The sequence below is a fragment of the Ciconia boyciana genome, chromosome 21 (genome assembly GCF_034638445.1).
Source record: "Ciconia boyciana chromosome 21, ASM3463844v1, whole genome shotgun sequence".
Lineage (NCBI taxonomy): Eukaryota > Metazoa > Chordata > Aves > Ciconiiformes > Ciconiidae > Ciconia > Ciconia boyciana.
In genome coordinates, this window is record NC_132954.1 from 3866816 (window position 1) to 3922591 (window position 55776).

At 58.0% G+C, this 55776-nt stretch overlaps 2 protein-coding genes across 3 annotated transcripts; both read left to right on the forward strand.

Moving 5' to 3' along the window:
* Positions 1-1994: 1994 nt before the first annotated feature.
* Positions 1995-33589, forward strand: SLC9A1 (solute carrier family 9 member A1). Its single transcript, XM_072885140.1, has 12 exons — positions 1995-2469; positions 24414-24874; positions 26626-26876; positions 27372-27589; positions 27965-28167; positions 28428-28517; positions 28917-28987; positions 29457-29630; positions 29778-29892; positions 30319-30420; positions 30761-30833; positions 31682-33589. The coding sequence occupies exons 1-12, from the start codon at positions 2010-2012 to the stop codon at positions 32002-32004; spliced, it is 2541 nt and encodes an 846-aa protein (XP_072741241.1). The 5' UTR covers positions 1995-2009; the 3' UTR covers positions 32005-33589.
* Positions 33590-40109: 6520 nt separating this feature from the next.
* On the forward strand, positions 40110-49214 carry TENT5B (terminal nucleotidyltransferase 5B). 2 transcript variants are annotated; one of them, XM_072885050.1, is made up of 3 exons: positions 40110-40549; positions 44333-45384; positions 47936-49214. In XM_072885050.1, exons 1-2 carry the CDS (start codon positions 40370-40372, stop codon positions 45350-45352), a joined length of 1200 nt encoding a protein of 399 aa, XP_072741151.1. In that variant the 5' UTR covers positions 40110-40369; the 3' UTR covers positions 45353-45384; positions 47936-49214. The 2 variants fall into 2 exon arrangements, with proteins under 2 accessions (XP_072741151.1, XP_072741150.1); XM_072885049.1 differs by having other exon boundaries at positions 44333-49214.
* The last annotated feature ends 6562 nt before the right edge of the window (positions 49215-55776 follow it).

Genomic DNA, 55776 nt, shown 5'->3' on the forward strand with positions numbered 1-55776 from the left:
CCCTTTGACTCCTTGCAATCCCCTCGTCTCTGTGCACCCCTCCTTGCATTTTCCTCCCCGTGCCTCTTTGTGTCCCACCTTGCATTAGCACCCTCTGCCTCCATGCACATCCTCTTTGCACTGCACCCCTTGTCACCTTGCACCCCGCCTTGCATTGCACCTCCCTTTGAGGCTTGCACCCTCGTCCATTGCTTGCCTCTCCTCTGTGCACCCCCTTTTCAGTTGGATCCCACCTTGCCTTAACACCCTCCCACTTCTCTGCTCCCCCCTTTGCGCTGCACCCCACTTTGCGCTGGCAACCCCTCACCTCCAGGCACCCCCTTTGCAGTAGCACCCACCTTGCCTTGTTCCTTCTTCCCCTCTTTGCGCCCCTCTTTACACCGCACCCCTCCACCCCCACACACCCCCTCTTGCGCTAGCACCCCAGCTCCCCCTTCCGCTCCACAGCGGCACCCGGCTCCGCAGGACACCCCATCTTCCACTAGCACCCCCCTGCTGCCGTGCTCCCTCTTTACATTGCACCCCCTCTTGCACTAGCAGCCCCAGCTCCCCCCGGCTCTGCATGACACCCCTCTTGCACTAGCACCTGCTCTACAATGCACCCCTCTTTCACGAGCACCTCCTGCCCCCGTGCTCCCCCTTTGCATCGCACCCCTCTGCACTGCACCCCCTCGGCACTAGCACCCCTCCATGCACCCCTCGGCACTAGCACCCCTCTTGCACTAGCACCCACCCTCCATGCACCCCTCTGCACTGCACCCCTCTTGCACTGCACCCCTCTTGCACTAGCACCCCAGCTCCCCCCGCTCCGCAGCGGCACCCGGCTCCGCAGGACACCCCATCTTCCACTAGGACCCCCTGCTCCCGTTCTCCCCCTTTACATCGCACCCCCTCCACGCACCCCCTCTGCACTGCACCCCTCTTGCACTGCACCCCCTCCACGCACCCCGTCTGCACTGCACCCTCTTTACACTGCACCCCTCTTGCACTGCACCCCTCTTGCACTAGCACCCTCTTTACACTGCACCCCTCTTGCACCAGCACCCCCTCCACGCACCCCTCTTGCACTGCACCCCTCTCCACGCACCCCTCTGCACTGCACCCCTCTGCACTGCACACCTCTTGCACTGCACCCCCTCCACGCACCCCCTCTGCACTGCACCCCTCTTGCACTGCACCCCCCTCCACGCACCCCCTCTTGCACTGCACCCCTCTTGCACTGCACCCCTCTCCACGCACCCCTCTTGCACTGCACCCCTCTTGCACTGCACCCCCTCCACGCACCCCCTCTTGCACTGCACCCCTCTTGCACTGCACCCCCTCCACGCACCCCTCTTGCACTGCACCCCTCTTGCACTGCACCCCTCTCCACGCACCCCTCTGCACTGCACCCCTCTTGCACTGCACCCCCTCCACGCACCCCCTCTGCACTGCACCCTCTTGCACTGCACCCCTCCACGCACCCCCTCTTGCACTGCACCCCCTCTTGCACTGCACCCCTCTCCACGCACCCCTCTTGCACTGCACCCCTCTTGCACTGCACCCCTCTCCACGCACCCCTCTGCACTGCACCCCTCTGCACTGCACACCTCTTGCACTGCACCCCTCTGCACGCACCCCTCTGCACTGCACCCCTCTTGCACTGCACCCCTCTCCACGCACCCCTCTGCACTGCACCCCTCTTGCACTGCACCCCTCCACGCACCCCCTCTTGCACTGCACCCCTCTTGCACTGCACCCCTCTCCACGCACCCCCTCTGCACTGCACCCCTCTTGCACTGCACCCCTCTCCACGCACCCCCTCTGCACTGCACCCCTCTTGCACTAGCACCGTCTCTACACTGCACCCCCCCTGCGCTGCACCCCCAGCTCCCCCCGCCCAGCAGCACCCGGCTCCGCAGGCCGCCCCCTCCGCCGCGGCCCCCCGCCCTCCTCCCGCCGCCGCCGCCGCCGCCGGCGCTGCCTCCGCCCCTGCCTCCTCCCCGCGGCCGCCCCGGCCGCTCGGTGGGATGTGCCCCGGCGCCGCGGCCGCCCCCGCTGCGCTCCGGCTGTCGGCGGGGCGGCTCCTGCCCCACGCCGCCGGCGGGCCCCGCCGCCCGCCCGAGCCCCCGCCGCCCCCCGCGCCCGCCGCCATGGGCGCCGCGGCCCTGCGCGCCCTGCCCTGGGCCCTGCTGCTGCTGGGGCCGCTGCTGCCCGGCCAGGGCTTGCAGGCCAACCCCATGCTGGCCTCCGAGCCCCCGCAGAGACAGCCGGCCCAGCTGCCGGGGGGAGAGACCGGGGGCTTCACCCCCGCGCCGCCCGCCTCCGCCCAGGAGATCCAGCCGCTGAACAGGCAGCCGGCCAACGGCTCGGGCGAGGGGCACGCCAAGCCCCGGAAAGCCTTCCCCGTCCTGGACATCGACTACGACCGCATCCGCATCCCCTTCGAGATCTCCCTCTGGATCCTCTTGGCCTGTCTCATGAAGCTGGGTAGGTTGGCAGCGTCGCGGCGGGGTCCCGGGGGAAGGGCACCGGGGAGGGACCCCCGGCACCCCGGGGAGCGACGCCCGGCTTCATGAGGCAGACACCCTGAGCATCCCAGGGTGGGACCCCCCGGCTGAATGGGATGGGGACCCCCGAGCATCCCCAGGAGGGACCCCCTGAGCATCCCAGGGTGGGACATCCCCCCCCCCCCCCCGAGCATCCCAGGGCAAATTCCCCTGCGCATCCTCTGCAGCCCCCTCAGGCACCCTGGGGCAGGGGTGGGCACCGCTATCCCCACGACCTTGGGTCTCTGCCACAGGCCTGGCAGGCAGGGCAGCAGCACCCCAGCCTCAGCGCAGGCTTCCTTGTCTCGCTGTCCGGGAGCGGGGCTGAAGATGCTCCCCAACCCCTGCCCATCCCCTATTTGGACCACGTTTGCTTTCCTCCTTTTGGCACTCAGGCGGCAGCAGGGAGGAAGCGTCCGGTTTGTTTCTTTGCTTCCTTTCTCAACCACAGATGCCTTTTGTAACCTTGGAGAAGTCACTTAAAAATCTCCCAGTGCTTCAGCCTCCCCTTCCTCCCCCTCCGCAGCAAACCGGGGTGGGCACCTGCCTCTGCTGCAAAGCGTCCGGAGGATTCCTGCATTAAAGATAACGAGCATCAGGGGCCATAGGGCTGGGAAGAGTCACCCTCTGCCATGACCCGCTCTGGGAAAGCATCATTCTGCCAGGGCGGGGGTTGTTGACAAAGTGTTTTCCAAACTTCTGCAGCTGGATCAATACCAACCAAATTACCCCAAAGCGTGTGACGTGATGTAACTGCTCTGCACCCGCTGGCACCGGCGTGCCGGACCCGGCCTCCGGCAGTGCCGAGGTCAACCTGGCCCTGGTCCCATCGGTGGTGATAAAGCCAAGAGGGCAGGTGAAATGTTTGCCTGTTCCTGTCTTAGAGCGGGTGATGGGAGGGAGGGGAGCTCTGCGTTTTCCTTCATTTTGCTCCTCAATTACCATCAGCGATTTAGTAACGCTAACGGCAGTGCTCCTTATGGAGCACTCCAGCCTGCCGATTGAAATCTTGCTTTGGGAGATTTTTTTGAGCTGGTACCTGCTGGAAACCGTGCCCTGTCCTGGCCCAGGGGGGTCCGAGAGACCCCCAGGAGCTCACATACTCCCTGCCCAGCTTTTCCTAAAAATACCTCATCCCCTTCGCAGCCTGCTGTGGGTGTGGGTAGGCAGGTAAAGCCCCATTTTCACAATCCCTCCTGGGTGTTTTATTTACATGTAGGCGCAGGAGTGCAAACACTTCAAACCCGGAGGCTTCCTGCCTGGCTGGGAGACAAGCTGTCGGGGCAGAGCGGAACCAGGCGGGATCTGTGGGGTTTGTCCCTTCCCGGCTTCGCCCAAAATCATTTAAGGCACATTTAGCGACCAAGGTGCCTTGCCGTAGAAAACGCAGCCGCGAAATCTCCTTTCCCAGGGCTCACCCAGCGCATGTTAAGCGACCTCTGCTAGCTGTTCGGGGCTATTGCACTGCGTTTTCAGTCCTCCTGTCTCAGAGAGCAGAGAGTGATGAAATCAGAAGTATCTGTGCGGAAGCTGGTGGAGAAAGGAGGGGCTAACAGCGCTGGCCTGCGGCCCTGCTCGGGGCGTGCTTTGAGAAACCACCGCTGGAAAGCACCAGAATGGGCAGCAGAAAGTGATTCCCTGGGGACGGACGTGGTGGGGGGCACGGGGGCATCGCTGCCCGCCGGCTGCCCCCCTCCCATGGGCACCCTCCGTCATCGGCGCTGCACCGGGTCGCTGCGTGAAGCTGTTTCTGCTGCCTTTGCCTGAAGTTAGGGCTCGTTTGTGCTGCAGGAAAAGTTATTTCTGGCGGTGAGCTGAGCCCTGTCGGTTCTTACGTGTTAAAAGTATTATGCAAGACTGCGTGTTTAAGGGGTATATTTTAGGAGGAGCTGCCTTGCAAGTTTGGCAAGGGTCCTATGGAGATGGCAGGTGCTCTGCAGAGCTCCAGGGATGCTGATTATGCCAAAATCCATACCTCAGGTTACCTACACCTCTAACAGGGGCTTCGACAGCAGAGCAGTCCTGGGGCATCCTTTTCCTTGGCCTCCTCTCCAGGGCTTTCAAGGGGATAGCATTGCTTGTTCACGTTGTCTTGGCAGGTAGTTCCCAAGTTGCTGGTACAGCTGAATAGTCAGGCTCCCTCCGCTCGTGACGTGCAAAAATGTCTCACTGCTCAGTGTCTAAATACCGGCCCCGTTGATCCCGCCCTGGATCAGACGATGTTGTTCAGGAGCAGCAAAATATGGGATTTTTTCACCCAGGAATAGCTCTTACACAACCGGGCGCCACTGCACGCCTGTGCAGTACAACCTGTGATGGCCGGATGAGGCACACACATCTCCAGGCTCCCTAAACCGGACAGGGTTTGGAGCATCCAGTTTCCATGCAGAGGGGAAGGGGGATGATGAGCCAAACAGGAATTTGCGGTGCTTCCTCTCTCCCCCCTGTGCTGTTAGTGTGCGTTTATTGATGCATCGGGGTAACCCTGCAAAACGCTGGGGGGCAGGGGACAAACATCTTTTCTCCAAGAGGGGGAATTCGTGCCGCATAGGCTGTGCATGACAGCTTAGCACCTCCTGACTACCCTTCCCCAGCTTCTCCTCCAGCTCCGGATGCCCCTTTTCTGGGTTAGGGCTGGTGACTGAGCCATGTGTTGCTGCAAAACTGAGAGTCTGCAACCCTGTGAATGGTTTCTGGGTGTCATCTGCTGGCGTAGCGCAGGGTGACCACGTAGAGGAGCTCAGAAGTGTTTACAGGGCTCTAGTCTGGGCCAGGAGATGCAACCTGACCCTTGTCCTGTTGCTCAGTTTCCCCTCATCGCTCTTGACGCTTCAGACAGCTATTCAAGCTTAAATGCGTCCCAGGGTTGTCCCTTCCAGATGATTTAGCATCTCTCCAGCAGCTCTAACTGTGAGTTTGTTTGTGGAATCAACGGTGTGAGCTGAGCCCTTCCCCTCTTGATGCAGTTTTTGTAAGATGACTCAAAGGAGGTTGGTCCCTAGAGGATTCACCACCTGACGGGGTGGCTTCCTGGGACAGAGGGACTTGTCACCCCAGCGTGTCCTGCAGGCATGGGCTGTTTCTGCTTTGCTAATCCCAGTAGAGAAGGGGAAGGCCTGTGGTGGCTGCTTTTCTTAATACACAGTATTTTAAGACTGTGTAGGAGAAGAGGGGGTGAGGGATACCTATGACCATGCCTTTCCAAAGCCCCACCAGCTACATGCAGACCACATCTGGTGATGGCTTGACTTTGCCAGTAAAAGTGGAGAAGCCTTCGCTGCTGAGGGTTGCAGCCAGACTTTGTCTCAACCTGTTGCATTGCTGCAGAAGGTCAGACCTTCATAAAACATCCAAATCAGAAGCCCTCTGTGCCCTTCTCCAAGGTTTTGCAAGGATAGTGTAAGGGTTTCCTTCACGCCGTGCCCAAGGAGCAGTAGGGAAGGGCTGGGGGTCTCTCGGCACAAGAACCTGGTTTCCTCACTCTGAGGACTGACCTCTCAGCTCACGTGGTTCCGGGAGATGTTCAGGGGAATTCAGGTTCAACTGAATTATTTTTCCATTTTGGGGAAAAGGGAAGGAGTGAGTCATGAATGTAAATAACTGATTGTGGTTAGCGGTCCCTTTGCTGGCTGTGCGGACACAGGCTGGGGCCTGGTGGTCAGAGCTTTACTGCAAGCCACCAGCTCCTACCCACCTTGGAGAAGAGTTGGGGTTACCTGTGTCTCCAAAGCACATCTCAGGTCTTACCTTCTAAAGCAGAAGAGCACAGCAATTACATTTCCATCCTGCATTAGGAGCCGCCTTCAATCGAGGCATGCCCTGTTGTCTGTCTGCGGGGCCGTCTGTCTGCACCAAACGGCTCTTCAGCATCTGAGAGCTTCCCAGCCTCCTTGGAGCATCCTGGCCGTTCCACCTCGCAGCTCAAGTGGGTAGTGGGGACTTGATTTCCTACATGTCCACGCTGGAGACTGCTGTGGAGGGTCCCTGCAAGGCACTACTTCACAGCTGAGCTCTCTTACCCTGCTTTTGCTCGCTGATGCGCGCTAGATGCTAGCTCGTTGCCTGATGCGGCGCTCAGGTTGGGGTTGGAGCCTGTAGCAATCACTGAGTCGTTGCTCTGTCTCTTCTTCCTCCTTCACAGCACTCGGGTTTTTCATGTGTCTGAGTCGGGGCTGTTGGCTGGGGTATTCCCTCTCCCTCCAGACTGTCTGACAGCAGCCAGCGCCAACCCCGTACTTGTGGAAAAACCAGCATCGTGTGACTGTCGGGCTGGTGTAAAGCGAGCCGGGGAGAGAGTCTGTGCTAAGCAAGCAGAAAGGGAGCCCAGAGCTGTGGGCAGCAGTGTGTTATGTAGGGACACGCTGCTGCTTTGGGGGTTGTTTTGTGACACATCTCAGCCCGGTTTACCGGGCACGGGGCATCCCGGCGTCAGGCTCCAGTGTTCAGTGCCGCTCCGGCAGCGGTTGCCTTTGGCCAGTACCGACCGTCCCCATCGCTGCTGGTGTCTCGGGAGGAGCAACGTTAAGGAAGTTCCTGGAGCCTGCGGGCTGGTGATAGGAGCTGGGAAAAGAAGAGCAAAATGTGACGGATGCAAGTGGGGTTGTGGAGCCTCACGGAGGCTCTGGGCATGGCAGGGTGGCTCCTGCCCACGGAGGAGCAGGGACGATTTCAAAATTGCCAGAGAAACATTTTTAGAGGCTGGTGGCTGCTGGCTGGCAGTGAGATTTGGGTGCTAAAACACTTGGGTGCTTTTCAAATGCTTTTAGCAGCCCACATCCTTCCCCTGAAACCAGAGCTTTTGGAGGGACCACCCCAGAGGTCTTACGGAGACCTGTGAGTCAGGGACTCGAGGATTTGTTTGGGTAAGGGGCGATAAGCGGGGTAAGAAACCTGTTGCGGTGGTGGTACGGGATGCAGGAACTGGATCTTGAGACCAGACACAGCAGAAACACCCTGGCACAAAGCCACCGCCATGGGAACACCGGTGCCACCTGCAAGGCTTGGAAAGGGGACGGCAAAGAAGCGTTCGAAGACGTGCGTCACCCCGGCCTTCGTCATCGTGTTGGAAATACGTGTGTCTGACATATGGGATGAGTGTGCTGGAGGTTATCTCTGTTCCCCTTCTGCCACCGCAAGGCTGGCTTCTCTTGGGCGCCAGGCAGGGCTGTGCCGGGCAGGCTTTGCTGGGGACGGCCGTCGGCAAAGCTTGGCTGGTGGGAAGGGCTGCCGGAGGTTTCATGGGCTGTTTCAGCTGGATCTGTGGGACTGGTTGATGCGGATTCCCTCGCTGAGCTGGAGGGAAATGTCTGTCTTAAAACCTGCCTGCTCACAAGCGGCAGCCCTGGCTTATTTCATGTGTGGGCTGCGGATACCAAGGTGGCGTGTGGTCTGAGATCACCTCGAATGTTTCCCTGTTTGTATCGGTGAGCTGGTGGCTGTTCTGCAGGGGAATTGAGACTTGATGAATAACTGTTAGGAAAGGATTTTGAAATACTGATGCAGCTGGTGCCTCAAAAGGGTAAATTGTCATGATAATGAATTTAAACAACCTCTTCTAATGCAGACTTGTTGCGTTCCTACTTCCTTGTAGGGGAATGATCCAAACGCATGCTGTGGTTTCCCTTTCTCTCTGCTTTGCCGTCTCAGAAAGTACAACCACAGCATTTTTTTTCCTCCCTGATCTGCCCGTTGCTGGTGTCTGAGCAAAAAAACCATCCAAACTGTTCCCTCCACCGATCTGAGAAAACCATTAGATTAATTAGGGCTGGAAGAGTGAAAGGTTCCCGTCGTGAAATATGAGATGGTGACGGAGTGGGAAAAGCTGAACGCGTCTGTAATCACAGCCCATACCTTCCCGGTGAGCCCAGTGTCCATTAAAGCAGAATTACGCTTGGTTTGCAGCCATGGCTTTGTCCCCGGCAGGGACCTTCTCAGCCGCAGCGCTGCCTGGTTCACCACTCTGCTTCCTGGAGCTTGAGGCCACTCAGGAACCGAAGGAGTTGTTTCATCCCATTTATTAACAAAGGCTTGGACACCTTGTGCCAGGGGTCAGGGACGGGCTGGCTTCCCGCACCGTCTGCAGGTGGAATTTGGGATGTGGGTGTTGACTCGCCGAGTCCTGCAAAGCCCAGAGCCCAGACGGGTGCTGGCCCGGCTTGCAGGGAGATGTTGGGAAGTTGTTCCTCCCCTGAGACCTCCAATAGAGCTGGGGTGGTTTATGGGGTAGAAGCAGAACATGCTGATATTTGGCCTGTTTGGTTCATGCCCTCCATCCCTAATAGCCCAGGCACCCAACCGCGGCTCATCCACGATACCCAAAGGTGCTGGAGTTCCCTTGGGAATTAGTGGGGTGGAGAACCAGTCTTTTGCCTGCAATTAGCATGGCTAAATAGAGTCCTTGGGGGTTTGAGAATTGCACATAGAAGAAGGGGAAACCGGGTGGTGGTGGAGGGAAGAAGAGAGGGTTGTTCTTTGGGTTACGAGTGTATAAATCTGGGGCACCGAGGGACTGCAGCCAGGAGAGGGACAGACATCTCAGTGGCACTTGTATAAACCAGCAGCTCGTTAGGCTTGCAAAGGAGTGTTTCGTTAACATAATCCTTTTCCTTTTCCCCCTGTAAGTCCTGGGTTTTGGGTGTAGACTGTGGAGATGATGGGGGCTGTAGAGACTGTCGCAGGGTCATGCAGGAGTCAGTCCTTTACTGGAGCATCGCTGGAGCTGTGGGTACCGAGAGAGGAAACTTTAAAAGTAAGCAATAATGAAGATGAATTACTGCAGCTGCCTCATAAACATTTGATTTAATTTTTTTTTTCCTCTTTTGGGTCCCCATGGCTTAATTTGTTCAAATAAAAACTGAAATCCATCCGGAATACTCTGTGAAAACACAGCCTTGCTGAGCAGAGAGGGAGCTGGGTTACACCTCTCCCCTATGCTGGCTTTGCTGGGCTGCCTGGGTCGTCAGTGGTTTCTTCTTGCCCGTCGGGGCTCAAAGCTGCTGGTGTTTTGATAACAGCCTCGGTGTTTTGAAATCTGGGCTGTCCAGCTTCAAAGGGAACAGCAGAGGAGCAGGGAAGTTGTGGCGATGGTTTGACTTGCACCAAATATCAATGCTTGGTCCTCTCACTTCACGGTGCCAGCCGATATACCGCCTTAGGCAAGCTGTATGATCGCTATCTATTCTACATGGTGTTTGATATCTTGCTTATCTCTCTAATTTTCCAACGTCTTCCAGTTGTGTGTTAATTGGGGGATGGCTATCTTGTCACATTTTGTTCTTCTGCTCTTTCCTCGGGCAGGAGAACATGTGTGTTTCTGCTTGGGGAGGGAGAAATTAAATTAGAAGCTCTACAGACAGGCAAGCACACACACGTTGCTGCATGTTTGTCAGAAAAGGCGAGATCAGAGATTGATCATTGCTTGGAGTAGAGTAGTGAGAACAACCTTTGGTGGTGTGTCATCTTTGGTGGTGTGTCACCTTTGGTGGTACGTCACCCCATGGCTTGGGGTTCCTTCCCAAGAGAGCTTGACCCACCTGCGTGATGGATGTGATAGGGACAGGACTGACCAAAGGCTTGTTTGAAGTTGGGGTGATGTTTTCAGATCCGTGAGCAGAAAGTTGGAGAATGCAAAGTACTTTTTGTAATCGGAAGAGAACAAACGCGTTTCCTTGGGTTGCCCAGGAGTGATTCATAAACATCATAGCATCAATGGGCTTTGTCTCCGGAAAGTCACAATACACTCAGCCTCGAGGGACAGGTCTTAAATTCTGCTTAATAGAGGGTGCGTGTAGGGAAATAATTCCCCTCTCTCTATCAAGCCTGCAAGAATCACATTGGCAGAAGCAGACTCTCTTGTGCAGATTTGCGGCAGGGTTTTTTTTCAGTGCTTGGAATTATTCTGCATTTCGGAGTCACGACATGCTAAATCTTAATGATGTATTTGGAGAGAAGGCAGCTTCCCACCCCGGTGCTGGAGATTTTAACAGCACAAATGTCACAGGCACAGACTTAAGCACGCACAGGCCTTTAAAGAGAAGAGCTGGTGTATCCAGCCCTGCTAGTGCCTCAGTTTCCCTTGGGAGTGCTTCTCCCATGGCAGTCTCGGTCCCTCGGGGATGTGTTTTGCAGCGTACGGGCTCCTCTCATGTCTGTGAAGTGAGCGTAGAGGAGAGAGCATCTGCTCCCAGGAGCACTTCTGTTAGCTTGGCTGGGTGTGAAATAACGTCGCCTGCATCCCGGCTGGAGGGGATGCTGGAAGGCTGAAATGGCGTCTGACGGGGACGGCTCTCCAGCCCCCAGATCTCACCAGCGTGGGCTCAGCCGGTGGGGTCTCCGCGTGCCGGCAGCTCCTGCCGAAAGCTGGGGAAGAGGCAAAGGCGACTGGATGCTCGCATTGGCTCTCGACTCTCCGCTGGCATGCGCTGCGAGTGGTGTTGCTTTGTCTGGGTTTGCAAAGCCCGGTAGTAATCAGTGATAATTGCAATTACCTCCTCCCTCCCGTCAGACTGGAGACCAACAGGTTATTTCCTGAAAAGCTTTTGTTTGTCTTTCCTGCCCGTGTTCCCGGTAGGAAATCTGCCCTTCCTGGGAAGGGCGATTGGCATTGCTCTGCCTGGGGAGCTCATCTGTGGTCACCTCGGGCTGGCTCAGCTTTAACTCTTCCTGAGGCTTTGAGGGCCAGCAGGAACCGTGTATTAAATGCTGTGCCATGTGTTTGAGGGCAAGGAGCTGGGAGAGCTACTGGAGCTTTATTTTGGGTGACCAGGTCCCATCTCTTCACGTTGCCTTGAGTACCTTCTGCTCCAGAGCAATTCAATATCTGCATTAAACAGCGTGAAGTTTCGCTTTGCACCATGCAGAAAGTAACTGGGAGGGTTTTATTGTAGAAATCCCCCAGCTTCAGGCAGACGTGCTGCACTGACCCGTCCTAGCCCAGCTATCCACGGCGTCCAGCGCGTCTTGCAACAGCTGAAGCGATCTGGGAAGAGTGTGGCTGGTGAGTGGTTATGTTTAGCTCCTGGCCTCTTTCCCTGGAGCATAAGCAGTTTTTCTAGACCTTGTTTTATTAGGCCTCCTCAAAATGCTCAAGTCTAGCTGCTGTCGCTCTTCTGATGCTTTTGAAGGATATATAAACCCAGATGAGGCTGTTGTTGCCCTATAAAACAACACAGTTTTCTGGGGTAAACAATCTATGACAGGGAGAGCCCAGCCTTGCTGGCTTGGCTGTGTGATGCACCCATCCAGAGATGGTGGAGAAGAGTCAAAATGAGTCTTGGAGCAACAACAGCAGAAATTTATATGGCAGTTTGTCCCTGTGCACCTCTGTACCTGCCTGCCCAGCTCCTGCTGGATGAATGCCACAAGCTGGTAAAGATTCATACAGTCCCGCCTTAGAAAAACTGTGCATGGAGCACGCCTGAAGGCTTTAAACAGGTTTGCTAATCTCAGCCTGTGGTTTGGGAGCGGCCCTGTAACGTGCCCGTTAGAGGAGTGTAGTCAGCAGGGACTGGGGTTACCAGAGTACCCGCCAGTCACCGGAGATTTTTAGTAGCCAGCTTGGCACGTAGTGCCAAACCCTCGACCGGTTTCTCAAAGTTCCTGTGGAGGAGAAGGTTGGGTTTTCGTCGTGGGGCAGCTCTGGAGCTGGAGAGAGGTGGAGGAGAACTGCTCTGCTCACAGCTGTGCACAGCTGGATCTGGAAGAGGTTTCTTCAAGATGCGATGGAACCAAGCCTTGAAGCTTCCCAAGCCATCACTGCTTGCTGCAGCAGCACCTCCAGTTGGCTCTGTGTTTTCCTCCCTATTTGAAATGCTGTAGCTGTTGGATGACAATCCAGGGTGCTGTGGGTTTCTCAATCTTTAATAGCAATTAGGTCTTTCTTAATATCTGCTTTTCTTGCAGAGTGTCCTTGGCTTTTCTTCTGGTTTGAAGGAGAAGCGTTATCTAAACATAGGACTGGAAATTGGGAGCTGCTGGATTCTCATGGCAGCTCTCACACCGTTCACTTGGGGACTTGGGCAAGTCCATTTAATGTCTTTTGTCTCTCATTTCCTTTTTACAGCTGGGAGGAAATTAATACCAGCTATATAAAAGACTCCCAATTGATCTGTTAATTTCTTGTGAGTGCTTTGGAGATAAAACAAGGGTACGTGCCTTTGCTGCATTGGTTTTCCCTGCTCTTGAGAAAAAAAAATACTCAAGTGTTTCTACTGAACGCCTCTGTCCGTGGATTGCCGTCCCGACGCGTTACGGCAGTGCCTGGGCACCTTCTCCTCCCAGGAGGCTGAGGCTGTCCTCCCTGTGCTCCCTGGTGTGTTCACCAGCACTCTCTCAACCCAGCCAAGGTGCCGTTGGGCGAGCTGCAGGCTGTGGTCCGTCCCAGCCTGGCCGGAGGGGGACGTTGGTCCCAAAAGGCAGCTGTTGTGATGATCACCTCCCACAACGTGAGCCCTCGGGGACATCTGCCCGCACTGATGCTCCCTGCGAGCTGCCAGGAGCCTGCCTGCGGGCTGCCTGCTGTGCCGCTGCTTTCCCTTACCCGTGGGGCCATGCAGGCATCCTGGTGTGAAGTGGGTGGGGGGGGAAAAAAATGGGCTTTTTAGGGCTTGTGAGTCGCCGGCTGAATCAGAGGCGGGTGAGTCAGGGAGGCAGCGACCGCCCCTGCCCCTCCTGCGAGGGCAGCTGCAACCTGGCACTTCTCTGCCTGCTTTAGAGAGGTTTTCCTGGACGTGGGTCTCCCCCAAACGTGGCTCTTGCAGTGGGTGCCCCAGGTCAGGCCCAGCTTTGCAGGGAGGCGCTGGCTAGGCTGGAACCCTGGGCAGGCTGGTGCCTAAACCTAAGCCTAACCTGAACCTAAGCCTAAGGCAAGTGAAAGCATGAGTCGGGGCGGTGCAGACGGGGAGCAGGATGAGTCCCTCTCCCACTGACGGACGCCAGCGCCACAATTAGAGTTTGCTGCAAGCTGCTCCACGTAACACAGCGGAGCCAACTGTTTGGTTTGGGTTCATCTTAATTAATTAGTGTATCTTTTAGAGTTGGAAGGGGGAGGATTAGAGAGTGCTCGGGCTGTCACTGGCTCACCTGGCTGTCCAGACCTTCTGGGTCAGGGCAGCAAGGTTTAATTGGGAGGAATTGCTGCCGGCTGTTTGGCACTTGTCTGCGAAGTCGCAGGCTCAGTGGCACAGATATTTGCTGTCTGGTTTGCAGAGCTGCAGGGAACGCCGGGTGTTGGACCATGCAAAGGTCTCGACGGGCTTCCCTGAGCTGTCCCATACCGGGTGCTTGGGAAGAGAGAGGGACACAGCCCCTTCAGATGGGGGAATAGCTGAGCGGGCAAACTGCAAAGCAAGGAGCAGCCTCCCATCCCCAGCTTTGTGCTGGAGGGGCGAGTTGGTGCTGAGCCTGGATTGGGCCCCAAGGAAGAGATCTCTCCTTGTCATTGCTGAAGTTCTCTTGGTCTGCGTAAACAGCTTGTTTGTAAGTGTATACAGCGGCTTTCTGCAAGGGGGGGGTCCGCCCATCCTGGCAGGCTGATATCCAGGGTGCCTGCGGATGATTCACAGCTCTCCTGCGCGCCTGGGATCGTTGCATCCTCCTCCCGCTTTGCAGCACTGCAGCACTGCCATCGAGGTCCCGCGACACTCGCGTTTCACTTGGCTGCAGCGCAGCATCCTCCTCCCCTGCGACCTTCCAGCAGGGCTCTGGGCAGAGAAAATGAGATTTCCCTTGCCAAGGGGAGCGTTTTGCTTCTGGGGGGGGGTGTCAGGACAGACAGGGAGCTGGTCTCACCTGCACGTAGCTCATGACCAGCTGCTGCAGGATGCAGTGATGCCTTTGGTCGTGTTCCCCAGGCTGCTCATCTTTTTGGGACCTTTTTGCTTCTCCAAATCCAGCCCTACACTAAAGGAACAACCTTGTGGTTTCCTGGTAGTGCCATCATCATCCGTGGATATTTCTCTGCTGACGTTGCCCGTTGCTGGGAGGGGGCTGCATTGACGGAGTGTGAAGTTTGGCACCCCTGCATCCCTTTGGAGCCAGGCGATGCCTGCCGTGGCTGGTACGGCCCTCGGTGGAGCTAGCAGCCCCGGTGGGGGCTGAGTAGGGGCTCCCGGGGGAAGGCAAGGCCCTGACACGATGGCGAGGATTAGAGACACATTCCTAAATGACGTTGCTGCAGGCGCTGAGTTACCAGAAGAGGCTTTCCCCCTGCCCTGCCGGCCATTGCTGCCTGCGCAGGGGCTCGTGGGCAGCGTAGCTCAGCCGTGTCGCGGCGGCAGCCGGCACGGGGTAGGGAGGAGCGGTACCCGCCTGCTCACCCTCCCCTCCCTGCCCTGCTGAAATGGCTGGTTCAACAGCATGCCAGACCCATTCCTGTTATTGCCAGTCCCCACGGCGGTTGCTTATCCTAGCAGCTAAAATGCATGAAATGGCTCTAAATAACTGCTCTCTGAAAGGCTCCAGGCATGAAATAGCACAGCCTTGCACCCCAGACCAGCTCTGAGCTGTCCTCTCCTTGGCCCATTGACCTTGCAGAGTGCCAGACCAGCATTGCTCCTGCTGATGCCCTGGCATCCGTCCCCCGTTTGCACGGGGCGTGGGGAGCTCTCAGCATCCTCCTGAGGGAGGAAGGCTCTGACTGCAGCTTATTCTCTGTTTATGCTGTTCTGGGGTGTGGGCTTGGCACCCTGAAGGGGACAGTGAGATCTGGAAAAGGCAAGTGCGTGTCTGCTCTCTCCAGCTGCCTCGGCGGGTGCAGGGTGTCTGGGCTTGTCCCCCATCGGAGGATTTGTTCGGGGCCCGCCAGTGGGAACTGGCTGCAAACTGCTGCTGCAGGAGGATGGTGCAACTGGGAAACTGTCAGACATCGCAGCCCTGCTGCAAACTCCCCGCCAGCCCCTCCTGGCAATAGAGGTGCGGAGAAGCTGTCTGCCCTTTGCCTGGGATGAAGGGCTCTTTCCTGACGCTGTGATGCTGCGCTCGTGGGACCGCCTGCTTTTGCTAACGTGGCTGTACTTTAAGGGCTTGATCCAGCCGGTTTGCACGAGTCCTTGCAAGGTCTGCAAGGGTCAGGCCAGTGCAAGTTATCGGTTGCTGTGGCTGACTGGCTAAGCTGCAGCAAGGCTGTTGCACGCTGGTACCTGACAGTGTCTGCTTTTTGTTCTGTAGCTTTCAGGTTTTGCCTCATTCATGGGCTGGCGTGATGCTATCAACACTGTTCTTATCTTCTGCAAAGCAGGCAGGGTCCAAGCAGGTCACCTTCTCATGCATGCTTGCCTCGCCGTAGGCGTTAGGGCTGAATACATGAGATTGAGTGAGCTGGAGGCTGTACCAGGCGGCTCTCGGTCTCCTATCGCAGGAAACTCTTTCCATTTGCCCCCGGTTTGTTTGCAGTATGGGGGGAAGAGAGGGAAAACAAGGGGCAATTCAGTGGCTGCGAGGTGGGACCCAGCTGTCTGAGCAAGGTCTGTAGGCAAGGGGGACAGTAACGTCACACCGAGAGAAAATAAAACCATAGCTTTGGCAACTAGCAATGGGTCTTAATGGCTTTTGACTGTGGTGACGTGGTGACGTGGCTTGTAGGGATATTGTGTGCAATCCAGCTCAGAACTGAGGTCTGGGAGTTGGCCACGATCACAGCCAAGCTGTACTGGGCACCTTATGTTAGGGTGGACAGAACCTGCGGGGACCCAGCCCGGACGCAGCGGGGCCAGCGGCGATGGCCTCGGTGGGTCTGAGCTGGCAAAGCTCTGCGGTGCAGCACGGGGCTTCATCTCCCTCCCCGCCTGCATCCCGTGCCTTGCTTAAAGCAGACAACATGGTTGTACTCGATCCCCACTTCCTGTAGACCGAAAATGTCTGGAGGCTGCAACGCAGTGCTGGATGCTTGTGGATTTTAACCCGGGTTCTGAGCGTCAGGCTGGTCACAGCCCCCTGCCTGCGGGTGGCTGGGGTGCAGAAGAGTGATCCCCGAAATTAGGGCTGGATGGCTTGCTTTTCCCTCCTCTCCCTGTGCTTGCTTTGCACGCCAAGCCCGGGGTGAGGTTTGGGTGGGTGCCGGCTGTGTGGCCCCTGTGTGGTATCTGCATTAACTCAGTGAGTCACAAAAAGCAGTATAAATTAATTACCTTCCTGGTTCTTGTTTTTTCTTCATAATTAGCAACAAGAAAATAATGAGGCTTGAATGAAACATTTGGTTTGATCTGGAGGAAATTGTTTTGCTTAGGAGCTCTTTCTGTATCTGTGTCATCTTTTTAAAAAAAAAAAAAGTCAACTTCTAAACACGAAATGTCATTTTTTAATGGAAAATCCAAGCTTTTCCATTCTGGACATTGAGGCTTCTCTTAAAGGTTGCCCCCAAGCAACCCAAATTGCTGAAACCAGCCCAAAGAGAGCTGCAGGAGAGCACTCGGGACACCCAGATCTGCATTAAAACCCTGCTCCGTGGTGAAGCAGAAAAGGGTTTGGCGAAGCCGAGGGGTTGTTTGTTTCCCACCGATTTACAGCGGGGCCCCGCGTGTGCCGTCCCGGCGGAGCGGCTGCCGGCGCGAGCCGTGTTGGTGATCGGTAGAGCTGAAGGTTCAAGGCAGGTGGTGACGCTGGAGCTTGTGAGACGCAATGGATGTAATTTAAGTATCACGGTTTTGCCTCCTTCCCTTGCAGGGTGACATGAGCCGTGGCTTTGCTCTATATTTAGGTGTAAATCACCAGCTATTTAATTCCTTTCTAGCAAGTTGAATTTTCATCCCCTTCCCTCGAGACTTCCCCATTACATCTGGTACCCGTGCCGGTGCCTGGCGCCTGCAGCTCTCTCTCCGTGCCCTTCCCTTGGCTCCTCGCTCCCTGTCTTTGCAGGCAGGTCCGTTTTACAAGGGAGGCTGCACAGCAGGGCTGAGACACGCTCCCAGCAGCTACGAGACATCCCACGAGGGTTGTACTGGAGGCTACCAGCAATCAGCAAAGCCGGGCTGATCTTTGGGCAACTGCAGCAGCGGCCCTTGATCAGGCAGGGAAAGAGAGAAATCCAGTGCCTTTTTTGGGAGGAAAGGTGATAAACGGAGAGAAGCTGTGGGCAAAATCTGGGAGCCTGAGATGGGTTTTCCCCCAGGAGCTGGTTGCAAAACATGGTCTTGGTGAGGTTGGGAGCAGAGCACAGCCGGATTCCCAGCCAGCCTCGTGCTGTGGGACAGATGTCTTGCAGGGCAGCATCCCCTCGGCTTGTCCCCCGATGGACCCGGGTGGAGGAGGGCCTGTGGAGAGGGAGGGAGCGTGGTGCCTCGCCAGCGCGAGGGATCTAGTTTAGGAAACCCTCGACTGGTAAAGCCGAAGCTAATGAGACATCAATGTGGCAGGAGAGCTGGCAGCAGGGATTTCTGTTCCTGCGGGGCTTTAACCCTGCCTGGGGCTTAACCCCACATCCTCGACTCTTCACCACCCCAAAATACAAAGCATGAAAGCCAGGTCAGGGTGGTCTCGGTGCTTCACAGACCCTGGAGCCCAGCCCCAGCTCTCCTCCCTGCCCCGCTGTTTCTTCTAAGCAGAGAAAAAAGAAGGGGATGGTGCTGGGTAATGGCTTTGCAGATGACTCGTCTCCGTGGCTGGTGACACATCAGTGACTTTGTGGCTCATCCAGCAAAGCATCCACGTGTCGGGGCTCTCCGTGGTCCCCATGTCCCACGGGAGCGTGGGAAGGTGTCCGCACTTCCCCGCATCCCTCACCACCGGGTCAATGGGTTTGCTGATGACATAGGGCTGCTGCGTCTCTGTATGGCCCACCCGGACCCTGCCAGCCTGGTGTCCTAAAGGGTTAAAGTGGCCTTTGGAGGGGCCCTGGTGCTGCTGAGACACGTGTGTCTCCTCCAGCCGGTGCTCTCTGCAGTGTCCTTCAGAAGGGCAGCCCTTCTGAGCATGCCTGCTCCCCCTCGTCGCCTCCTTTCCGACCCTGTGCCTTCTCCTGGGGCTTTTCCAGCACCGCAGCACGCTCAGCATCCAAGCCATGCTGCTGCTCTGTCCCACCCTGCAGCCCAAACAAGCACCCATGGGTCCCTGGGGCTGCAGCGAGCATCACCCGGGGGGCTTCACCACCCTCTTGCCCAGACTAACCCCTCATCTACCTCCTTACAGAAAAAAATCATCCAGGGGGTGGAAGAGCTGTCTAATCCCCAGTTGATAATTGTGTAATTTCTCTCTCGGGGCTTCTGCCTGCCTGCTGGAGCCTGCAGCTGCTCTAATAAACTTCTGAAGCCTGGGAGGATGGGGTGTTTTTGTAACCATTCTCATTTCTTGTGCCTCCTCTCAGCTAACAGGCATTTTCCTGGAAGCAGCCTGGCTTTCCCGCAATGCTCCCATGCGTGGGCGCTTGGGAAGCCAGGGTGAAGCCGCAGGAGCATCCCGCTTAACCATGAACGTGCCGAGCCCTCCCAACCACGCCACGTGCTCCCTTCCCTCCTTCCTCCCTGTTTACCGGGCTCCGACTCAAATGCCGACCAAGCCAAGCGTGTGAAGTGGGTTTTCTTCCCTCCTCCTTCACGTTTCTTTTCGTCCTGTGGAAGGAGGGGACGTTAACCTCAGCCAAATTCAACCTGCGGCTCTAGGAGGATGTGACGGCTGATGGCAATCCCGTCTGCAGGGACTGGCTCGTGGGGATGAGCGTGCAGTGGCTCTGGGAGCGGGGGCTAGCGTGCTGTCTCATGGTGCAGGCTGCCTCTGGCATTGGAATTGCATATATATTTTATAATATATATATAATATAATATTTTATAATATATATATTATTTTATTTTTCATTTGTTGCCTCTGAACACCAGTATTTCTTAGGACCATGGGGATTACTCTTACGGCTCCAACTCCAGCAATGTCCCTGCAGTGGGAGCTGGGGTGGAGATGTAGATGTCTCCCAGACCTGGCCTGGAGCAGGGAAGTGTGTGAAGGCTTCGCCTCCTTTCTTTCACCATAAGCATTCTTTTCAAGTGTTTGATTACAAAGTTATTAAAATGTTCTTTCTGCACTGCTTTGAGAGAGGTCTTTAAAATTAGGGGAGCGCTACCAGAGCTTTGACTAAGCCTGACCTTGGGTCCTATGCCATATGGAGCGGTATTGCAGAGGCCAGGGTGAAGGGGAGGGAGAGAAGTCCTGCATGGGTGGGACGGGGAAATGCCATCAGGCGGGGAGGGAGGGGACCTTACAGATGCTGTAGGACACGGCATCTGTGGGCCTTGGGGCTTTCTGCTTGGGATGAGGCTGGGCTGAGCAAAGGGGGATGCTCCCTGCTCCCTTTTGCAGTAGGTTCCCAGCACCGGAGCCGCCTACGAGAGCTGCTGTTGGTTTGAGAGCTGCAAATCATCCCCTTCTGGCCTTGAGAGAGGGTTTCCAAATTGCTGTGAGCAGCTCAGGGCATGGAGATCGCCTCTATTTTAGCCACGGTGCAAGAAGCATCGCCTCAGGCAAATGCTCTTGTGGGACCCGGCTCATTTGGACAGCAGCGCTCCCCCAGGGTGGGGATGCTGGGTCTGGGTTGGGTGCCCAGCACCCTTCTCTCCGTGTCCCTTCCCTTCCCATATGGCTTCAGGCTCTTCCTGCCCAGGCTGAGGATGGAAGCACATCAGATATGGTGGTTTTTGAGTCATTAGGCAGCGAAGGAGGAGATGCTGCTGGATGGAGCTTATATAACGCCAGGCACAGCATCCGGCCCATGCGCCGGGGCTGCCGTAACCCAGTTACAGCCGAGGAAGGAAAAAACCACACATAGGTCAGAGTCTCTCCCACGCTGTTTGGTTGGGAGTAAATATTTACATGGCACTGCATCTGCCAGCAGCCAGGGCCTTGGGAAAAGCAGCCTGGCTCCCCCTTGGTAGGATGGGGATGAACTTTTAGCAGCTGGAATGGAAGCCCTTGTGTTTGCTGGGATGAGGACGGGCCCTTGCAAAGTTTGGAGACCAAAGGCAGCTCGCCGTGCTGGGACCGCGCTCAGGTGTCTTCGTTCAGCTTCCACAGCCTCCAAAATACAAGCCTGCTTTATGCACCTAGGGGAAAAATAATCTGCCTTGCTGCACAATCCAACAGACACTGGTGGTTCTTGCCACCGCTTGAAGGTAGTGGAGGAAAATTCCTGATGTTGCCCTCAATTGCCTGCACGTGGGTAGAAATGGCCCTGTGCAAATCTGCTGACACCAAAATGAAGACAGCTGGTGTTCAGAAGCTGCAGAGCAAACTTTTGCAGCACGAGCATCACCTTGCAACAGCTTTCCTTGCCCAAAATCTCTTTAATTTGAAGCATGGTGATTTCCTCTTGTCATTCAAGTGCTTAGACTGCAGTTAAAACTGGAAAGCCAGTCCCCAGCTCCTTTCTGCCCTAACCCCAGGAAGAGCTGACCACCAGCAGAGAGCGATCCCCATGTTCGCCTTGCTGGGCACATGCAAGCCAGGGTGCGTGATGTGGGCAAGGAACCGTTTTAATAGGAACTATTAACTTCTGGATTTCCTTTTCCTTGTTTGCTCAAGCTCTCGGGGTTGCTGTTTACTCAACTGTTCTTGCTTTTAATAGTTTCAGTGGTGTTTGATGCTGTTGATAGGGGAACTGCTCCCATGGAGTTTGTTTTCCAAAGGAAGAAACTTGGGTGACTATGTGTGCCCTGTGCTGGTGATTTGGGGGTCGCTCCCAGGGAAATGGAATCTTGGGGAATTTCCCTCCTGGTGGGGTTCAAGGAAACCAGCAGAAACCCAGCGGGTGATTCTCCATGGGAAAAGCTGCTCCATGTGCTCGCCTGTCCGCTCCTGCACATCCCTGCTCATCCTCCAGATGCGGATGTGCCAGAGGCTGTCTGCCTCATCCCCTCTGCTCCCTCATCGCTTGTTTATTCAGGGTGTGCTGGCAGCGGCGTGCCGGGAGCCTCGTACGCCCGGTGCAGGCGCTGTCTCTCCCTTACTGCTCCTCGCTCCTTAGGGAAGTGTTTCCCATGCAGCTGGCACGAGTCATGCGGAGCCCTCCCAGCCAGGAGGACCTCTCGGATGCCGGCTCCTGCCCTTCTGCTGCGGCAAAAACCACGTGCTGCTTAACAGAGGAAAACGAAGGAGCACCGGGGGTCTTGCTGTGCCCCCCCTTCCTCCTGGCTCGTCCCGGCTTTGCGCTGGCAGCAGAGGATTTGCAGCACCCGCTGCGGTACCCGAGTCCCAGTTTGCAGCAGGGCCACCACACCTGGGGACAGGTGGGTGGCAGCAGTAGGTACCCGGGCAGTCGAGCAGCACAGGCAACTGCTGTGCAAATAACCTTTCACCAAAGCAGCTGGGAACAGGAGCCTGGGGGTTATTAAGGCTTATTATTATTATTAAGGCTATTATCAAGATGTATTTCTCTTCCCGCTGCCCCTGGATGTGCCCGTGGCCGGGCATCCTCATCACGCAGCATCCTGCCGCAGCCTCCCGCTTCCTCCAGGAGGGAAATTCAGGCGCAGAGCTGGGATTGGGCTGGTTCGCCCCTGCCTGGCATTGCCCCTGCTGTGAGAGCGTTTCTTCCCATTAATCACCTGCACCCCGAAGCGGGATGCTGGCCCGGCACTTGGAGCAGGATCCCAGCAGGATCCCAGCAACAGATTGGTACCGATGAGCTTTCGAGTGCTCTAAAAATACTGAGCGGAGAAAGCGGGGAGCGAAAAATGGCTGAGATTCAGTGAAATCAAAGGCATAATTAACATGCAGCCCATGTGAGTGTATTTTTAGGGCCCTACAAAAAGGCTCTAAAACATTGAATTCACATCAGCACGCGAATGTTCCAGTTTAATGGCATCCTGGGGCCTGTGGGGAAGAAGTGAGAGATGCTTAATTGTCAGTGTTTGTGTTTTATTCATGATTGAACGTCCTTAGCAAGCGAAAACTGATTTGCTGCGGGCTTCTCGCTGCTTGTGTGGCTTTAAACCTTACCCTGGCCAGGGCTGGTGTACGCTGAGATGGGCAATTGCCCGTTGTGCTGGAAGGGCTGGTTGTTCCTGGTGTTTGCATGAGCTGTGCTTGGAAAAGGAATTATCGCCTCCCCTCCCATGGGGAGCTCCCTGCCAGGGCTGCCTTGGGGAGCTCAGCGCTTGCGTGGGCTCTGGGGGGGATCGGAGACAGAAAAAAAATCCCATGAGGGTAAATCAGGAACCGCATCCAGCTCAGGAGGTCCCTGAATGCAGGTGGCCAGATATTGGGAGAGCACTGGGAGAAAGCTCGGATGCTTCCCGTCTCCTCCTGGCTTCCCCTCGTGCCTGAACCCGAGGGCCACGGGGCAGTTTGCTCAGAGATCGGCGCTGCTGCGGCAAAGCCAAGGTAGAAACCAGACTCCTTCCCACATTGCTCCGGCACCCGAGACCCACCAGAGCCACCAAGGCGCTGCCGAAACAGCGCAGCCAAACTCGCATGGAGCCTTGGGTGTGATGAATCCTCCGGCCTCTGTGGTGCCGGGCTCGCCCACGCTGGCGGCAGTGCCTGCAGCTCCGGTAGCAATTTGAGGTCCTGCTCCTGCCCTCGGGGACCTGCGCGCGGCTGTGGCAGCGGCCGATAGCTGACTCATTGCCCGTCCTTAGGGAGGGATTGTGGAAGCGACTGCTTTTCCCATCGGAGCCCAATTCTTGCGGCGTCTTCTCCACTCGGCTGCGCAGGTGGAGGAGGGATGAGCCAGCACCGCGGCGCAGATGTGGTCCCTGCAGGCTCGGTGCGGGGGGACGGGCAGTGCTCACCGCAGCGCAGAGCGGCTCCGGATCGTCAGCAGGATGGTGGCTCGTTAGGGAGGGTTTTTTTTTTTAAATCTGTTGTGAAATGATGTGCAGATGGCACAGCCGCCCAGCCGGAAGGAATGGAGGAACATGGGATGCCAAGGCAGGGTTCCTTATTTTAAACCGCTTCCCTTGCCAGGGAACAAATGTGCCTCACTTCAAAATAATAATTATAAAGCCTGGGAGAGGATCCAGGGAACCCAAAATCCTTCTGTGGGTATCAGTGCGTTGGCTGAAGCACTGCTTCGGTTGGCATCGTGCTGCCTGCCCAACCCAGCAGGCAGATGCCCGCATTGCCGGGGTTGTGTTTGGTGGATGGATGTCATCCCAGCGGGTCATGGCTGGCTCGGAGACCTGCATTTGGGGTCGTGCTGTGATTCAAAAAGAGGAAGACGAGTTCCCTCTTACCTTGCACCCCAAGGAATAGCCCTGCACTGCGAGGGTATGTCCTGTCCCTGCTCTGTGCCCAGGAGCAGCCCTGCCTGCAGGGAAGGCAGGCGTTGCTGCAGCCAGCCTTATAAAACCTCCTAGCTTGTTCTGAAGGTGCAGGAGGGTGATAAGGAACCACATCCTCAAACCAGCTCCCCTCCCTGTCCCCTGCGTAAGGGATACCCGGGGAGGGGCACCGCGCTGCTGCCTCCTGCCAGAGCCTGGCACGCTGGGTGTAACGGCACTCGGTGGGCCGGCTGCCGTCTGACGGGAGGTACATGCCAGTGCCTACGTGCGCCCGGGATTAGCAGCTGCGATGGGAAGAGCTGGAGCCAGCTACAGCCCGTGTTGTGAGAACTGCCTGTGCCGCAGATGGCTGTCGCGGGGGTCTGGGGGTCCCCTCAGAGACCCCCGGGGTGCCCAGGGGGCAGCTGCCGCCTGTTGAACTGGGACTCGCTGTTATTTTCTGGCCTGAGATCAAGCAGTGCCAGGGTATGTGGGCCTGGTGAAGCTGCATTTTCCACTTTACAGCTTGGGAGCATGGGGAAGAAGGGGGTTAGGAGGGGAAACTGAGGCACGCAAAGAGGAAATGATCCTGAAGAGTGCGGGGAGGGCTGGGAACTGGTGCCCGGCTCCCGCAGGGGTGTCCTCCTGCAGAGAGCATCCTCCAGTCTTGTAGCCAACATGTGTCTTGCTCTCTCCTTCTCCTTTCCAGGCTTCCATGTGATCCCTTCGGTGTCCAACATCGTTCCTGAGAGCTGCCTGCTCATTGTGGTGGGCCTTTTGGTTGGGGGGCTCATCAAAGGGGTGGGTGAAAAGCCCCCCATCCTCAAGTCGGACATCTTCTTCCTCTTCCTCCTCCCGCCCATCATCTTGGATGCTGGCTATTTCCTCCCTTTGCGCCAATTCACCGAGAACCTGGGCACCATCCTCATCTTCGCCGTGGTGGGGACGCTCTGGAATGCCTTCTTCTTGGGTGGCCTGATGTACGCCGTGTGCCAGCTCGGCGGCCCCGGCCTGAACCACATTGGCCTCCTGGCCAACCTGCTCTTCGGCAGCATCATCTCAGCCGTGGACCCGGTGGCCGTGCTGGCTGTCTTTGAGGAGATCCACATCAACGAGCTGCTCCACATCTTGGTCTTCGGGGAGTCCCTTCTGAATGACGCCGTCACGGTCGTAAGTGGATGAGGGGGATTGACCCTGCATAGGGTTTGCTTTGGGGGAGCGTCTCTGGGTGGTGGCACCAGGATGGGCAGCTGTCAATCAGGTCCTGAGGGCAGAACCGTAGACTGGGCCATTGCAAGCTGCCAGGTGCCTCCTGCCAGCTGAACTGCGGCAGCTCCGCTTGCTCCTAACCTTTTGCAGCTGCAAAGCTAAATATAGCGGCTTAAAACACCGCAGAGGTGGGCTAAGGTGAAGCGTTTTACTTGGCAGTTTGGGGAGGCCGAGAGCGCATTGGCAGCCAGCTACCACCTCTTGGTGAAGAGCAGGACTGTGCCCAGCGCCTTGGTCTCCTGGGAATCTGCTCTCCTGGGTGAAATTGCTGCCTGCTGCTGTGCTCATGCCTGTCCTGCCAGGGAAGGCGAGCAGGAGCGTGGAGGGGCTGGCGCTGGGTCAGGCAGCTCTGCCGCGTAGCTGCTGCTCCCTCCTGTCTCCTTCCTCGTGGTCCCTGATGTGGTCTTCCTTGCTGTGCCCCAGCTGTAGCACCGAGGAGGTGCGAGGACAGGACATGGCCAGCCGTGGCAAGGGGAGAGCCGGGGGAGCTGCAGCCAGGCTGGCATCCTGCCTGGGTCACCCCTCAGCCCCAGTCTTTTGAGCAGCAGCTTTGCAGGGACCTTTGGGAAGTTCGGGTGCCAGGCCACCCCGCTCTGGGGCCATGCCATTTCCAAAGGACGTCTGTGTCCAGGTGCTGGCTTGGCCGTCAGTGTGGTGTCCTCCTCTGCAGAGCTGACCTCTAAATTTACTTCTAAGCCACTGCTTTTTCCTGGCTCTTCTCCCGTATCCCAGCTGTCCGATTCAGAGCTGGCTGCTCAGCAGGCTGCAAGGGCTGACGAGGAACATACTGTCCCACCACAGGGCTTTTCCTGGGCGCTTCTCCCCCACTTTTGGCTAGAGGCTCCCTGCAGGGTCTGTGTCCCCGCTCCCGTCCCTGGGGAATGCTTTTGCCTTCTGCTGTCATGTCTGTCCCTGCCCACGTCCCAGGACCCGGCCCTGGCAGGCAGGAGCTGGCACCTCGCCCTCTCTCTGCTCGCAAGTGCTGCCATCCCTGCAGGATGCCCTGAAGCCCATTTCCCATCCTGACACGGCTGTGTCGGCTTCTGCTTTAAAATCTCTCCAGTAAATGTGTCGGGGGTGGGAGAAGGTGATGTAGCCCGGGGTGGGCTCCTCTTTGAGGTTGCCCTTTTGGCTACAAAATGGCGTAAGGGTTTGGCTTGTTCTCTGGGCTGAGCAGGGCCAATGTTGGGTTTTCTCTCCATGCGGCTGTTGGGTGTCCCCCAGGCTGGATCTGTCCCGACCTGCTCGTTGGGAAGGAGGAACAGTCTCTGGCTGGTTCAGACCTTGACCAAAGCCCCTCCTGGGACAGTGGTCGGGGCTGTGTTGGAGAGCAGAGCTGTCCCAGACACATCTCCGATGGCACCATGTCCCTGCGAGCCATGGAGGACGGAGAGCTGGTCCCTACGGGTCTGTGTCTCGCACAGCAAAGCACCACCAGGGTTTTTTTGGCATGAGACTTGGTCAAGCACAGAACCCAGCTCGGGGTCACCAAGCACTGGCACACCTTATCTCCGGTGTGCCGTGCCGGCTACCTGCCTGGCTCCCTTTGCTGCTGCTCTCCCAAGGAAGGTCCCTGAGCAGGTCTCCTCCGAGGTGAGGCTGTCTCTTGCCACTGGGGCAGTTTGAACCCCCCTCTCTCTTCTCCCTCTCAGGTCCTCTACCACCTCTTTGAGGAGTTTGCCAACTTCGAGCAGGTGACCATTATCGATATCATCCTCGGCTTCCTCAGCTTCTTCGTGGTGTCACTGGGCGGTGTCTTCGTGGGCGTCATTTATGGGGTGATCGCTGCCTTCACCTCCCGCTTCACCTCGCATATCCGAGTCATCGAGCCCCTCTTCGTCTTCCTCTACAGCTACATGGCGTATCTCTCTGCTGAGCTCTTCCACCTCTCCGGCATCATGGCGTGAGTTGGGCACGGGTGGGATGAGATGCCCTCCTGTCTCCAGGACCATTTGGAGGATTTACTCTGGTGTAACCACAGCCCTCTGGCTGTCCCAGCATGGCCAGTACATGCGCACTGAGGGCCAGAGGTGTGTTTGGGCTGGGATATGCAGGGAAGCAGATGAGGGAAGTGACTCTCTTGAGTTGTCCCACAGATCCCGGGGTGCTGGCAGCCCATTGCCCATTCTCCTGGGCACACAGTAGCAGGCAGGGCCTGCTGAGCACTCAAGGTGACATGGTCTTGTGCTGCCTGGCTCCAGTGCTCACGCCTGCCCTGCCAGGGGGAAGGAGAAACCTCGTGTTGCCTTCTCTGGAGGCCTTGAATAACGGCTGGTGTCTCACAAGCCCTGTCCTGCTCTGAGGTTTGGTATAAGAGCACAAAACGCTGCTGCAGGGCCAGCGGTTGGGGCTGTCCCCATGTCCCCACGGCTGCTGAGTGCCCCAACCTTGCCCCTAGGCTCATCGCCTCCGGTGTGGTCATGCGGCCCTATGTGGAAGCCAACATCTCCCACAAGTCCCACACCACCATCAAGTATTTCCTTAAGATGTGGAGCAGCGTGAGCGAGACCCTCATCTTCATCTTCCTGGGCGTCTCCACCGTGGCTGGCCACCACTACTGGAACTGGACCTTTGTCATCAGCACGCTGCTCTTCTGCCTCATCGCAAGAGTTTTAGGTGAGGTGTCAGTGTGGTGGCAAAGTCCTTGGGGATGGTCCTGGGTGATGGGCAACTCTCAGGGCCACGAGGCCCAAGTTTGCTTTGCTGGGGAGACTGGAGTTGACTGGGTGGCACTGCTCCACCATGGGCATCAGCCTTGCTGGTGGTTGGCTTTGTGGGGAGATGGGGTTGAGGCCAAGTTTGTGCTGGCCGTGGGGTTGAAGCTGGTGAGGGGTGTTGGGATGAGCGAGCAGGGCAGCACCCACCTGCACCCATGGCCCCGAGGGGGTGACACTGCACTAGGCTGCAAGCTGGGCTCCTGGGGGTGGTTCTTCAGGGCTGGAGGGCATCCTTCACCGTCCCCTCACACGAGGCCCTGCCCTGCTCCCCCAGGCGTCCTGGTCCTCACCTGGTTCATCAACAAGTTCCGAATTGTGAAGCTGACGCCGAAGGACCAGTTCATCATCGCCTACGGGGGCCTGCGGGGAGCCATCGCCTTCTCCCTCTGTTACCTCCTGGACTATAAGCATTTTGGTATGAGGGACATGTTCCTCACAGCCATCATCACGGTCATCTTCTTCACAGTCTTCGTGCAGGTTGGTGGCACGCAGGTGGTCACAGTGCGGTTTCAGAGGGAAAGGGGGTTATTCAGTGAGCCTCACGTGTGTGTGGAGAGTCAGGAGCACATCCCCAGCCTCCATCCCTGACCCTGTCACCGTCCCCCTTCTCCAAAAGCTCTTGAGGCTGCCAAGTGACACCAGCAGTGCGGAGCCCCGTGGTTCAGCTGTGCTGAACCCATCCCGCTCCCGCCGGTGTGCCTTGGGGAGAGGTCTAACCCACCCTCCCCATTCCCTAGGGCATGACCATCCGGCCCTTGGTGGACCTGCTGGCCGTGAAGAAGAAGCAAGAGACAAAACGCTCCATCAATGAAGAGATCCACACGCAGGTAACCCGCTGCGCCCGGCCGGCCCTTCCCGCGCGCTTCTCTTCGCCGCCTTAGCCCTCTTCTCTCTCTGCTTCTGCCACCTCCACCGCTGTAACCAGGCGGGTTTACAGAGCGGGAGCTGCCCTTAAATCAGTGCCCAAGGTAAGGGGGGACGGAGCGAGGGCTCTCCCCCATCTGTGTCGTCCAGTGCCCGCTCTGACCCAGACCTCCCCTGTGCCTGGTAGAGCAGCAGCCCGGTTGCGTAGGACCGTGCTGCCCTCCTGAGGCCCATCCTGGACCCACAGCCCTCATTTTGCACCCCCTGAGTGCCCTCACCCCTGTGTCAGCGTGGGTGTCGGGGTGGGGAGAGGGTGGGCAACAGCCCTGCGAGCTGCCTACGCCTTGAACCTTCTCTTCCAGTTCTTGGATCACCTTCTGACGGGGATCGAGGATATCTGTGGTCACTATGGGCATCACCACTGGAAGGACAAGTGAGTGTGGAGGTTCGGTGACTCAGGGGACCTGGGGAGGAGATGGGGAAGGGTTTGAATCGCCACCTGGAAGGTTTCCCAGCCCTGTGCTGGCTTTTTCCCCGGGCTGTAATGTCTACACACACACTCCCCTCAATGAATTACGGCCCTGGGTCGGGTGCGAGTGGGGCTGCAGGACTGCACTCCTTCACCACGCCACCCACGGCGTGCCCACAGCAGTGTGGGAGCTGCTGGTGGCTGGTCCCTGCAGGAGCTCAGGACCATCCGTTGTGGGTACAAGCAGCTGCTGGGCGTTTCGGAGGCTGCCTGGCTCGGGAGGGAGTTGGGGAAGGTCTGGCCTGACCTGCGCTGGTGGGAACTAAACCATCTTCTGCTGGCCTGGGCCAGGGATGGGCAGCTGGGGGGGGGTTCTGGGGCAGCGGGAGGTCTGATATATCGCTGCTCCTCCTTTCCCCACGTCCTCGGGAAGGCTGAATCGCTTCAACAAGAAGTACGTGAAGAAGTGCCTGATTGCGGGGGAGCGGTCCAAGGAGCCCCAGCTCATCGCTTTCTATCACAAGATGGAGATGAAGCAGGCAATCGAGCTGGTGGAGAGTGGGGGCATAGGCAAGATCCCCTCTGCTGTCTCCACCGTCTCCATCCAGTGAGTTCCCCGGCCCTGGCCGCCCTGTGCCTCTGACGGGCCCCTGGCGTAGGCTGAGTGCTCCCTGCTAGTGGCCGCAGGGCAAGCAGCCGTTCGGCCCTGCTCTGGCCATCGCAGTGTCACTCTGAATCCTCTCTGTCCACGCAGGAACATCAACCCCAAGACCCTCCCCGTGGAGCGCATCCTTCCAGCCCTGTCCAAGGACAAGGAGGAGGAGATCCGGAAAATCCTTCGCAACAACCTGCAGAAAACCAGGCAGAGGGTAAGGTGTCCCCTGGCACCGTGCGTGCCCCCTTTGCTTCCCTGGGGGTGGCCAGGACCACTTCCAACCAGAAGCCCTCAGGGCCAGCTGGACCCTTCACCCCTGGTGTCCCTGCCCTGCTGCCCCTTGTGTTCCTGGTCTGGCTCTCCCTCCCCAGGAAGCTTTTCCTCCTGGGATGGTGCTGGGATAGCGCTGAGGGGGAGGCTGGCTCGGTCGGTGGCTGAGCCCAGCATTTAAACCCTTGCTGGGCCAAGATCAGGCATCCCATGGTAGCACACAAGGGACAAGCCACCAGCTTGCCTGGACATGGTCTGCCCACTGGTGGCTGTTTCATCCATCTCCAAGGGAAACGGTGCAGTGACTTTCCTTTGCCTTTCTGTGTGGTTTTTTTTTAACGCGTCTCCTTTTCTTGGGGCCTTTTCCCAGTTGCGATCCTACAACCGGCACACGCTTGTGGCCGACCCCTACGAGGAAGCCTGGAACCAGATGCTCCTGCGCAGGCAGAAGGCCCGGCAGCTGGAACAGAAGGTGTCAAGGGGATGCTGGAGCGGGGATGCTGCCGTGGGCTGGGGAGGGTGGGGGGCTGAGGGGGCTTCCCAGCCTGGGAAGGACATCGGGGTCCTGCATGGGGAGGGGGCTGAGGTTCAGATGACCATGGGTGACCCCAAGCCTTGGGAGACCTCTGATCGCCCCAGGCTCCGAGCAAGCCTTTGCAGCACAGCTGGGAGGATGCGTGCACGTGTCCTCTGCATCCCGCTGCTGCTTCTCGCTCATCCCCGTGGCCTGGGGTCAATTCCCTGCCTCCCCTTCCCCGTTTACCCCGGCCACTCCCATAGAGACAGGCCCTCATGCTGCCATCCAATTCCAGATGAACAACTACCTGACGGTGCCGGCTCACAAGCTCGATTCGCCCACCATGTCCCGGGCTCGGATAGGCTCAGGTAGGTGGGACCGAGCTGCCGGGGGAGCACTGCTGCCGGCACCTCGCTGGGCATCGCCGGCACTTTGGTGCCGAGACCCTCGGACGTTGCATTGTCCCGCACCCCCTCAGCTCCTCTGCCAGCTCTCCAGCCCCGATCGCCCCCGTCCCGCTCCCCCGTGTGCGGTGCAGCCAAGCCCCAGGGGTTTGCTGTTCTCCGAGCCCAAGCTCCGCTGCGTGCAGCCCGGGCACACGGTGGGCTCTGCCTGAGCAGAAGCACCCGGCTCACTTCCCGGCACGGTTCCCACCAAGAAGTGAGCTTGGCTGGCCGGCCGATCTGTCCCATCAGCTCACTCCATCCACGCAGCCACGTTTCTGGCCGTGCCTCTCCCTGCCTTCTGCAGGGGAGAGGACCAGGAGTGCTCAGCCCTGAGACCTGCCCCTGGGCTCCCGGCTTCTCCAGCGCACATGTGCTCTGCCATCTTTGGTTCCTCCTGTCCTATGTGTCCTTCCCTGCTTTGGGGACAGTGTGACGGGGTGTGACGGGGTGTGACGCTGCTGCTGGCGCTTGCGGAGCCGGCGGTTAAACGGCAGAGGGCAGCTTCGCCCCGTGCAAACGGCGCGGTCCTGGGAAGCAAGGCTGGGCTGGCTGGAGCTGCTCCAGATGGGATGTGGAGATCAAAAAAAGGAATGAAACAGCAGACTTGGAAATTAGAAGAGAGAGTGAGCCCAGGCATCCCAGCCCCAAACATCTGGGATGCATTAGGTGGGGGTCCCTGAGACCCCCCTTCCCTTCCCCAGGCTATCCTGACCCAGTTTGTTGGTGATACCGTGAGACGGGTCCTGCCTGACCCCTCTCTGCCTCCCCAGACCCGCTGGCCTACGAACCCAAGGCGGACTCGGAGAATCTGCCCATCATCACCATCGACCCAGCCTCCCCGCAGTCCCCGGAGTCCGTGGACCTGGTGAACGAGGAGCCCAAGGGCTGCGGTGGCCTCCCACCTTCACCCGAGGAGGACGAGGAGGGGCTGGTGATGCGGGTGAAGGAACCTTCGTCCCCGGGTACCGACGATGTCTTCACCCCGGGGACCGGCGACAGCCCCAGCAACCAGCGGATGCTGCGATGCCTGAGCGACCCGGGGCCTCGGCCGGAGCCGGAGGAGGGGGAACCCTTCATCCCCAAGGGGCAGTAGCAGCTGACGTGCGAAGCCTTGCGCGATGCTCCGTACGGTTTCTCTCTCTCTTCATTTGTTCTTCTTTCTTTGCTCTCCTTTTTGGTTTCCTCTATCACTACACACCGGGTTCGGGAAGGGGAGACCGTCCTGGATGGACTGGGATTGCCAGGACAGCTCTGCCCAGCAAGCTCTGGGCTGGCCCCGAGGAGCGGGGAAGGAGCCCCTGGGACACACCGGGCTCCTCGGCCGCCGTGGCCTGGGGGTGACGGACGATTTACCGCCCGGCACTGGGCTTTGCAGATGCCTCGCAGCCCCGGCAGGGCTTTCCCGGAGGCTGCCCAACTCTCAGGACCTGCGAGCGGCTCCTCGGAGTGGCTGTGGCCGGCGCAGGGTGGGCTCTGGCCGGGGAGCTGGGGGTGTCTGCGGAGGCTGCCCCACGGCACCGCTTCGCCTGTCCCTGGCTTGCGTTTGACCTGCCCCCTCGCCTTTCTCCGGAGCGGAGAGATGGGAAGATGGGACTCAGGCTCTGCGCCGGGGCTGGCGCACCCAGCACCCCACCAAGCACCCTCCCGGGGACCTCAGGCTTGTGCCGCTGCTCCCTGCCTCGGCCGCTTCCCCCACGGGGCCGGCTGCCGCCCAGGAACCTCTCCTCCAGCCCTGCATTTCATGCCAGGTCTTGTTAAATAAATATCCTATAGCCATGCAAGGGGGGAGCCGGGTCCCCCCTCGCTTTGAGCGGCCCCGCAAGCCCGGGCCTCTGTATCCCTCCTGGAACCGCTACCTGTCACCTGTCCCCGCGGGGACTCTGCCAGCCTCGGCCCCTCGCCCCGTGCCTGCCCGGCAGCGCGGCAGCAGCACCGGCTGCTCCTTAACCAAAGACGGCATCCAGGCTCCCGGGGCACAGGGATGGGGCATGCAGGGGGTTGCATTTGCTACATGGGAGGGATTATTTTTCTCTCCCTGCAACTGAGAGGAGCTGGGGAAGAGCCGGGGGCCGGCTCGCCCAGCGTGGGGACGCGCTGGGGCCGGGAGGTTGGCGGGAGGGAGACGGCTGGGGCTGTCGGGGCTCCTGGGTTTGGAGGGACCTGTCTTTCCCCAAGGCTCGGCTGGGAGGGAGCGCTGGGTGTTTAGGTGACTTGCAGCCCTCCCCAGGCTCAAGGTGTCCTGCATCGTGCTCGAGCGTGTCACTTCGTCCCCTACGTGCCACCCAGCTCCCACCACATGCCACCCTTCGCCATGGGTGCTGCCTCCCCCGTGCCGCGGGGTGCTCGTCACCCCCTCCCTGGGGAGCCCGGGCTGCTTCCCCCTCCCTGCGCCGTGCCTTGCCACGCGTCCTCTCTGCCCCGCTGCCTTGGTGCGCGCCCGTCCCGCGTGCCCACCCGCTCCACGTCCCAACCGGGACCCCGGGGACCGGCGTCCGCGCAGCTTTGTCACGCCGGGGCGAGAGCCCACGTCGCTGCCTGCGCCTGCCTGCCTGCCCTGCTCTGTCTCCAGGAGGAAAAAAGCAATGAAAATTCTCTTGTGTAAAAAGGAAAAAAAAACACATGTAAAGAAAATCTTGGTTTTTATCATGAATATTCTAATAAATTAATGTTAATTTTTAGTGGGTTTTTTTCCGACTGTTCGGGCTCCTACCCCTGCTGCAGAGTCCCGGCTGTCCCAGATGAATGAGGTGGCTGTGAGACCTCGTCCCCATCGCTGTCAGGGTGGAGGGTTTGTCCCTTGCCTTCCCACTGTGGCTTGGGGAGATGGGGAGCCCTGGCCGGGGGGAACTTTTTAAGCCGTTCCCAACTTTGGCGAAGACAGAGGCTCCGCAGAGCCCGGACTCCCGCATCCCTCCCCGGGGCTGTGCCAGCGTGAGGGTGCGTCGGGAGGGGAAGGGCTGGTTTTCTCACTTTGCAGGCAAAAGGCAGGTCCTTTTGCAGGAGCCCAAATCGCCCCATCGCAGCCCCGAGGTGCCGGCCGGGCGTCCCGGGCAGCTCTGCCCACCCCGAGCCCAGTGTGTTGTCCCCGGGGAGGAAGGGGCAGGCGTCCCAGGTCCCTGCCTGCACTGCAATGGGGTTTTGGGGGGCTGATTGCTCCATCCCCAGGGGAGGGGGCTCGGGGACGTTTGAGCCCTGTGATTTTTGCCCTGGGTTTCCCCAGGAGCCGGGGCTGAAGCCGAGCCCTTGGAGAGGAGCCGTTTCCCACCAGCATCCCGCAGCTGGAGAGAGAGAAGAGGCTCAAGGCAGTGCCTGGGTGAGGGGCTGCACCCCGACCTTAAAATCCCCCCGGAAAGACCTTCCCAGCCCCGGCAGCGCTTGCACCTTCTCCCCCCCTCCAAGAACCCGCCCCAGGGCCGCGGGTGCCCCGGGGTGGCTGGAGCTCCTCACTTTTGGGCAATTGCAATGGGAGCGTGTTTCATCGCTGCAAATTAAAGCTCTGATTCAACGAGGCCGTGACTCACCCCCTCGCCATCCAGCAAGCGCGTAATGGCTGGCGTTGCTCATGTGCTTAAAATACCTGAAGCCCAGGGTCCCCCGTAGCCCTGGGCTGGGACTTGGCCCGGCCGCCGCACCCCCGGGGTCTCCCCCTTGCCGAGGCGTCCCTGGGTAGGACGAGGCAGCCGGGGATGTGGGGCAGGCGATGCCATGGAGCCCATGGGGCAGGTGATGCCACAGGGCCCATGGCGGTGCCGGTTCGGTGGGTGCCACCCTTGCACCCTGTGCGAGGTCCGGGGTGGCTCGTCCCTGGGGCAGCCGTGCCAGTGGGGGGACCCCGAAGCAGGAGGGTTTGGCAGGAATGGGGAAAGCCAAGCCGTGGCTGCGTCCTCGCTGGAGAGCAGCAGTTTTGCCATCCCAGCCCAAAGGGTGGGAGTGCTGAGAGGAGCTGGCTGCAGCCCAGAAGCCGGGTGATGGCCACTCATCCCGGGCACGGAGGGTGCCCGAGCATCTCACCCGCCCCACGTGCCAGGGAGCGTCACGTGTGGCCACCCTCTTGATTTTGGTCATACCTTTAATGCAAGAACTCACCAAACCGAGGCATTTCCAGGATATTCTTGTTTCTGTCTTAAGGGGTGAGTAACTTTTTTAATGAGGGAGGACTAATAACCCCTCCAGGGTTGGGCTGTCACCGCTGAGCAACTGCCGAAGCACACGCAGCGCCAAGGCCAGGGGCTGGATGGGCCCTGGTGCGAGCCCCCGGCCCCACGGTCCCAGCGGCGATGCCTTTTCCCCGTCTGCGCCCACCCGTGCTCCGTACCCACCCCAGCCCCTGGCTCCCCCCGCTCCCTCCCAAAGCGCGTTGGGGCTGCGGTGGCTGCACCAAGGACAGGGAGAACGGAGGCACCCTGAGCGGGACGACCTCGTCCCTGCACACACGTATGCCAAGGCGTTTATCTCCCTTCCCGTAACCCCAGTCTGTGGGGATTAAAGAGCTGCTGCCTCTGCAGCTGCAGGAATCTGCCCCGGCCAGGATGGCTCGGCTTCCCCGTGCCTCAGTTTCCCTCTGCGTGGTCTGGCACGAAGCCCAGGCTTGCAGCGAGGGGCAGGGGGAGAGCAAACAGCCCCCAGCCCCGCACCGCTGCACGAGCAGCGAGGACCGAGACACCTCGGGAAGGGCCATGAAGTCACCCCGGTGTCACCGGCTCCGGGCTCAGCAGCCACCCAAAGCGGAGCTCCCAGCTGGCTCCCCGGCTTTCCCAAGAGGAACGTTAGTGGGGCAGCCGGCGCGGTGATGCCAAGCAGCTGGCGGGCGATGGGACTGGGTGTGCCGGGGCTGTCACCACCCGCAGCCATGCCCGGGCATCACCTGGGGCCCAAAAACCCAAAGTGAAGGAACCAGCTGCGTTCTCTACCAGGCTCCGATTAGTGGCATTAAGATGGGTTGTCCCTTGCCACAGCTTTAAAAGCACACGTCAGGCCAAGCAAAACAGCACACGGTGTCACCGGGAAGCCACAGAGGCCGTGATGTCGCAGGTCACTGTTCATGCTGCGGGGGAATCAGGGGATGGGGACCTCCCTGTCTGGTGACATCCCGGGCAGCTTCGAAGGGGCATCTTGGTCCTTGCCCTGTTCCAGAGGCACATCGGTGCCGTGTCCCCCTCCCCATGCCCCGGCGGTGCCGTGTTCCCCCCGGGCTCCCCAGGCAGCATTTTGCAGCAGCCAGGGGAGGTGACGGGTGCCATTCCCCAGGTCTGTGTCACCTGCAGTAATAACACCCTGCGCTCCCTTTCATCTCAGGGCCTCCGAGGTGGCCCTCTCCAGCGCGAGGGCGTCCCAGCGTCATCACTTATCATTAATTCCAGGAGGCAGCCGGGAGTGTGGCAGGGTCTGGGGGTCCCGGCTGGTGATACGGGGACCCCGGGCAGAGAGCAGAGCCATGACACCCCTCGTGCCGGGCAGTGAACGTGGGTGCTCACCATGCAGCCATGCTGCCTGCAACGCCAAATTTGGCCTTGCAAGGTGGCACAGCCCTGGGGACACGGGTGTCCCGGCAGCGAGGGTCTGGGGGCAGCGAGCAGCGGTGGCACCTCTGGGACGGGCGGTGTGGGAGCGAGCGGGGCCAGACATGGATGCGAGCGACTGGGAGGTGTCCGGGAGTGGTGTTTGCCAAGGGAGGCTTTGGACACGGCCAAGGAGAAAGGCTCCACTACCTAAACCCACAGCGGGAGCGGGGAGGCGGGCATGTGCGTGGGCATGGGGGCACGTGCGTGGGGACAGCAGCACATGTGCACGGGGCAGGGGGCATTTGCATGGAGATAGTGACACGTGTGCATGGGGATGGCAGGCAAATGCACCGGGACAGCTAGCGCCTGCACAGGGACAGCTCGTGTCTGCACGGGGACGGCTGGCATCTGCATGGGGACAGCTCGTGTCTGCACGGAGGTGGCTGGCGTGTGTGCGTGGAGCAGCCCGGGCATGCACAGAGATGGCCGGTGCGTACACAGGACAGTGGGTGCGTGCACGGGGACAGCTGCCATGGGTGCGGGGACAGCTGCCATGGGTGCAGGGACAGCCAGTATGGGCACAGGGACAGCCTGGGACATGGCTGGCGTGTGCAGGGTGACAATGCCGGGGCGGCTGCCGTGGGAGCAGGGCAGGAGGAATGCCCTCGCCCTGACAAGGAGCGTTGCTGCTCCCCGGGGCAACACTGGGTGACGTTGGTGGCTCTGGGAGAAGGGCTTGGTCCCTCCTGCTTGCTCAGGGAGTTGGCACCCACCCTGCTTAATGGCGGGTGGGACAGAGCCAGTCCCACGCGGGTCAGGGAATCCCCGAGGTCTCTTCACCTCCAAGTTGGGCTTTCACCCCTCGCCCCGCTCCCCCAGCTCCTCCAGCCCTTTCCCCCCAACTCTCCCACTGAGCAGCCCACAACAGGCGCTCGGGGCTGCAAAAGGTCCCCAACGCCCTGGGGGGTTCTGCTCAGATGGGGGGGCCCCACCTCCACCCCCCGCAGCTGCCCTCCCGGCAGCCACTGCCCCTCTCCATCCCCCCTGGCAGTGGGGTGCCCTGTTCCTCCCCACGCACACGCCAGGGTACGTCCCAGCTCCTCCCCGGGTGATTTCCCAACAGGGCGAAACTGGTGTCCCCTGGGCAGAACCGGGACGCTGCCAACCCCGATCCATGGGGCGAGTGGAGTCACGGCATCCCCGAGTCCCCGTCCCCCTGCCCAGCCCCTGGCCCACCCTCACACCCCCAAAGGGGCTTTGCAACCCTCATGCCATCACCCCTGAGGCAGGATCCGCCCGCGTTTCACCCCGAGATGGTGATTATTCCTTAATTGCCAGCAAAACAAACGAATAAAGCCTGGGTTGGCCCTTGCAGAGCTGGAAGGAAATGGCCTCGGTACCATTCCCGGCCCCGGGTTCGCTGCCGGCGGCTCTTTGGGATAATCATTTGGTGATGGATGTTAACGAGCAGCTCAGCCAGTCCGGCTGGAGCGCGTCAGCTCTTTTTAATGCGGCGATGTTTTCTCCGGAGCCGTCAGCACGCCTGTCCCTCTTGGCCTGGGCAGCGCCGGCGTGTGTCTCCCGGCTCACCAGGCTGCCGGCTGGTCCCCCGAGGATCTGCGGCACCTCGTTCATCCCATCGGCTCCATGGCTGCATCCTGCCCCACCGCCCTGGGGTGTCGCGGCTGGTGGGATCCCCCAAACCGCCCTGCCCGTGGGGTGCTCAGCACCCTCGCCAGCCCTTCCTCCTGCACCTGAATCCCCCTGGCCAGACACCCGGGACGGGCTGGCAGGGCGGATCCTGAGCCCTAAAGCCCTTTGGCCCCTCTCAGCCTCTTGGGAAACTCTTCTTGATCCGGCTCTTTTGCCGACAGGATCAAAGGGGTTTTGCAACGGGAGGCGGCTGCCTGATTTTGTATCAAGTTCCTTGGAAAATCGTTTTCTGGCAGGGCTCCCCTCCTCCCGTGCCCTGGTTCGGAGCCTCACGGGGGCGTAACCGGGAGGAATGTTTAATCCTGATGGAGATGCCTGATGGAGCCATACGATGATGCCGGCGGGAGCCAGAGAGCGAAATGCCACGGCACAGGGAGCGTCCCCACGCGGGGACACCAGCAGAGGGGACTCCAGCACCCCATGGGGACCCCTCAGGCTGTCGGTGCATCACAGGGCGGGGAGGATTTCAGAGGGGACCAGGGCTCAGGGCACCCCCTTGCCCCCTCTCCCCTCCAGCCCCAGCTGTGGGTGCTCCTAAACACCCCCATTTCCCCCCAAATCCAAATCCCCCCATCACGCAGTTACTCTTTCCGCAGCCAGCTCCAGCTTCCAGCAGCAGACCCCTGGGATATGGGAGAGGACAACCTGCCACCATCAAGCCCCGGCTTCGGAGATGGACTTTGCAGCTTGGGAAGAGCCCTGCAATGGCCTCTACAAGACAAAAATGCCCCAAGCTGGGGGTTTGGGGGTTTTCAGAGGTGTTCTTGCAATAAACCCCTCTGAGGGTGTCAAAATAAATCAGCGCCGGCTCATTTCCCAGTGGGGCTCACGGCTTTTAAGGATGGATCCCAGCTCCGAGCAGGAGCCGGGGAAATGGGAGCTGTGGCTGCAGATGTGGAGCCTGGAGTCGCGCCCGTCCGTCCACGGGACCGCGGGGCATCGGGCACCAGCTCGGCAGGGAGGCGCCTCCTGGAAATGTCTGCAGGGTTAAACACTGCAGGGAAATGAGCTCTTTAAAGGGATGGGAACGGTTGGGATGAAAGGAAACAGGCAGCTGGCGGCTGGGGACACGGCTGGCCCGAGGAAGAGGCGGTGGCTCGGCTGGCAGCGGGGCCACGCGATGGGTTTTAGGGGCTGGGGTTGAACTCCCGAGGTTGGGAGCTCCGGAGGCGGGGGGCTCCAGCATCCTGGGGTGTCACCCCTGGGTGTCAACCCATGTCTCCTGAGTGCCAGAGCTCCTGCAGCCAGCGGGTGCGATGGGTCCCTGGGGCCACTGCTGGCCAGGGAGAGAGGGCCCTGGGTGGGGGGTGTCGGGCTGGGGGGCATTGGACTGTGGGGCACCAGACCACAGTGGGGTATCAGGCTATGGGACATAAATGGGGCACCAGGCCGTGGGGATCAGTGGGGCATCAGATCACTGAGTATCAATGGGGCATCAGACCTTGGGGCATCAATGGGGCGTCAGACCATGGAGCATCCATGGGGCATCCATGGGGCATCAATGGGGCATCCATGGGGCATCCATGGGTCATCCATTGGGCATCCATGGGGCATCCATGGAGCATCAATGGGGCGCCAGGGCACGGGGAATCCATGGGGCATCAATGGGGAGTCCATGAGGCACCAGTGGGGCATCCAGGGGCATCAACGGGGTGTCCATGGGGTATCAATGGGGCGTCCATGGGGCATCAATGGGGTGTCCTTTTAACCCGCGCCCCGTCCCGACCAATCACCGCCGGGATTCCCGCGCTGGAGGGGCGGGGCTCCACCGGCCTATCCCGCCCCCTCTACCCTTCGCCCCGCCTTTTTCCCTACCCGCTCCTCTGATTGGCGCCCAGCCCAGCCCCAACCTTCATCCTCGGCCTATGAGAGCGCCGGAGAGGCGGCGAGGCCGGGCAGCGATTGGCGGCGGGGCCGGGCCAATGGGGGCGCGGCCGGGGGCCTATATAAGGCGGCGGCGGGGCGCGGGCGAGCGCAGTGCTCAGCGTAGCCGGCGGCGGGCGGGGAGCGGCGCGGGCCGGTTCGTTGCAGCGTCCCCTCCGGGCACCGACCGCCTCCCCGCCTGCGCCCCGCGGGAGCCTTCCCCTCGGAAACACCTTTTTTGGGGTTTTTTTTGGCCTTTTTTTTTTCTTTTTAAATTTTCCTCCCGTTTCCCCCCCCAACCCGGCACTTCCGGCTGGTTTCCGGGCCGTTTCCGGGTGACTCGGGCTCCTCTTCCGGTGGCGTTTCGGCTGGGGGAGGGCGATGCTGCTGGCGGCGGCGGCGGGGCCCGCTCCGGGCGCCTCGGAGCAAGGCGGAGGCCGCTTCAGCGTCCTGACGTGGGAGCAGGTGCAGCGGCTGGACCAGATCCTGGGCGAGGCCGTGCCCATCCACGGCCGCGGAAACTTCCCCACGCTCTCGGTGCGGCCCCGCACCATCGTCCAGGTGAGGCCCCGGGGGGGGGGGGTGTCGGGGAGGCCCCCGGGGGTGGGGGGGGGTGGGGAGTTGTACGGGCCGCGCTCCGCCGCCTCGTTGGACTCTGCCCCGCTGCCGTGGGGGTCAGGGAGAAAATAAAACTGCTGAGGCGGCGGGAACCGGTCCGCCGGGCCCCGGGCCAGCCCGGCCGGGCACCCGCTGCCTCCCCCCCGGCGCCGTCCCGCCCGGCCCAGGGCAGAGCTCCAGGCCCGGCTGGGTGCGGGTCCCCCCGGGGCGGGGGTTCAGAGCTGGTGGGGAGGCGGCCCCGGGGGGGGTCTGCCGGCCCCGGCTGCGCGGCTCCTCTGCTCTGCCAGCAGCCCTGGCGAGGAGGGTGCAAAGCTGGAAGGAGCCTCCTGGAAAGGGTCTTCTGCAGAAAAACCGCACGCCTTTAAATGCACGCCCCATCCCTGGAGCTGCCGTGGGTCCCGCTTGGCTTCCTCCCATCCCGCGTTCCTCCTCCTTTGGAGTGGGCTTGGTGCGAAACGCGGGTGGCCGAGGCAAAGTGGCTTTTTTGGGGCTGCTTCCACCAAATGGCTTCGCGCCGGTGGACATGTTGGGCTTGTGGCGTCGTAAGAGGCGGTTATTAATTTAAAGGCTAGATCAAATGTTAGTGTCCTTTGACTCTCGTCACACTGAGTGCATCCCCAGAGTCTGCCTAGGTCTTCATCTTGTTAAAGGGTTCCTGTTATTTCAACCATAAAGTAATAACTGCGTTTAATATTAAACTAACAATGTCGTTCAAATAAGCTGATGCATATTCATGTTTGGGAGGCAACTTCATTCCTCAGTAATGACTCATCAAATATAAAATCGGGCATGTTAGCTTCTAATTAAAAAGGCTATTCACGAGGCTAAAACCAAACTGGCTTTCACAATAAACTAATCACTAGGATTTTGAAGCCTCAGCTGCTTGAGAAATATTTCTACTTAAGCCTGGAAAATGGAAAGGTGACATTTGAAAGACGCTCCGTGGCGTGAAAGCCTCGGCTGATTTCAAATTCCTCAAGTTCCTGCTGCATCTGTTGACGACAGAAGTGCTAAATCTTGGCTGCTAAAGCTTTAAACGGAATGACAGATGACAGCTACTGCCAGGACACTGCCCTTGGGTTGTGCGAGGCCAGGGAAGCTCGGTGCTGTTAAAAGCCCGGCGTGGTGCAGCATCAAATGTTCCACAGTTATGACTCTTTAGTTCCACAAAACTGAAGCGATTTGGTGTCAGAGCTGCTGAAAAGGATGTTGCCACTAGCAACTTCAAACACTCAATAACTGAGGGCTGTAATTCTGACCAACCGCGCTGGCAGACCCTGTATTTAGGGCTGACTAATCTGAAACAAGTAACCTAAAAGGCAGTTATTTATTGCATGCTCTTGTTGTGGGAGGTGGGAAGCGGCAGGTCAGGACGCAGGCAGGGTTTGCTCGCGCCTGGCTGTCAGAGTCAATTATCTGAACCACACGTAACGTGAGGTGCTGTTTTGGGAAGCAGGTCAGCAGCTGCCTAACCCTCTAAATATCCAACCCTCTGGGGAAAAGGCATTCCTGAACCCGCTGGCTGCAGCCGGGGAGATGTGCTTCGGGTTGAGACCCATGGGCTGAAGCCCGCTGTCCTCGGAAGCGGCAAGGTTCCCTGATGCTCTGCAGGTTGGAGCTTTTTTGGGTGATTTAGGAGAAGACTGACTTGAGCAGTTGGATTTTTTTCTCCTCTTTTCTGCATACATCTTGTGTGGGTGGACCTGTAAACCTGGGCAGCTCCAGTAAGCCTGAAACTTTTGGGTCTGAAAAGCTGCAGGTCCTGAGCCGTGCCCAGAAAGGGGTTAAGCAGATGTTCTTTGGGGCTAGGAAATTAATCTGGAATGAGATCTTCTCCAAGCACTGGTCCCAGCTCTGCATCTAACACTTTTGTGACCTATATCTTGTCTCTCTAAGCCTAATAGCACAAAACTCTTAACTCTACAAGTAGCGCTGGAGCCGTGCCTCGGGTGAGTGACTCCAGTGACTGATCAGTTGGCAACAACCGCGCACCAGGAACTCCCTTGGATCAGCTGCCTGATACTTGTTCTGTATGGGGGAATAACCCGGTGCCTCTTTTTAGGAGTAAATTCAGTTTTTAGACTGTCTCCCTTTGAGAACAACTGCGTTCATGGGTGGATTGGATGTGCTGGTGGGGACTTGGGACTTCCGATGGTGAATAGCTCGCTGGTTGACATGTGACTGTCACCATGCGGTTGGCAAGGAGCCCGGGTGCATTTCTAGCCTGAGCAGCAGTGGCTCATGTCAGGGAGCAATAGGGGAAATGCCAGCAGGAGAAGCTGCGTCATGAGATTTAACAACCTCCAAGTTTAAAAACATTCATCAATTTGTACCAAGGTATCTTCTGTTTGCAAGGGCACCTCGGGGCAGCGGAAGCTCGCTGGTGTGGCCTCTGAGCTTGGTCACCAAGAGGTCTGTGACATGCTAAGGGTTGCACACTGCAGTCCTCCACCTTTATGTCTTGTTTCTTCTAAACCAAACTCGTGGAGGGGCAGTTTTACAGCTGCTGGGACTCACTGGAGCTGCAATGCTCTGGTGTCTCCAGAACTGTCTGCTCAGGGCCATGTCAACAAGCAGGGGTTTTGGCCCCTCTGATAAAGTTTTGAATTTTAGTGGGGCCTCTCTCGAACTAGACCAGCCTCGCAGGGCTGAGAAGCCCAGTCAGACTGGCTTCTAGTGATAGAACTTGTCCCTTTGTATCCCAAGCTTTGGCTCTTTCAAGCTCTAGCCTTGCTTCAAGCGCCGGGTGAGCAGTCTGGCTAGCTGGGACTCACAGGACAGTGGGTAATTGCTAGAGAAACATGAAAGCAGGATGAGAGATGGGACGAGCTTCTGGTGGAAGAAGTGAGCTTAATCTTCCTGGGATCCTGGGGCTCAGTTAAACTCAAATTATAAGCTGGTGTCCAGATAGTTTATTTTATGGTCTTGGGGTTATTTCAGCCTCCTGCATGTTAAGTAATCAGGCAAATGATTCAGCTTCGTTCTAAACAAACAAAGCTTTGGAGGTACCGGTGGGTGTGCCAGGACTGAGCAGGCAGCATTAAAATCACTGGAGTAACACCCGTAAGATGAAAGCTGCCTCCTGTGCTTGATAGCATGCCAAGTTCAGCACGAAGCCCTGACACACTGGAAATTGTTAGGATACACTTACTAGTTAGGACATGAACTTGCATACGCCTGGCTGGGGCTTTTGAGCAGTTCTGGCATCTTGATTTGCCTTTAATGAATCTTGACAGGCAAAGGGGATGGCTAAAAGGAGTGAGCCACCCTGATTAAATCAACAAGGACTGCTGCAGGCTGCTGCTGCCTTGTATTTGGAGCCCCTTTTTGGATCAGCTGGTCTTAGCTTGATGGCTGGAAAGGCTGGGCTGCAACCGTGGGGGGATGGAGAGGGCAGAGACCACCCCAAAGAAGGGGATCGGATAACCTCTCTGCTTTGGTGGGGGAGGGAAGGGAAGAGCAAACAGCTGTACTGGAAGCAGAAACAGCTGTTGATGTGCAGTAAGAGCCCTCTAATGCAAGGGAATAAGTAAAGGAGAGCCACCCCCAGCTGCTGGCAAGACTCTGGATGCTTTCCAAAGTGACCTATTTCTAATGGATTAGCTTTTTATTTCACTGTCTTATATGGGTCACTCCAGTGCAAGCACAGGGAGTGAATCCTGCTACTGTAACCAGGCTGCTCCAAGAGTGCTTTCTTGCTTCTCACTGACTCTCTTTATATCTCAGGTTGTCCGTAGTCGCCTGGAGAAGAAAGGAATCACAGTGCATAACGTAAGGTTGAATGGCTCAGCAGCTAGTCACGTTCTACATCAAGACAGTGGCTTGGGGTACAAAGACCTGGATCTCATCTTCGGTGTAGATCTGAAGACCGAAGATGTCTTCCAGCTTGTTAAAGATGTGGTCATGGACTGCCTTCTTGACTTCCTCCCAGAAGGTGTCAACAAAGACAAGATCACCCCCATGACTCTGAAGGAGGCGTACGTGCAGAAGCTTGTGAAGGTATGCAATGAAACCGACCGCTGGAGCCTCATATCGCTCTCCAACAACAGCGGGAAGAACGTGGAACTCAAATTTGTGGACTCTCTCAGACGGCAGTTCGAGTTCAGTGTGGACTCCTTCCAGATCATCCTGGATTCGCTTCTGCTGTTTGGGGAGTGTTCAGAGAACCCCATGGCTGAGAACTTCCACCCCACGGTCACTGGGGAGAGCATGTATGGGGACTTTGAGGAGGCAATGGACCATCTCCGGAACAGGGTCATCGCCACGAGGAACCCAGAGGAGATCAGAGGTGGGGGGCTTCTGAAATACTGCAACCTCTTGGTGCGGGGGTTTAAGCCCAAATCAGAAGTGGATATGAAGGCACTACAGAGATACATGTGCTCCAGGTTTTTCATAGACTTCCCTGACATCGGTGAGCAGCAGAGGAAGCTGGAGTGCTACCTCCAGAGCCACTTTGTTGGGATGGAGAGCAAAAGATATGACTATTTGATGACCCTCCACAGGGTGGTCAATGAGAGCACAGTCTGCCTTATGGGACACGAAAGGAGGCAGACCCTGAACCTCATTGCCATGCTGGCTGTGAGAGTCCTGGCTGAGCAGAACATCATCCCCACGGTCACAAACGTGACCTGCTACTACCAGCCAGCTCCTTATGTCAGTGAAATAAACTTCAACTACTATGTCACCCACGTGCAGCCCCTCCTGCCTTGCAATCAGTCTTACCCAACGTGGCTTCCCTGTAACTGAGCCAGGACAAACTTCAGGGTCTGTCCTCCAAGGTACTTCCTTGCCTTGGGGAGTGGGGAGGGGAGGGGTGGGGGGGGTGGCGGCGAAAAAAAACCCCAGACCTTTCTAGAACTGCAACAAAAGGAAACTTCCCGGACTCTTGCTTGAGTGTCTTGTTCCTGGGGTTGTTGGAACGAGGCCTGTCTGCTGTACACTGTGATGGGAAGTGCAGTGTTATGGAAACTAGATGACTTGGACGTTTACAGGAAGACTTGATCGCTTATTGAATTCTGGAGGCAATGGGGGAGGGTGGGGGTGTGTGAGGGGAGATTGTAGAATTACGCTAAGGTAGAGCTGCACTGCCCTGAAATGGATCTGAATTGGTGGTTTTTTTTAGTGTGGGAGGTGTTATGGGTGTGCAGACTTGTGGTTTCTGAAGACAGAAGCCAGAGTGGCTAATTCCTTTGAAGGACCAAAGAATCCTGTTTAAGTGCCTGTAACAATATCAACACAACTGTACTGTAAACCTTACTTTTTTTTGCAGGGGCTGACATCCCAAGAGCTTGAGTGGGGATGTCCAAAGAGGAAAATGTTTCTGTTGGGGGGGGGGGGGGGATGTAAGATCATTTCTCATAACCTCGCTGAAGCAAGAATGGGATTGCAGGTTACATGTCGCTGAGGTTTTTTGGCATGGCTTGCTGCCTGTGAAGGACCAGCTGTAGCAAATGGCTGTCAAAGTGGAGTTGTATAAGCAGGGGTGGGCTTTGAATGACTACATGTAAACGCCTAAAACTGGGGACGCGGGGAGGGGGGGAGTGCATGGTGGAAAATGCTGTGCAGAGCTTTATGGAGAAAAGGCAGCAGGGACCTACATACGAATTTAGTCAAGCTCCCGAGTCTGCAGTGCCAAAATGTAATCATGTACATAAACGATGAGGCAGAAGATCTGTCCAGAAGCCTGCCCCAGGCTACCATACCTAATGGTGTATTTTCTAGGGGAATTTGAAATGCTGCTTATTTTTTTTTTGGCATGCAAGTGTGGTTTTAATGCACAAAGCCAGAGGCCGGCTGGGTTATCTGGGAAGATGAGGCTTGTCCTTTGAAGCACAAACCAAGTAGTTCACTAGTTGGCTATCTCCAGCTGTTGCTGTGATGGGGGCTGGAGCCCGTGTCCTTCTAGGAGATAGGCAGCCCTCTTCCAGACTCTAGCCTCCCATGGCTGGAGATCTTCCCTCTGCCCTCGGGCAGGTCCTATCTTCAAGAGCAGCCTATTTCCAGCTACGTGATTCCACATGTGAGCCACTGATAGCATTTGAAATTCATTCTCTAGCTAGAAATGGAGCTTGCGGCGGGGGGTTGTGCGCAAGTCAGTTGGCCTTAGGAAAAAGTATGTCTTCTCTAAACAAGCCCTCTTGTGTCTGGAGGGTTTGGCGTGCTCAGTCAAATGTGGCTTTGAAGTCGTTGGGTGTCTAGAGCACAAACAGTCTTTCACTGAGGTGCCTGGATTGCCATGCCCGTTCTCGTGAAACATCATCTCAGACTTAACTATGCACGGATGGAGAGGTGGGCGAGCAAGCAGGCGCTCCCTAGAGATGCTGCTCTGGGAACACCGTGGCTTCATGGTGCTTCCTCCGAGGCTGACATACTTGAGTATCTTTACTAACTTGGTTTTTTTTTGTTTTTGTGACGAAACTGTAATAGCTGGGCAGATTGAATGCTCTAATAAAGACTAGATCCTTGGAATGCGTATAGCCAGATTGCTACCTTTTTTGGGGTAGGGGCAATGCGGAGTGGGCGTAAGGGGTGGGGGGGAGTGATGTGGGGGCTCTTACACTTAACATGAACTAACCAATTTGAAATCGGTCCAGCTTTGCTTCCTATCCAGTCAGAGCTGAAGAAGTGTTGCTAACGATGTGGTTATTACAGGTTTAGCTGCCTTCCTGTAGAACAGCTTTGCCTTCATGGACAAGGCTGGCGTGTAGACTCTGCCACAGCCCGGTAACTCCCCGGTGCCCAGAGCCCAGTCCCTGTGGTGGGAGCTTGAGATTTTCCAGTGCAAGGTAAAACTGGTTTAAAGGCTGCTTTTGAGATCCTAAGTATGCCACCTTCATGGCTTCAAAGGAAGATATTTTTTTTTCTTGCATTTTAAACTTCAGATGAACATAGATGACATGTAGCATGCTTTTTTACAGGCTGCTTACCCTCTACCCACAGACACATAGATGCACTAAACTGAGATTCCCTCCTTCCCTTTAAGATGTCAAAAAGATTCCCTACAGCCAACAGCTTGACAGGGCAACTTACGTTGAGATTGCACTTTTGATTTACAGAGTGTGTGTGGTGGGACTCTTGTGAATGGGTTGAATCTGAATTTTTCTAGACCTTGCAGTGATACTGTGCTGCCTCCTGTGAGGGGGCAATTGGAAGATTCCAGTAGCTTGAATGGCACTTGGTTTTGTTTTAAATGTCTTTTTTTCCTACACCTGTATCACTTGTCATGCAATGGGCTTGACATAGACTCACTAGATTCTTTAGAATCTGTTACAAATAAATACAGTGTATTCAAATTTGTTGGATTTTTTATTTGCTTGTCCATCCGGGTAGCGTGATGTTGAGATGGCTGACCCTACTCCCACCAAGAACCAGGCTCTGAACCAACCGGTCACCTCGAGGAGTGAGCTGAGATCCTGGTTCTGGACCTGACCAAATGCTACTTGAACGTCAGGCTGCTTAGTGCCTCGAACCGAAGCAGCTACGGAGCCTGGGAAGCGCGTAGCTGTTGGCAGGTCACTCCGGCTGCTGAGGGAGGTTTCTATTTATAACACTGTTCTTTAGTGTTGTGCATCTTCCCTTTTCCTGGTGACTCCTCAAGTTGCTGGTGGGGGAGGGTGGCCTGATGTGGCAGCCGGCTCGGTGTCGGCGTGATCTGAGGTCCCTTGTCTTGGGGATGGCACTGGGAGACTCTCGCTGCTGCTGGCTTTCCATGCCTTCGTGCTTGTCTGCTGATGGTCATGAACAGCAAAAGGTTGCTTGAGTAATTAAGGCTTGCTTATTTTGTGTAGCTGACCCACCTGCAGAGTGGTTCCTCTTGGAAAGGGGAGGGCGAGAGGCTCTGGAAGGTTTATCTCCCAAAAAAGCTGGGCTCTGCTGATGTGCAGGCCAGATTCCCGTGTGATGGCTGGAAGCTGGCTGCCTGTAGCTGGGTGCAAGCTCCTCCAAGTCTGGCTGCCCTCCAGCTGAAGATGAAGTTTCACTTCCCCTTGTCAAGCTACAGGCAGTTCTGGTTCCACTGCAACAATCGAGCTGACGACATGCCAGTCCCTCTTTGGGACAAACTTGCTGGCTCTGCATATCCAAATTTTTACAGTCCAGGGCCAAGCTTCCCTCTGACAACAGGTCTGGGTTGTTCTTGCTGGGCTGGCACTGTGTAAGACCGTGTCCCTATCGCCTGCTCGAGCAGGACTCCGCTCTTGCAGGGCTGATTTCTCCCTAAACCTGTTGGCAGCGAGATGGGATGCTTGCCTCTTGCTGGCACACAACCCAGCACGAAGCTCCTGCCTTCCCTGAGCGTCTCGTGTATGGGAGTGGCTCTGAAATATCTGCTTAGTTTGTCAGCTTTCTTCTCAGTGCCAGTGGTCGGTCCTGCCGATGGCTGCTGATGCTCTGGTGAATAAGCTGCCTCTGGATTTGTGACCCTGAGCAGAGCAGCAAAAGCCCTGACAGAGATGGCTTGTCATTGTTGGAGCGGATCAGACTATACAAAAGGATGTTCGTGGAAAGTACCAGTTGTGGTCAGAAAGGAGCTATCAATGTTTACAACTGAGATTTGGATCCCTCTTTTGTTAATTGTCAAATAAAAAAAACACACATCTATTTTCTCACAGCCTGTAGTCTGTCATTATTTTTCTCTTTGAACAGAGGGGGATGGACAAGTCGGGATGTGCCTGAGTGTGTGGTGGATGAGATTTGGACTCTAGCAATGGGTGTGTTGGTGCGTGCTGGGTGCCCGAGCGCTTCTCTCGGCCTTGGCTCTAGAGCTTTGCTCCGAGGAAAGACGTGTTGGGGTGGCTGTGGCTCTGCCCCAGCAATTCCCTATTTTTAGACCACTGGTGCTATGCCCATGGCAGAGTGGTCTGGGTTACGCTGGCAGTGCCCAGCTCGGATGACTGAAGTCGGGAGCAGAGTCTGCGTGTGCCCTGCAGCACCTCTGCAAAGGGCTGGTGGGTGATCGATGCCTTGAGATGCATCCGAAAATATTCAGCGGTGGTTCAGCCAGATCATTTCCAGGGCTTGTGATGCAGGGTTTGCATCTGCAGACCTGCCCGCAGCAGCTTTTCTCCTGGAAGGACACCTGGCTGAGCTCCAAAATCACTGAAATGGGAGGAATTTGTCTTGAATCTCCAGAATGCAAGCAGCATCTTGCTCCAACCTTCCTGCTTTCAGCTGTCTTTAATCTGTCGGCTCAATGCTGAGGGCAGCACCATCTATATGCAGGCGAGTAGCTAGACCCAGCAAGGCATTCAAATCACACCTCAATCTCTCTAATTAGCCTCTTGCTTGTAGTACGCCAGCGTTTCTACCCAGCTACCCTCCTCCTCAGTAGCTGCTCAGGCAGTGTGGGTGTTAACTCTGCTATTTGAGATCATGCAGAATGAGAGAACAGTCTGTCTGTGCGGCTCCTCTTTCCATTTATAGCTGTGTTGAGGCGATCCGGCACACGGACCCTTGTGCTCTGACGCCTGGTGCCAAGCACGAGACAAATGCTTCATTGATATGTACATACCGGGAGGGCAGTTTGCTCCTGGCAGGGCCGCGGCGGCGGGCTTGGGACGGAGCTGAGCTGCCGGAGGATGGCACAAACTCGGTCCCCTTCGCTGCTCCGGGAAGCAGCTGAGCCTTGGCGGGGTGAAGGCTGATAGCGAGAAACGTGCGGCGTGCAGCTTGTGCTCTGTCATTGAACCCTCCTATCTTATCTCCTGGCCCTGTCTGCTGGAGGTTCTTGTTTAGGCTTTTGTATTACAAATAGGATTTCAGCTTACGTTAGAGCTGGTTTGGAGGTGGAGGAGTGCTTGAAAGGCTGCTTTTTGTTGTCCTGTGCGTGGGACATTTGCACTGTTCGGCTCCAAATGCAGTTTGCTGCAGACCTTTCGGCTAGCGGCAGGGAGGCACAGTGGGAAGCTCTGTGAATCCCCTGGCTTGACCACCTTCCCCCACCTCTGACTTCTTGCATCCAGCCTCAAATCAGAAGCTCAGGCGTCCCCTTCCCTCCTGAGCCATTGCAAGAAGAGATCAGCTTGTGCCGCTCCACCTAGAACAGCAGTCCAGCTCCCCAAAACCCCCACGTGCTTCTGCGAAAGCCAAGGCTGGCTCACCAGGTACCTGCTCCTCCCTGCTCCTTCTCTTCTAGCAGCTCCTGCTTTGGTGGAGCGAGCCACAGCGTCGGCCGTAGCCGCCGAGAGCCGTGTCCGTGCCAAGTGCCCAGATGCTGCTTGGGCTGGAAGCCGCGGCCGCTTTGCTGCTCCCTCGTCTGGGTGGATCCCCATGCCCGGCCACCCATTTCAGCTTGTAGAAACTTGATGGCTCTGACAAATTTGATTGAAATCATCTGCTGGCATCCCAAGTTATTAAGGAGAATGACTGACAGCCGTTGCAAAGTCATGTTTTCTTAGGAGGAAAAAAAAAAATTGATCTGCAGCCTTGAGCTGTTGCACAACCGAGCCGTGAGATGCACCGGGGACAGGGTGTCCTTGCACCCTCCTACCCCAACCCACTGCGCGTCCCTTCAGCCATGCCAAGGGGCAATGATGGCATTTCTAGGAGAGAAGACTGGTAGGTGGGACCGTGGTTTTGGAGACAGGCGTTAGGCTGGAGCGGTGCCAGGGGAGGTGCAGGGCGATGTGTAATGCGTTATCTCTCTCCCCATACAAGCAAGAACATGCGTTTTCACTCCTAAGAGCTCACATCGTTTTTTCCAGGCTGTCATAGTTGACTATGGAAGGGCTGTTCCCACCTCTCCTTCCTGGCCAGGAGGTTTCTCTTCGGTGACGGACGGGGACGTCTCTCTTGGGGGTAGCTCTGTGCAGGGCCAGCTGCGTGGGGCTCAGCCGATCGCACCGGGGTGGTTGATCGTTGCCCTCTCCTGCCACCATGGCATATTTACCCTTCTTATCTTGCCACTATCAAACCCTAGTTGCAGCAAGAGCAGTGTCACCCTGCCTTCAAAGGAAAAGCCACCAAGCAGCGCATTCCCCGGGGTGTTTGTGTGGCCTATATTTTTGCCTTGTAATCCAAGGAGGGGCTGGATGCACGACACCCCTCCAGTCCTCCTCCCGTAGCCACCGGGCTGGCGTGGCTGGAACAGCTGATTACTTTAAGCATTCCTCTACTAATATGCAATTACAGGTCGCTTGGGCTTGAAATCCCGGTTAAATCCGCATGTCCGCAGCGTGACTCACCTAACTACTGCTCCCCTAATGAATCCTGGATGCATTCCTTAAAGACTGGACATAATGTTAACATGCCACTCACTAACCACCCTGTTCAAATATCACCAGTGTAACGAGTTCAGCCAGTTTCTTCCCCTGCTCCTCCTCCCCTGCAGCCCTCGATGGTCCCTGCATACTCTGGTCACAAAGGCTGAGCAGCCAGGGTGTCGTCCCCCTTCGCAGAGGGGTTTTCTCGCAATGGGGCTCGGGAGGAATCGGTCCCGGAAAGGATGATCGTCTGCCCAGGGGTGTTTTAGTTGATATCATGACCAGCGCTGCCATCCTGGGAAGGCTAAAAACACCCCTAATTGTGGATGGTGGGAAGGCAGGAGGGATGCAGAAGGTGACAACCGCCCGTGAGGGGCTGCGGAGCACGTGTGTCCTTCTCTGCAGCTTCGGGGTTGCTCCTACCCACAAGCAGCTCGGGGCTTTTGTAACGTGCCCTCCCGAAGCAGGCGGCCTTTGAACCCAACCTGCTCATTTGGGGCTGGATGCTGCTATTCCGGCTATTCCGTGCTCGGCGGCGGGTGCTGCCGGGCTGCCCATGACGGAGGGCGCAGAGCACCGTGAGTAAGCACATCCTCACCGCCACCCCACGTCATGGGTGACCTACCCCTGGGAGGGGCCGGGTACCCTCCACCTCCCATTAATGCCCAGGGAATTGGAGACGGTCGGCATTAATAGCAATAATTGCCTGGTAGTTATTTAGTTGATGATTTGTTTTATCCAGGCAGGCTGCCTTACGTCCAACCTCAACCCATCCGCCCCGAGGCCATCCCGGGCTGCGCGGGTGAGCCAGGAGAGACGGCAGGGACAAGCTCTATTTTCCAACCGGCTCCCGGCTGGATGAACGTGGTTTATCCAGTGCCAAAACTCACCCATCTCTCGGCCATGCCTCCAGTTTCTTATCTGCAAGCATCTCTTTCTTCGCTCCTTGCAATGGGGAGAATAAAAGATACGTTCAAGGCTTTTGCGGGACCATGGGGGCTGGCAGTGGGGGAAAACAAGGTTTCAAATCTGAATCCACGAGTGCCCCTCTCACTGCCGCCCCGCTGTCCTGCCCCAGCGATAGGGACGGCGTCTTTTTGGCCGGAGTAAAGGAAATTCCCCCCTTGCAGGGCAGTGATCCCCGGAGAAACCGAGATGGACCTGGCTCCCAGGGCTTGCTGCTCTTCCCTGCCAGCACAGCCATCCCCTGGCAGCCCCAGCAGCTCCCCACAGCCCCAGGTAAGTGCAAAACCCACTGGCAGCCAGGGAGAGCCGGCTCCTGCCTGCGGGAGAGGTGGGGGCAGGCGCTGCCGGCTCAAGCGTGCCAGTGGCCAGGAGCCGGGAGCCACCACGATGGGCTGGGCTGGGCTGGAGGGTCCATCTCCCCCGGGGCAGTTGGTGGATTTTAGCCAATGCCAAGGGGAGACCCTTTGGCAGGCGAGGGTGCTGCAGGGTGTTTGGGTGCCAGGGTTTGCGTCTGCGGGCAGAGCGGCTCCGCTCTCCAGTTCACGGCACAGCGAAGGCGCCGGGCTCCTCGGCTGTCGCGTGGGTGGGAGGAAGGCAGGCTCATCCCGCAGCAGTTGTCACTTGCCTAAACCTTCGAAAGCCGGGATTACTGGCGTTATCCTATAATTGAGGAAATCCATCCTCTCATTAGCTGCATCGGTGGCTGCTGCCTCGTTCCCTTTCCTCTTATCTTCTCGGGGGTGCCCACCGCTCTCCCTGTCCCCCGAACCTCAACAAAGGCACCACCGGCCCAGTGTGGGGCTGGGGAGCCTGGCAAGCTGCGGAGGTGGCCGCATGGCTTCCCCCAGCCACCGGCTCATGCCACCAAGGGCTATGGAATCAAAGGTGTTGGGCTGGGTTTTTTTCCTCTCTGCTCTAACTGCAGGCCGGCAGCTGCCTGCGTTTTGCCTCCAGGCTGCTTTGGGGTCAAGTTTAATCGTCTGCACAGGGTTTTCTCCTTGGTGGAGCGGTCAGCAGGAGCCTGCTCCTCCCTGCAGCCTCCTGACAGGAGCGTGGTCGCTGCCGAGCCTGTTCCTTTGCACGCCGGCTCCTGCGCCCCATGCCGGGATGTCCCTCGGCGAGCAGAGAGCGGGCTGTGCTCCGGCATCGGCTGCCCCGGAGCCTGAGCATGCCTGTAACAGGACTGGGATCCAAGTCCAGCTTTGCCAGTGACTTCCAGATGTGGCACATCTGCCTACGAGGGAAACCGTGCCGGGGTCTCCCGGCATCCTGCCCCTCCTGCTGCCTCCTCCTGCCTGTCTTATGGCAAGGGAAAGAGCCCGGCCAGCCCCCGGCCCGGCCAGCCCACGACTTCTTGCCAGATGTGGTGGTCTGGGGGGACGTGCCCCCCCTGCCCGGGGAGGACACGTGGGGGCCAGTGCCACCAGCCAGGCCTGCGTCCCCAAACCCACCCTTTGCAAGGAGGGGGCTCCTGGGGGGCTGCCTCTCTCCCAGACCTGCGGCTCCCCTCACCCTGGGCTGGGCTGGGCTGGGCTGGGGGCACCACTGAGCCCCGTTGCTCTGCCCCATTGCTCTGCCCCACATTCCAGCCCCACGCCGTGGTCTCTCCCGGCTCCTGCCGTGCCCTGCGCTGCGGGACATGCAAACCTCACCACGCAGGGCTGCTCCCTGTGCCGGCTGCCTGGCCGGGTTGGCTCCATCACTGCTCCTGGGGAAGAGGAGGATGCTGAGACACCCAAGGAGCTTGGGCAGGCTGAAAACCCCCCGACACCCCCACACCGGCCGCTCGCCTGGCCGCTTGCAACTCGCACCGGGCTGGCAGGAGGGTATGAACGAGAGCTGCCCGACAGCCACTCTGGTGTGTCTCGATGGATTAGCGGGGTGAAAGGAGGTGTTGCAATGTAGCCCTGCCAGTGCAGAGAGAGCACCCGGGCTGGGGAGAGCATGGGGCTGGGGGGCAGCCAGGTATGGGGTGCACGGGGAGGGGTTGCCCCTCCGGCATGGAGCAGAGCCTGACCCTGCCTGATCTTGGCCAGGCGGCTGGGAGCCGGTCCAGCTCCATAAGCCGTGCACGGCTGGGCTAGACCAGTGCTCTCGGGGGCATTTCCAGGGAGGACTCGGCTGCGGGGTGAGGGGACAGGGGAGACCAGCGTGGCCGTTTCCCCCGGCACAACGGGGTGCTCACCGGGGTCTCCCCCAACACGGCCATGCCCTCAGCCAGGCTTTCCTGGGGTTTCTGCACAGCTATGTCAATACGCCGAGCAGACGCGGTGGGAAGGATGAAGAGGTCCCTTTCGGCAGGAGCAGCTGTGTGAGTGCCAGATAATTATTTCAAGCTGAAATACTGATGGAGAGGGTACTTAGCTGGTGGGAGCACTCAGGGCTGCCCTGAGCCGTGGCTCCAGGTCGCGCTGGAGCTCAGTGGGTATCTGAAACGTCAGGGCCAGTTTAGCCGGCCACACTTCCTGGCATAAAGGGGTGCCGGGAGGTGCCATACAGCAGAACCGAAACACCAGCACGAGGCGTTGGGCATCAGGAAGGGTCACGGAGCCCGACTCTCAGCTGTGCCATGAGCACCCATGGCTCCATCTGGACAGAGGTGCTGCCCACACCCAGGGCTTGCATCGTCCTGGTGGTAATTGCCTTTTCTGCCACACTGTCAGGGCCGGAGGGGCCAGGGGACACAGCTGCCACCAGCCTGCTGTCAAGCCAGGGCAGGACCAGGTCCACCCGTGTGAGCAGGACAGTGAGCCTGGAGTGGGTGCCGGCAGTGGGTGGGGGTGTCGGGAAACATCACCCTCCCAAACTGGACAGGGTGGCTCTGGGTGTCCCCACACTGCGTGTCACACCCAGGGAAGATCTTTTAATTGTCCCCTCGCAGGACATGGGCTGGAAAAAGGAGATGATGAGGTGCTCGGTGCTTTGTGATACCCATCTGCCCAACTCCTCCTCTCCAGCCGCCGCGGCTGGGGCAAGAGCTGCCGGAGCTGTGTGCGGTCAGCATGT

Excerpts from the sequence above, each read along its gene's own strand:
- SLC9A1 (XM_072885140.1), top strand. The coding sequence starts at position 2,010 with ATGTGCCCCGGCGCCGCGGCCGCCCCCGCTGCGCTCCGGCTGTCGGCG. Across the intron at positions 27,590-27,964 it reads CCTCATCGCAAGAGTTTTAG|GCGTCCTGGTCCTCACCTGG; the intron begins GTGAGGTGTCAG and ends CTGCTCCCCCAG. Across the intron at positions 29,631-29,777 it reads GTCTCCACCGTCTCCATCCA|GAACATCAACCCCAAGACCC; the intron begins GTGAGTTCCCCG and ends CTGTCCACGCAG.
- TENT5B (XM_072885049.1), top strand. The coding sequence starts at position 40,370 with ATGCTGCTGGCGGCGGCGGCGGGGCCCGCTCCGGGCGCCTCGGAGCAA. Across the intron at positions 40,550-44,332 it reads GGCCCCGCACCATCGTCCAG|GTTGTCCGTAGTCGCCTGGA; the intron begins GTGAGGCCCCGG and ends TTTATATCTCAG.